This window comes from Juglans regia, chromosome 6 (genome assembly GCF_001411555.2).
Source record: "Juglans regia cultivar Chandler chromosome 6, Walnut 2.0, whole genome shotgun sequence".
NCBI lineage: Eukaryota > Viridiplantae > Streptophyta > Magnoliopsida > Fagales > Juglandaceae > Juglans > Juglans regia.
This window is the reverse complement of record NC_049906.1, coordinates 34,686,709-34,758,797: the sequence shown is the minus strand read 5'-3', so window position 1 is coordinate 34,758,797 and position 72,089 is coordinate 34,686,709. Positions and strand designations below refer to the sequence as shown.

At 35.5% G+C, this 72,089-nt stretch overlaps 5 protein-coding genes and 1 pseudogene across 19 annotated transcripts in view; 4 read left to right on the top strand and 2 right to left on the bottom strand.

Moving 5' to 3' along the window:
- LOC118343762 (disease resistance protein RUN1-like) overlaps positions 1-3,015 on the top strand; it is a 9,726-nt gene extending 6,711 nt beyond the window's left edge. For 2 of the 9 annotated variants that reach the window (XM_035691012.1, XM_035691004.1), the window contains 4 exons: positions 476-719; positions 1,164-1,386; positions 1,487-2,030; positions 2,601-3,015. The gene's annotated coding sequence lies outside the window, so the exon portion shown is untranslated. The remainder of the gene's footprint in view (positions 1-475; positions 720-1,163; positions 1,387-1,486; positions 2,031-2,600) is intronic. The other 7 variants (XM_035691005.1, XM_035691006.1, XM_035691011.1 and 4 more) reach the window with 7 other exon arrangements.
- A 2,025-nt stretch (positions 3,016-5,040) lies between these two features.
- Positions 5,041-8,873, top strand: LOC109007139 (pollen receptor-like kinase 1). Its single transcript, XM_018986693.2, has 3 exons — positions 5,041-5,947; positions 6,514-7,095; positions 7,903-8,873. Exons 1-3 carry the CDS (start codon positions 5,284-5,286, stop codon positions 8,580-8,582), a joined length of 1,926 nt encoding a protein of 641 aa, XP_018842238.1. The 5' UTR covers positions 5,041-5,283; the 3' UTR covers positions 8,583-8,873.
- An 18,365-nt stretch (positions 8,874-27,238) lies between these two features.
- Positions 27,239-33,697, top strand: LOC109007134 (U-box domain-containing protein 35-like). The gene is made up of 8 exons (XM_035690777.1): positions 27,239-27,410; positions 27,971-28,089; positions 28,228-28,349; positions 29,037-29,279; positions 29,575-29,929; positions 30,053-30,178; positions 30,858-31,286; positions 31,598-33,697. Exons 1-8 carry the CDS (start codon positions 27,239-27,241, stop codon positions 32,366-32,368), a joined length of 2,337 nt encoding a protein of 778 aa, XP_035546670.1. The 3' UTR covers positions 32,369-33,697.
- Positions 33,698-33,927: 230 nt separating this feature from the next.
- On the bottom strand, positions 33,928-42,089 carry LOC108999734 (annotated as a pseudogene).
- Positions 42,090-45,436: 3,347 nt separating this feature from the next.
- LOC109007142 (FCS-Like Zinc finger 14-like) lies at positions 45,437-48,908 on the top strand. 2 transcript variants are annotated; one of them, XM_018986701.2, is made up of 3 exons: positions 45,437-46,280; positions 47,284-47,322; positions 48,481-48,904. In XM_018986701.2, the coding sequence occupies exons 1-3, from the start codon at positions 45,718-45,720 to the stop codon at positions 48,638-48,640; spliced, it is 762 nt and encodes a 253-aa protein (XP_018842246.1). In that variant the 5' UTR covers positions 45,437-45,717; the 3' UTR covers positions 48,641-48,904. The 2 variants fall into 2 exon arrangements, with proteins under 2 accessions (XP_018842246.1, XP_018842247.1); XM_018986702.2 differs by lacking the exon at positions 47,284-47,322 and having other exon boundaries at positions 45,438-46,280; positions 48,481-48,908.
- A 2,141-nt stretch (positions 48,909-51,049) lies between these two features.
- On the bottom strand, positions 51,050-61,245 carry LOC109007141 (biotin carboxylase 1, chloroplastic). 6 transcript variants are annotated; one of them, XR_001998741.2, is made up of 18 exons: positions 61,011-61,245; positions 60,854-60,925; positions 60,368-60,696; positions 60,044-60,185; positions 59,074-59,172; positions 58,883-58,939; positions 58,243-58,314; positions 56,595-56,684; positions 56,002-56,061; positions 55,457-55,642; positions 55,233-55,325; positions 55,039-55,120; positions 54,444-54,550; positions 53,125-53,200; positions 52,061-52,107; positions 51,853-51,946; positions 51,717-51,770; positions 51,050-51,496 (listed from the first exon to the last, which is right to left on the bottom strand). XR_001998741.2 is itself a non-coding variant. In XM_018986697.2 (18 exons), exons 2-16 carry the CDS (start codon positions 60,896-60,898, stop codon positions 51,872-51,874), a joined length of 1,560 nt encoding a protein of 519 aa, XP_018842242.1. In that variant the 5' UTR covers positions 60,899-60,925; positions 61,011-61,245; the 3' UTR covers positions 51,050-51,496; positions 51,751-51,770; positions 51,853-51,871. The 6 variants fall into 6 exon arrangements, 5 of the variants coding, with proteins under 5 accessions (XP_018842242.1, XP_018842244.1, XP_018842245.1 ...); XM_018986697.2 differs by having other exon boundaries at positions 51,751-51,770; XM_018986699.2 differs by having other exon boundaries at positions 51,884-51,946.
- Between the last annotated feature and the right edge of the window lie 10,844 nt (positions 61,246-72,089).

The following is a 72,089-nucleotide window of genomic DNA, read 5'->3' as shown; positions in this document are numbered from 1 at the left end:
TGGTTGAACAGTAAAGGGATGAAAAAAATAAATGTGTGAAGAAGGAAAGTTGTTTTTTAGTTTTTAGTTTTGTCACAAAAAAAATAATAATAATAAAGGGAGGGAGAGGAATCAATTTGATGAAAGAAAGACTTTGCCGCAACAAGGGATAAACATCTACTAGCCATGCATGATACATATTTGGATCACAATGAAGCTATTCAACTCTTTAGTCAGAATGCCTTCAAAAGTGACAAACCAAATGACAATTTTGGGGAACTCACAAAAGATGCACTAAGCTACGATGAGGGTCTTCCACTCGCTTTAATAGTGGTGGGCTCGGATCTATACAGTAGAGATATATCTTATTGGAAAGTGTATTGAAAAAATACAAAAGAATTCCGGAGGAAAATATTCAAGAAAAATTAAGAATAAGTTACAATGGATTAGAGTCAAATGAGAGAAATATTTTCCTTGATATCGCATGTTTTTTCAGAGGAAAGGATGTAAGATATGTCACTAAAATACTGGATAGTTATGGCTTCTTTCCAAATGCTGGTATCGAAAAGCTTATCGACAAATGCCTCATAGGTATTGATAAGTATGACAGATTGACCATGCATGACTTGTTGCAAGATATGGGTAGAGAAGTTGTTCGACAAGAGTCACCAAGAGAGCTTGGCAGACGTAGTAGGTTATGGTTTCATGAAGATGTTCGTTATGTACTTGAAGAAAATACGGTAAGATTCACTATAAAATGTGCTTTAATTTTTAATTTGTCTTTTTTTTTTTCCTAGTGAACCTATTAGGGGTTTTGTTTTAGAAGAAAATGGAATTAGAAATACAAAGGGACACAGAAACATTAGCTGTATTAAATTGTCGATCTAAAGTAGTGTAAATAAAGATAGATGAATGAAGTTTAAGTTTCTTCATTATAAATTTTTACAAAGTGAAATAGCGATGTATAAATATGTGTGTTCTGATAAGACAAAATACATAATTTTTTGCAATTGTTGAACTATGTAGAACTTCATTCTTTGCTTTTGCCATCACACTTAGGCATTATTTGCTCTTGCTAGGGAACAAAATGGCTTTTCTACTTTGAAAGAATTAGACCTATCGAGTAGTGATATTGTTAGTCTTCCCACATCCATCAAAAGAGTTAATGGATTAAAATAACTTAGGTTGGAGGATTGCAGGCAACTTCAAGAAATTGTAGAGCTTCCACCCAATGTAGAAGAGGTATATGCTAATGGATGCATCTCATTGGAAAGGTTTCCCGAAGTATCAAGAAAGTTTCTATTCAATACTTGCAACTTAAGGGCACTTTGATGGATTGAATTGTTCAGATGCTATAAAATGTTTGTGAATATATGGATTCATGTGGCAAATCTTTTATTCGATGAGGTATCTCTTTCGCCCTCACCCCCCCTGTGTCTCTAATGTTTCTTTCTTTTCTTTTTCCTTTTGTTTTATGTGACATATTTGAAACATATTTTTTTAACAGGGACATCTTAATGACTATTTTGGCGGCATTATATTTCCGGGAAGTATGATTCCTGACTGGTTAATCCATTGTAAAGAGGCTTCAAATACTCAATCATGTGAAATAGATATTGATGGGCTTCTATATTGGGGTGAGATTATAGGAATTGTTGTGTATGTTGCTGTTGGACCTATTTTTGCGATCTCTACAGAAACTCCCCTTCATCTTCTTAATGTTGACATCACCTGTAACGGTGTAAGAAAGCTTTGTAAAGAAAGGATACTTCACTCATGGGGTTTAGATCATGAATGGTTGGAGTACTCTGTTCTAGAACCTTTCCAGCTAAAAGGGAAAAGTCTAAATGTTAGGTTTACTTATTATTCAAACTCATTATCCCTTAAACGTTGTGGAGTCCAGTTGGTGCATAAGCATGCAGATAATGCAAAGATCATTCAAATGTGTTCTATGAGCATGATTGCAACTTGGAATCTAACTATTATCCACAACAGAAGAGGCGTTCTACAACCTTGGATATCAAAAATTTGAACTTAGGATACACAACTCGGTGAGTCCCCTACTAAACTAATCAAATCACTCATAGCATTGATCAACCTACCATCCTTTCTTCATTCATCAACCAAATGCTTGTTTTGCTCTAGATTTACTTTCAAATCTCACTCCTAACACTAAAACACACTTGCTAGTTTTCATCACTGAGGAACCTGCAATTATTATTATGTTCCAAAGTTAACAACTCAAGATGGGGGTCGTTAGGACTATATGCAACCATACTTGTGTTGGCAGATTTCCTATACAAGCAACTAATAGCTCAGGTTTAAGTCATGAGTCTAAGTGATTCATGTATCGCGTGTTAATCTCAGTCGTTTACCAATGATGACTTAGAAACCAAGTGTTTTTCTCTTGAGAATAGTCTTCAAATCCTAGGGGGAAATCCAATCTCCAATCTTCACAGTTTTACGGGACACGTTTAAACTCAAAATATACTGAGAAATGTTTTCTCGAAATAAAGCACTCTTGTTAGGGTTATTGATTACTCTATTCACGTATGCATATATGTTTGTCAACAAGTTTCAGGTTACTTGGGATAAAAATTTAATTTGTCTATCTTTCTTAGGATTGCACAACATGCTAACATTTGCTCAGAAACAGACTACTTGGTCTTAGCCAACATGAGGCTGTGAACGCTCATCTAGACAGGTGGCACGACCTTCCTGGATGGAAATTCTGTTATCGGAGATGGATTATAGGATGGATGCACATGTTGTTCCAGTAAGGAGACAGCTCGAAGATATTGCATTTAGACTCAAGAACACATATTCAACTCCAAGATCTGCATAGTGCCTTAAAGGAAAATGCACCATAACCAGCAGAGGATTGATCCTACAAGGCTTGATTCATATTCTATTTCTACCTGCTAACTTTTCATTATGTTTGTATTGTACAGTACTCCTTTTGAGCATGTTTTTGTGTCTGTTATGGAGCTATTATGGAGCCTTGATTCACTTCTAAAGTGATATTTGGTCGAGCTATTATGGAGTTGATGATCTAGAACAGTAAAAGGGATGAAAAAATAAATGTTTGAAGAAGGCTGATTGGTATGCTTAATATAGTCCAGCAATGAAGACTAACTGATTTTCCTTTAAAGAAGCATGATTATGTCATATTACTGGGCGTCATGGGGCATGAGTGCTCAGGGTATGTTTTGAAGTATTGCATGCATATTTATCAAACAAAACCAGATGTGAAAAAAGGTTGTGGAAAAAATTCTTTCACTATTAGCATGTTTAGAACTTCAGTTGCATTATCTCATGGTGACTTGTGAATAAGCATCCATTGACATTCCATGTATCTTAGAGAAAAAAAAATTTTTATGGGAAATTAGTACTCTTTTAAAGGTATTTTTTAGTTTAAGTGAACATAGAATGAACCTACCTCGATTTTTTTTTTTTTTTTTTTTTTTTTGCAATAGCTCAAACCTTCCATTCATTGGATGCTTGTGGAATTTGCAGCGAAGTAATCTCCTCGACCCCTTTACTGGAATTTCAATACATATATATACACCAGGAATATTGAAACAGGTTCAAAGGCCTCAAAGAATATGCTTTTAGACCAAGACCAGATCCGTAAAGGGAGATTTAAGTGCCTTGAAAACTATGTTTTACAGACCTAATGACCATAAGAAGGGTAAGTTGAATAAGGTTAGAATTGTATAGCATAACATAAAAGGAATTACAATGTTCTAGGATTCTTTTTGAGTTAACCAGATAGGAAATGTATTGGACCTGATTTCTTATCCCTTTTTCACCTTTTCAACTTTCTATGAGACTATCATGACCTCTTCCCATATTGGAAAGGATGCTGGATGAATTGTTATACTAGGCATTAGAATGTCACCATTAAAAGGCTGAAAGCTTTGGATAATGTCATTTTATTAACTTTCCAAGCTTCAAACTGAATTGCTCAGGACTTGAGAGAATTAAACAGATTGTATAGGTTTGGCAAGTGTGTTTTCATCTCACTCACACACAGGGGAATTGCTTTGCCACCATTTAATGACAAAGGAATTGGATACTCCATAAGTTTGTTCCATGTTTTGGCTTGGACTTGATTGCTACACCAAATTTCGATGTTGCTAGCACCGTTGTATTTTTCTAGGGTCACAAGGAGGGAAGAAAGGTTATCTGTGTGGAGCTTTTTTTCTTAACATGTGTGGCAAACACATGAATTGAGATGAACTTAATTTCTGTGCAAATTAAGGGAATCTAAAATTTGGTTGATTTTTTTTTTCATCATATTGTAATTGTTGATCTTCTTGGGCTGCATTTGTCAAAATACAGGGTAATTGCTGAAAGTTTCTGGTTTGAGAAATGATACAAATCAAAGGTCCTAAAGCTCTAGATGGGATTATTATCATATGTTTGTATGCGTCTCAAAATTAGAATGAACTCTTGAGGAAATAATAATTCCTGTCATGAAAACATTCCAACTCCTTAAACTCCAGCAAATCTGCCCCTTCTTACTGGTTACTAATCAGGTCATGTACTAATAGCAATGCATAATGAAAGACTTCTATTTTAGTATCACCAATATTGGCTTGCCATTTTGTGGTTATCTTGTTGGAGCTCTTGATTCTATTGTATCTAATCGAGCCTAACTTGATGGCTAACAGATACAATACTGTTTCATTACAAAAAGATTGAATTTCTTGTCAATAACCACACAAATGATCTACACTTAGTCAATACCATAAACACAGACATGTAAGAGCCTAGATGGTTAAATGGGTTCTGCCCCTGAAGATCTGTCAGGTATGAAATGCAGCCGGTAGAGTTTTATTAATCACTTTTCCTCTAGAAAATCCAACATATTTATTATTTTTTTTATAAAATTATTTTTCTTATTCTTGTTCAGTTAGAAAAATTAAAGTTTTATTAATCACTTTTCTTCTCACTTAGCTGGAAAGCAAAAATTAAAGTGATTCTCAAGGATTTTCTTTCCAATTTGAAGGTCGACCGGATATATAGTTCTCATCCAATACATACATGTACATCTCATGCAAATAAAGACTTTGTCAACCTCTAAACCCATTTCCTCTGTCCCCTAACAGCCTCGCAATCTCCTATTCTTAGCACCCCCTTGGTTTCTCTCTGTCTCTCTGTCTCTCTCTCTCATGTCATCAACCTTTCCACCATTCTTCCAGGCCTTCCTCACCCTTCTATAGCACCCATTCTCATTGCAGCAACCCGCTCCAAGGGCGTGCATGCCGCCCCGGGCTAAGGCGAGTGCTATCCTACGAAATGGCGGCACGTAAGGATACGCCGTCGCTGCATGCTACTTTTTACATGTTTTTGCATGTCATATTTGTGGTATCTTCTTCTGAGGCATCAGAATCAGAAACCCTCCTAAAGTTCAAGGCCTCCCTTCAACCCAATAACGCATTAATCAGCTGGAATGGCTCAACGATACCATGTTCTGAACATAATGTAAATTGGGTTGGTGTTTATTGTGGGAAAGGAAAAGTTAAGGGTTTACGACTCGAGAATATGGGACTAAATGGTTTCATTGATGTGGACTTGCTCGCGTTACTGTCGAATTTGAGAACTATAAGCTTTATGAAGAACAACTTTGATGGTCCATTGCCAGATTTAAAGAAACTCAGTGCCTTAAGGTCTGTGTATTTATCAAACAACAATTTTTCTGGGGAGATTCCTTATGATGCTTTTTCGGGTATGTTGCGGTTGAAGAGAGTGCATTTGGCGCATAACCAGTTTGCTGGTAGCATTCCTACATCATTGATAACTTTGCCGAAGCTTTTGGAGTTAAGGCTTGAGGATAACCATTTTGATGGTCAGATACCAGATTTTCAACAGGAGTCATTGAATTATTTTAATGTATCGGGCAATGAATTGGAGGGTCCAATTCCAAATAGCCTTAGTGGGATGGATTCAAGCTCCTTCTCTGGTGAGTCAACTTTTTATAAGATCATCTCTGTATATATAATATCTATATATATATAATGTGTCATGTGCATGTACATGTACATGTATTTGTACTTACACAAACGTGTTTCTTCAGTTGATGTATTTATTCTTCAGAGTTATCAGAAAATGACTGCTTCTAACAAAATCAAAGGTTCAAAGTAATAGTTACAAATCTGCAGTCTTATGTTTTGAACTAAAATATTGATTAAGCCTATAAGTGATCTATTGGATTCTATTCTATATTGTTATGGTAATTATAATAGAGAGTACTGTTTCCTGTAAGATTAATTGTTAGATCTCTATATCTATATACTCAAAACTTTTCAGTTGAATATAATGTCTGAACATATATATATGATCATCTCAGGGCTTCGTTGGCATCTAGCACTTTCCACTCTAATATTGGACATTGATTAGCCAACTTAAGCCTCCAAAGAACTGAAAACCCACATGAAACAATGCCTAAAGCCCACATATGCATATATATACTAAGGTAAATATGTGTGAAAACATTCAGGCAGTGATGTTTTGTCCTATCAATGGCAGGAAATTTAGAGCTATGTGGAAAGCCTATGGGTAATTGTGACGAAGGCTCAATTCCAAGTATCCTAGTGATTGTTATACTTGCAACGATGGCAACAGTCGGCATAGGTATAGTGGTCTTCATCAACCACAAGAGGCAACCAGCTTTATTGACAAAGGCTCCAGTACAGCCATCAAACTTGCAAAAGAAATCAGGCATAAAGGAATCGAACGAATCAGGGAAAGACTCAACAAACCGCAGTGGAAATACCAAGAAGGTTGAGGGTGTGAAGCTGACCTTTGTCAGGGAAGATAGGGAGAAGTTTGATATGCAGGAATTGCTTAAAGCCTCAGCTGAGATATTGGGCAGTGGATCCTTTGGGTCTTCTTACAAGGCTGCCTTGCACAATGGACAGGTGATGGTTGTGAAGCGGTTCAAACAAATGAATAATTTGGGGAAAGAGGAGTTTAAAGAGCATATGAGCAAGCTAGGGAGGTTGAGACACCCGAATCTGCTTCCTCTGGTGGCTTACTACTATAGGAAGGAAGAGAAGCTCTTGGCATTTGACTTTGTGCAGAAGGCCAGCTTGGCCGTTCATCTACATGGTACTGATCTCCTCTCTAAAATATGTTTGCTCACATGTGCATGTATATTAGTTCCTGAACTGGTAGGCCCTCTGTATATGTTTCTTTATAAACATAGCATTTTCATCATGCATGTATACATACATACATACATACTTACATATAATATATCCACCTCTGTTGTGTAATCACTTTCAATATGTTCACTGACATCATTTTCGATGCAAAGAAGCACTATCACATTGTCCAATTATACCAATAGTCCTAATTATAAGCCAGTTTTAAGGAAAACTCTGTCATTCTTCAATTTACTGTTTATAATTATAAAGCAATACTCAATCTGGTTGAACAAGTCTGCAATTTCTTTCTCAGGTCATTTGGCTTGATAAATGCCTGTAATTGTTAATCTTGAATGAAGATGAATGTTTCTTATCAAAAAAAAAAAAAGAAAAAAGAAAAAAAAAGAGTCTGCAATTTCTTTTTTCTTGTTCTTCCTTTAAGGTAGTAGCATTTAGTTGTCGTCACCAACTCCTATATATATTATTTGACACATATTTCACTTATTACCTTCCAATTTAATTTTATTTGACGGCTTATTCATTATCCAATCATGATGACACTTTCATAGTTTCACTTTTTCTAAATACTAATCTCATGTATACTCAAAATGACAATTTGAATTTAGTACATAACTACCTCTTGCTATAAATGGAATATCATGCATGATCATGAATATTTTACAATGAGTAGTACTAGTCCTGAAAATAACATCACAGAAGGTTGAACTTACTAATAATTTGTTGCATCTCATTGACATCCTTTCATCAGTTCATGAAGCTCTAGGTCAGCCAAGCCTTGATTGGCCAACCCGGTTAAAGATTGTCAAAGGCATAGCCAAGAGCCTTCAATATATGTACAATGAGCTGCCTAACCTAATTGCCCCACACGGCCACCTCAAGTCCTCGAATGTTCTTCTCAATGAATCCTTTGATCCCCTTCTCACTGACTATGGTTTGATCCCCCTGATCAACCAAGAGGATGCCCGAGACATCATGGTCGTTTACAAGTCCCCGGAGTACTTGCAACAAGGTAGGATAACAAAGAAGACTGATGTATGGAGTTTTGGATTACTGATACTAGAGATTTTAACCGGAAAATTCCCAGCAAACATTCTACAGCAAGGCAAGGGAAAAGAAGAGGATTTGTCAGTCACTTGGGTGAATTCGGTTGTTCCGGAAGAATGGACGAACGAGGTGTTTGACAAGGAGATGGGTGCAACTAGGAATAGTGAGGGGGAGATGCACAAGCTTTTGAAGATTGGGTTGGCTTGTTGTGAAAGAAATGTGGAGAAGAGATGGGATTTGAATGAGGTTGTTGAGAAGATTGAAGAGTTAGTAGAGAGGGAAGATACGGAGGAAGAAATATTCTATACTTCGTATGCTAGTAATGAGGCAGGATCTACAAGAGAACTTTCTGCTGACTTTCAATTGTCAATGCATGATGAATGATTCATTGCTGCCAAATCGTTGGTCTCTTGTGACTGGATCTGCATTCCTCGGAATGGCTTTTAAGGATTTTGAAGTGGAAATTTGTCGGGGGGCTAGAGAGAGATCTTCTAATTTATGATAGTGTAACTTCAATCAATATGCAGCTATATATATCATGCGTTTGATGCAAAATTGGATGGCTTGCCTTATATTTCTCTCGATACTGGCATTTTCACTTTCTAGTACTATTTGCATCTCCCTCTTTCAATTTATAACTTGTATGCGTATTTCCACAAGTATTAATGGCTCATTTATATGATATGTTATATGACAATGACCGCCGCCACTGCCACTGCCACCGCCACCACCATAACAACCACATCACGATTATCTATATGAGAGGGCCGGGTTATATGCCATGTGCATTGAGTATCACTACAACATAAACCGCATTTAGCCAAGAATGCTTATGGTGGCTAAAACCAGTATGCCCGCGGCAGAGCCGCAGAAGCCTACTATGTTCGTGGCAAAAAAAACTGAACAATTGAATTATCTTGTCGGCATTACTGCAGTCAGTCGCCACAAGATCTTGGTGTCGGTATTAGTATTGCCCACCAATACTAATTGTATGAAAATATTTTTTGCTACCAGATTCATGCGTGGCCAAATCTGTTGAGTTTTCTTTTCCTACCAACCCAACCATCTGTAATAATTTATTCTCGTGGGATAGATGGCCGCAAAAAGTAGTTTCCTAGAAACTAAATCAACCAATTGTCCACTAAATCATTTCGTATTAAAAACTTAATACCCACGATACGATCATGTAGCTGAAAGGGAAGAGAGAGGATTTACTACACTAGCATGCTGACAAGTGTAACCTGCTAGTTTAGTACAATAATATATATGCAAATTTAAATTCATCAAGTTATAAAACATAGTGCAAAAGACACCCACAACACCTTATAACATAATTACTTGAAATATTTTAAACATTCCAATATGTCCCAATGTTCATAGCAGGGCATATGAATGGTATTACATCAAGATGCATTACACATGTTGTTTCTATAGTACCCATCCAGATTTGCTGCGTGGGAATGATGAAAGGGTCGGCAATATAGATATAGGCTAGCACTCTTCTTCAGTTGACAACACATACAGCTGCAATAAGGATAGCTAGATACAACACCAAGCTCGATGTCACATGCATATAGCTTCATTGTGCGAAGTGAAACCAGAAAGTAGATGCATGGAGTAGCCCCAACGTAAGACAAAATAGGCTCTTCCCCCATATTTTTAAGGGCTGATAGAGCTCACCTAAACAAGCATTACCACAAAGAGGTGAGCCAAGTAGGTTTAACATATTCCAACATAGTAGTTTCCCACTTGACAACTAAATAGATTTAAAATAATCTGGATTGAAAACACATAAGTTCCATACATTTTTTTTATTACCCATAACATTGCACACTAATAGCTAGTGGATCACAAACTCAATATATATAGCAGTGGCCAACAAAGGTAACAATTCTAAGAACCAAAAAATTCATGCGTTAACAGCAAACTATTATAGTTGAAGGAAGGTTCATTACAAACACATGAGGACTTATGGCCATAATTATAACATACCCATAAGTCCTCCGTCTGTCCCATTTGATTTACCACATAGCAGCTGCTGAGACATTTTATATACACCTTTACCTATCCTTATCAATGATTTTATTTTATACAATCATAAGCACATTCCAAAATCAGACTTTAGCCTTAATATGCACTGTCAACACAATTTACAAACATACCATATACTCCTATGGAATATCCACTAACTTGTCCTATGGAAATGGCCTATATATATTATAAACAAACACATATAATAAACACAACATCCAGTTATGACAACTTCACTCACAAGCAAACATCAACTAAAGCAACAATGTTTATATAAGTATCTAAGAAAGAGGCTGGTAACTTACTCCTATCCAGGAATATAATTCACTTCTATTGGAGCATGTCTATTTCTTCCCCATTGTGACGATGCATTGAACCTCCAGATGAAGCCCAATTTCTGTGAAGATGGAACCTTGTGTAAGCAACTTTCTCACATGCTCGATGTTGTATCCCTGCAACAACCATAGTTTCATATTATTCACCCCCTAGCTCAGCTAATGAATTAAATAAGTGCTACAAATCAGCTTTCTCATTGTATAGGAGAATATACAATGAGAAAGACAATTACCATTACCTGAACTATACCAACACCAAACTTTTCTATCTACTTCCCTAAGTTTACCAACTTATATATTCCCAACACAAAATAATTGCATATAACCACCTGCCCAGATATTTTCCCTAACTTCCCCAACACAATCCTTTGTGCACATCAAAAGATTGGCATGTCACACACTGACATTTCCTATGTGGGAATACCAAAACACAAAAATCAAAACATTTCCCTTCACAAAAAACCAGTTTACATTAGAGATGCCTAAACCTCTCCCTGAGTCTCTTGTTGAGACTCCCTACTTCCCCCCAACTGAGATGATATCATGTTCAGAAAATGCTTTTCGCAGAGCATCCATATCACCCACAGTGACTCTAGTTGAGTCTTGTAATTCTCTGCGCAACTCTTGTTCCTTTCATTCTCCTTGGCCATACAGACAAATCCTTGTTCTTTTGTAGTGAAGGAAATGGCTCAAGAATCACTGAGTGTCCTAGCCCTTGTGCATATCCAGATTTGAAACCTACAACCTCTTTGAAAATAGAGGCAGCAGCCTCATTGACGTTTTCATCCGTCTCCATCTCATTCAACCTCTCAATCATAAGATTCTGAAGATAATCAATCAAGATATCAAGAGAATTGGTCAGTCTCGATAAGTCCATAATTATAATGAAAATTAATCATATGAGCTAACTCACATAATTGTATTCAGTTGTGGCATTGATGAATTTCCCCTTCTTTGCAGGCCAGTGTGTTTCTTTATAAAAAGCAACAAGATTTTTATACACAAATCACTACACGTCTTACCTTCTCTTCCAAAATCCGTACAAATGATTTCCTCCCACGTGTGCTTCACCTTCTATTTTTTCCTGTTACTTGCATTCCTTCGAGACTTCTCCTGAAACAAGTAGACCAGAAATTCTCATGCACCAACACTTAATCTATAGTCAAAGCCTCAACACAATGAACACATATTTATATATTCTTTGCTTTGAAAGGAGCTTTACACATCCTAAATCTTTTTATCCTCCAAACATGGGGACACCAAGTACCTTGAATGTGCCGTTGGCCCAACTTTCACACAGCCACTCCCATACTAGCTTCTCCACCATGGGCATCCCGCCAGCTACTGCCTCCTCATGTGGAGCATATTTTAGGTACTGCTTGTGTAGTTCATAATGGTATGCATTGTACATATCAGAAAGTGTCGTTATAACTACTTCGCGATGGTTGTCTTTTTGTCCAATCCAACACAAAGTATGTCTGTACGACCAAGATTTGCACGTTAGAAAGGTTTCACACAATTAAAAACAAAGAAAATAATAGAACCATGCATATTTCCTAAAGTCCTACTTTAACATGATTGATCAGCTCCTGCTTCTCCTTGTCGTCTACCACACTCTAGCTTGCATGTTGCATGCCTCATGTTCTCATGTACTTTCACTATCCAGCTCACTCGACTATTGAAGACAACTGCATTCTTGCATGATGGCATGATGGCCCCATGTGCCATCCTTTATAGTTTAAAGGAATCTTACCCAACTTACGTAACATTTCAAAGATTGTACCCTTTGCGGGCCCTCGTCCTCTTTTAATGGGTGGAGCTATAATAACAAGATAATAAAGTTGTTATGGATTTGCATATTTATAACATTATAAGAAGTCAAAATATTATGGCATCAAATTTTTTTATAATGGACCTGTATGTGGTTCCCCCTCATCCCCGTCATGTTGCACATCGTTAGACTCTTGTAGCCCCACTACTGGTACTGCTTGAGTAGAGTCATCAACTGGGGGATCTTCTTCATCTCTTAGGCTCCTTGTAGGAGGCAGTGCAGCCAGACATTCATCAATAGGGCTTGATACTATGAGTGGACGTCGGGGTCGTCCTCACCGCTCTCTTCATACAGATATCACCATTGTTGTCTTCTGTGTAATTACAAAAAATAGCAAACATCCAGTGTGAGAACATAACAATTAATATCAGCTTCAACTTCTGAGATCACATGTATCTATTTTGGTAAAATTTATGTACTCCTAAATTTGCTCCTGAACAAATTAAAAAAATTAAGGTATACATCACTGTTTGCATGTGCTAGAAATGAGCATCAACTATCCTGAGCATAAGCAGGTATAGCATAATCCCTACTTATGAAAATGCACTGCATTCACCTCTAATAGAAACAACTATTTGTAGTCTCTAGAAACCAAATACAAATAGTGCAAGAAACATGCACTATTGCATGGGAGTGCAAAAATGTGGAACTGATCAACACTAGTCAAATGAGAGGGTAGAATGACTACAAGCAAACCATAAATACTAAGCTTCCTCAAAGAATAAAAATGAAAAATTTAACCCTTTGTTGAACATAACTTCCAGATGACCATGGTCATTTTAGACTCTATGGGTTCACTAGATTTTGCATAAAATCTGTAATCGTGAAGATGCCCCAGGTTTTACAACATTAAAAATCACAACTTCACACAGAAAAAAAACACTCTGTTTTTGTTGGGAATTCTTAAACATACCAGTAATGTCTGAATAATATCCACCAAAAGGGTCAAACTTGGTCCCAACTCTGAAAATAATTTTACTCACAAGTTAACATTCAGCTCAGACCTCAACATTGTTGCCTCATGAACATGCATATTTTTATGAGCTTAAAACTCACAGAAATTGATGTGGACAGTGGGATCTAAAGTCCCTCGAGGAGATGAAGGAAGGTGAGTAGAAACAACTTACACTTTCTTGTCTCTATGTAGCCTATAGTCAAAGTATATGAAGAAGAATGCTCCACTTCAACTTCGGAGAGGAAAGGGTTATGCGAATTCTCACTTTTGTACTCAATGATTCAGAAGCAACTGGAATGTGTGGAGAAAAACTCAGTGATTGGTTCCTTCTTCAGATGTTGTTTCTCCCAAGCAGCAGTGGGTACGCAAATCAGCAAAAGGGACTGATAAGTCCATTGTGTCACCAACCCTCAGATAAAAGGTGCTAGTTCCCAATTTTTTCCCACCCTAAAAAAGAAAAAATATTTACATCAACCTACTATTTATAACAGCCTCAACACACTTAGGTTGTGTTTGGATGTTGAAATGAGTTGAGTTGAATTGAGTTGAGATGATAAAATATTGTTAGAATATTATTTTTTAATATTATTATTATTTTAAAATTTAAAAAAGTTGAATTGTTTATTATATTTTGTATTGGAATTTGAAAAAATTGTAATGATAAGTTGAGATGAGTTTGATAACCAAACTCACCCTTAGTGTATTGAGTTAAAAAAAAATTAAAATTAAAATCATGGTGTATGGAGAGTATAGACTGATATATAGAATTACTCCCTAAAAAATCTCACCTCTTACAACTGTGGGGAGTTGTAAGTGTGGCGTGTGGTGGATCTCGAACCCACATGTACAGGGTAACAGATCAAATTAATGTGTTTAAAATTTTAGAAAAGTCTTATTGTAAGCGAGTTTGTGCATTAATACTGATATGTAAGGTATTTATTTAATGAAATAATGTGAATTAAAAACAAAAATATTTTTCTTGAAATAGATTACATTTTCTTCTTTCAAAATTTTTCTTTTTTTTATTTTTCTTTTCAATAAAAAAAAAAAAAAGTGTTAGTACGCGATTTGATGTGCCAAACTGATTGTACCTAGAAAGGCTCTAAAATTGGTTAAGGTATACTCCTTGTACCATCCATTTCCTTCAAATTTATTGAACTGCAAATAAATGAATTTTTTTTTTCATTATATAAATTTTATCCACAAGCAAATAAATTACCTAATATATTTTTTAATGTTACAACTCTGAAGATATACTTGCCATATTTTGTACCCTTATAAAACTGCATTACATGGAAGTGTTTAAATTTAACACTAAATGTTATAAATTCATGGAAAACACATGCATACAATTTCAAAATTTGTGAAGCATTTCTTTGCTATAAAAGGATATGCAAAGTTGTTTAGCCTGGCCAGGAGAAAATGCTGGAAGAAAACGTTGTGCCAAATATCCCAAGCACATATTCCATCAGGTTTTGTATATCAATTAATAATGAGGTCTATCACTTTTTACTTCATTCAACTATCAAGTGCCTCATTGTACCAATTTATGTATCCATTTTGCATTCTAATCAGATATGCCCATATTTCTCTGCATGAATATATATTTTGAGCTTTACCACAAAGCAACTGGAGCAAACTGATTGCAGAGCAGGCCATTATAGAGGTCAATGTACTTTTTCATGGACCTGCTATAACATGCCACTGCACATGAACTTACCACATCTTCTGAGGCAACTGTAGATCAATGAAACTTTTGCATATGACAGTCCACAACATCATGATTTGCAAGTTTTTTAAAGATTAAATTGCAATATGTAATGAATTGCATGGGCAACACTATATTCACACTATGCCTTTTCAGTTTTATAACATCCTGTACACTAAACTCTAATTGCCCATTTTTGCAAGGTTGTTCTAGTAGATGCCTTATTTAGCTTGTATACACATCTCCTTAGTTCATCGTTTGCACCCAGCACAATAACCACACTACAATGATTGAAACATACATTTAAATTTCCATGAAACTCAAAGACAACATCAATATCCATATCAATTTATGTCAATAAATAACTAGTAAATCACCAGGAAAGTAACACATGCAGGCATAGCTTGCATATGAATATTTATAAAGTATATATACAAGCAAATAATAGTCAATATGGTAACAATTATAGCTATTTAGGGCATTTTGGTAACCATTGTACATTTGTTTGGCCAACCTAAATAGCATCTTTTAAAATCATGTTTCCAAAAACTTGTTAAGTAACCCAAAAAGTGTTACTCACATAAAGGGTTATTGACTTCACCATTCTTCCTTAATATATTTCTCACTAATTGTGTTTCATGAAGGGATAAGCATACATGGATAGCCATCACATCATTTACTAGGATGCAGTGATACCCAACAAAGGAATGTTAAGGAATAACCAACACAATCATATGCAGGGAGTACGTTTGGCGTTTGGCAGGACTTCCAATATAATCAAATTCAATGATAGAATGTGTAAGATAAGTAACACATTCGACATGAAGGTAGTGCATATGGGGATAGCCAACATAGATGCACAATACCTCATCACTAAAATACAAGCATATTCAGATACAGGGATAGCCTACACAACTAGATGCAAGGATAGCAAACACATTCAAATGCATGGATAACTAGCACATTCAGATTAATTGTAACCAACACATTCAGCAATGGGATAGCATAAGAGAGAGCCCACAGCATTCAGATGCATACTAGTTTACAGGGACTAGTATACACAGTCAGAATGACATAAATAGCTATCAGATACAGGCACCTCAACTTTACATGGGTAGCAACCCATTTACATGGATTGGATAACACAATATCATATTGTTTACGAATAACTATTTGGCTAAAATCCTCTTGGGGACATGTACCATACATTTAGGGACAAACAGTTCCTAAAACAACAAAAACTTATGAGAGAGATAAATCCTACCTGGTAAACGGGAAGCTAGTAACTAGTAAGTAAATCTACACTTACATAAATAGCATGAACTGCATCCAAGTCACATCATGCAACCTGCCACCATACATCAAGTCTGGATATAAAATGCATCAAACATTCAATTGATAATCAATTATCTATAAATTGCAAGTTAAATTAAAGAAAGCACATAGTCATATTGCATATTAAATATGTGATTTGCAACCACAAATGTATGTTGCATGTGTGGGGAAGACATGTCTACAATCATAAGGAAAATGGACATGGCCTCCCCCTTCAGATGGCATCCAAGTCACATCATGCAACCTACCACCACACATCAAATCTGGATATAAAATGCATCAAACATTCAATTGATAAACAATTATCTATAAATTGCAAGTTAAATCAAAGAAAACATACAGTCATATTGCATATTAAATCTATGATATGCAGCCACAAAAGCATGTTGCATGTGTAAGGAAGATATGTCTACAATCATAAGGAAAATGGACATGGCCTCCCCTTTCAGATGGCATCCAAGTCACATCATGTAACCTACCACCACACATCAAATCTGGATATAAAATGCATCAAACATTCAATTGATAAATAATTATCTATAAATTGCAAGTTAAATCAAAGAAAACATGCAATCATATTGCATATTAAATCTACGATATGCAGCCACAAAAGCATGTTGCATGTGTAAGGAAGATATGTCTACAATCATAAGGAAAATGGACATGGCCTCCCTCTTTAGATGGCATCCAAGTCACATCATGCAACCTACCACCACATCAAATTTGGATTTAAAATGCATCAAACATTCAATTGATAAACAATTATCTATGAATTGCAAGTTAAATTAAAGAAAGCACACAGTCATATTGCATACTAAATCTGTGATATGCAATCACAAAGCCATATTGCATGTGTGGGGAAGATGTGTCTACAATCATAAGGAAAATGGACATGGCCTCCCTCTTTAGATGGGAATGTGTTACTTGGTCACAAAGGGCCATCCAGATTCATCAAAACCACAGGGCATTACTGGTCATGCAATGTCTGTAAAGATAATTAATATGCACGAAGTCAGAATTTGTATAAATGTGAGGTAAAGCTAATATAACTATATGGATTACGAAACATTTTTTCTGCATCGTAAAAATAAATTGTGCATAAATATGTAAGATGTCTCATTACGCGGGTTTTGCATGTATGGCCGATAGCAAAATTTTAAGAGTTGTGATATTAGCCAAATAGTTATGTTGAACTGATAAACATTGTATATAATTTGAGAACCCACGATAAAGTTATATAGAATAGGATATACCATTATCAGCATCTGTATATTCATGGTAAGCATGTGTTGCTTCGCTACCATCAATATCTGCACTCTCTATGTTCTCCAGTCTCAATTCCTCGTTGGTGTTGTCATCATAAGTCTTCCTTATCATCGCTTTCTCTGGATATCACATCTTGTGAGATGGTAGCCAGATTAATGGGCAAGTGGTCATATTCGACTCGGGCTAATGGATTGAGCATGCCTCCACCAGTTTCATTAACAAGACCATAGTTATTAAGATCAATGTCACCATCGTCTTCTACGTCAACACTAGAGGATTCATCATCCCCCTCATTCAAGTCCGAGTTATTTGGATGAATATTGTAAATGTTCCTATTTGTTATCTTGTGTATGGCGTGTGATACCCCATATGATATGGATAAGGGTAGGTGGTGTATGGGATCCCACATTGCTTGGAAATGAGAAGTTCTTGCTCTTTATAAGATCCCAATGGAGCTCCAATTGTATAATTAACTAGTCCTTTTGGAGTATAGGCCATGTGGTTTGAGCCTTCTATTGGGGCGTTACATGGCGTGCCAACTTCCCCCCAAACTCAGGTCCTTTAGGTAGAACACTTGCAACGCTTGGCATGCTAGGACAAAAGGCTCATCTTTGTACCATTGCCTAGTGATATTCACACTTGTGAAGTGCTCCTCAACATGTATCCCCCTTCTTATGTTGGCAATGTCCCACCAATGACATTTAAACAAGTAAACCTTACACCAGCCCATGTAGCGTAATTCTATAATGTTCTCCAACACATCGTATAAGTCAACACCCAATCCTTGATGGTCACCACGAACCACTAGCCCGTTGTTTTGGGTTCGGTGACGCATTTCAAGATTGGATGTGTGGAAACGAATTTAATTCATAATACAACTGGAATATGATGCAACTACTGGATTAGGACCACATGATAATGCATATAAGTCATCGATAACCTCAAGGGGGCTCAGTGCATGCAACTCCACAACCTAACATTGCACAATAGTAGACACAAGAAAACACTATTACAAATCAGGGTATGCGACTAAAGAGGGATATGTTCATATAAGACCTAGTTTCTAAACTTACACGTGATCTAAACCAGGATGGAAATTGAGTTTGGTGCATACGCTCGATGATACTCGGGGCTGCTTCTTTGATCTTGTTATAGTGTTCATTGCAATAGTATATAAATACCGTTAATAAGTGATCACCGTCCAATATAAGTTAATAAAATGATAAGACTTTCAAAATTGCCGAACTTACTCTATGTAGTGCTCAGTCTCTGTACAATTGTTAAATACATACCACTTGGCCTTGGCCAACAATGTCTTGGGGAATTTTGCTACATTTGATCCCCAATGGGCGAACCTTTTAGGAAAAAATGGATAAAGTTGGCTCAGGGTTGCATTGTTAGACATCAATATTGTGTTCCTCTCGGTTATATCTAGTCTCGATATCATTAAGGTACATAGAGCAAAATGTCAGGCACTCGAGATGAACATATCCCTCAGCATTTGAGCATTCTGGCAGTGCTCTATTGCGAACATACCGCTTGAACTTGCCCCAAGTACCTCTTGAAAGGGTTCATCCATTTGTACTGTACAGGGCAGCTAGTGATGCCTCGTTGGCAAGATGAATAGTAAGGTGCACCATGATATCGAAAAATCCAGGTGAAAATATCATTTCTAACTTACAAAGAATGATGGGGATATTAGCTTGAAGTCGTTCCAATTTCGTCGTCTGCAATGTTTTGGAACATAATTATTTGAAAAATGAGCTTAACTCCATTAAAGCTTCTCACACATCGGGCCATAGGTATCCACCAATTACAATCGGCAACAATATTTTCATAAATATATGACAATCATGGCTCTTCATTCCCATTATTTTTCCTTTATTAACGTTGACACACCGGGAAATATTTGAAGCAAAACTATAAGGGAATTTGACTTGTGACAACCACGCTCAGTTGCCTTTAACATATAACATGCAAGAGGCATTGAAGTATTCCCACCATCGTACTGTAGATGCAATTCTTTCCTTATACCAAGATTTTTCAAATCGCTACGCGCATTGGTGGTGTCCTTACTTTTACCTTCAATATCCATCAAGGTTCCCAAAACGTTATAACATATGTTTTTCTCAATATGCATGATGTCCAAATTATGTCTCAACCCCAAATCTACCCAGTAAGGAAGCACAAAGAAGATGCTTTTCTTTGTCCAATTAAGTTCATTTGGAGTACGTTTCCTCTTCTTTGTTGATTTACCAATATGCACATTTGAGACCTCATGTAACTGATTTAGCAAAGTCTGTCACATTATCATTTTAGATTGCAACCGGTGCTCTTCCTTACCATTAAAAGCATTTTGTTTGTACCTCCAATTGTAGTCAGGCACCAACCATCAACAATAACTCATAAAACAATGTTTACGGCCATACATCATCCATAGTGAATCAGTTTCAACATTACATGTAGGGCAAACCATTTTGCCCTTTGTACTCCATCTTGAAATATTGGCGTATGCAGGAAAGTCATTGATAGTCCAGAGTAACGCTGCATGTAATGAAAAAATGTCTCGTTTGTATGCATCGTATGTATGAATTTCCTCTTCCCATAATTTCTTTACCTCATCGATTAGTGGACCCAAGAACATATCAATATCGTTTCCCAGAGACTTAGGTCCAGGGATTAACAACGACATCATCAGGTAGGAATCTTTCATGCATGCCCATGCATGGGGGGCAAGCTGTATGGTACAAACAGCACTGGCCAAATGTTGTAGGACTTGCTCATGCTAGACCAAGTTTGACATTACGAGGATTGTCGGCAAACCAGCCATGTTTGCTATCAAACTCTCTCCACACCCTAGAATCTCCAGGATGTCTCATACAGCTTGATCGTCAACATGCTCATCTACATGCCATCTCATGGCTTCAGCAGTCTTTTTTGCCATAAACAACCTTTGCAACCGTAGCTTCAAAGGAAAATATCGGAGGATTTTTTGGAGAATCCTATGTGGGCTTATTGTGCTTGAAACCCACCTAGATGCATTACATTTAGGGCACTCATCTTTCCCACCATTATCCTTCCAGAACAAGACACAGTCATTTGGGCATACATATATATTTGTGTAAGTGAAGCCCAACCCACACTGTAAACATCGAGCCTCATTATATAATTCAGGCAACAATACATCAGGAAATGCAACTTGCAACAGCTTTATGACCATGTCAAATGATTTCACAGTCCAACCACCAATTGTCTTAATGTAAAGCAACTTGACTATGAACGATAGCTTTGAAAACTTTTGACAGGTTGGATGAAGTGGACGTTTTGTGTCGGCTAGCAACTCCTCGAAATTGAGGTCTAGTGGAATATTAGAGGTTTGACCTTGGTTATCTGGTACTGCATCAGCATATGTTCAAGGGTGGTGCCACCTTCATAGTATGTGTGAGATCATCATATCTACCTTTTTGGAGGGCGCTTAGTTGAAGAGAGTTAAGTAATGTTCTAAGTGTAAGATGTCCCTTGATGATATGTCAATCTTGTAGACATGTGTTTTGTGGGAAACAGATATGATGTGTTTTGAAATATGATGGAAGTGTGGCTAGCATTTAGATGGTTAATGCATTCCAAAATTTGGATCTATTTTGCTATCTGAAATATATAATCGGACATGTAGATAACGAATGTGAAGGGAGACATTTTCAAGAATGCAGTTTGAGATGTTGAGAGATGAAATAGGGCAGCTGATTATGGAGTCCTTGTATTTTACCCAGAAATACTAGAGTAATAAGTACGCAAATTCACATGAGAAAAGGCTGCAGTACATATATATTATAGCTGATAATGGCTCAGGAAAATAGCTCGGCCAATGGTTGAGCTACCTATTTCTTCCCATGATAAGAATCTTGGCAAGCAAAGATTTCTTTCACTTTTGCATATCTAACCATTCCTGAAGTGTGTATTCTTACCCAATGTGTGAAGATAAATCTAAACTACTTCACAAACACAATAGAAGAAATCGTACAATATAAATACTAGTTGTTTTAGCTACTATCCAATTCATCCATATATTGGGTTATTTAATATACATAGGTAGTAACTGAAAATCCTAATTAAATGTATAAAGGATTTGATATCTATATGTGATAGCAAATAGCAAAACACATAATACAAAAACTGAATTATCTCGTGTTGAAATTGTAGCCACTAGGGGTTGATATCAAATTAAATATATAAACACAAAGCCCTTTGCAATGATCATTAGAATGTATTTTTAATATAGAAGTCTGCAAGTTGATGTAGTTTAGTGTAATTCATGCCAGGATTTTGTAAGCAATTTTATTCACCACATATCTAGAGACAAAGGTTGTGTTTTGTGGAATTTCTGAGTTGGTTGATATCAATATCAATTTGATATCAACCCAGTAGAAATGTTTGCAAATATTATTAAACATCAATATTCAATGATGTAAATTATTTGAGAAATAAAGATGGATTTTAACCAAAACACCACTGAGGTAAAAAAGAAAATTCCAAATATTGTTATGGCATATGACCATAAGGAAATAATGGAAGGTATAGGAGGTACCTCCAATATCAAGAAATACTCGACGTTAATTAGCTTGTATTCGTTAACGATGGTAACCAAGATTGGTGATGAAAGGATAGGTATAAGGCCGCTGGGGGGAAACAGCAACCATTTATTAAAATAAATAGTTATTTATGTAGCCAGTTGAGGGCAGGTTTGAAAAATTCTCTAAGAAAAAAAAAGACTACAAGCAAAAGGACTTGTTTGCATCAGCTCCAGGAAGTAGATTGTCTCCCCATTGAGTTAACTTTAGATTAAAGCATGGGTAGGAGTCAATGGTAATTCAATTGATATTTTTCATACTTTATGGTTCAACCATGAAATGAGAAGCTAGAGGGATAAGAATGTCTCATGAAGAGAGTTTTATGGGACAATTACATAGAGATCCTGTGTAAAACCCAACAAAATATGAATCTGTGGAGAGAATTGAACACATTCACTCACTCTCGACATCATTTTCTACATTATAAAATGCATTGTATCAGAAATGGTTAAGTCTATATAATCATATGACATGGATAGTGTGAACCGAACCATTACTCCAATAAATAAGATAAACAAATATGACATCTACAATTTACGTGGGACTTGGTAAATAGAAAAACTCAATAAAATGAGCAAATACATGAAACTTTTTCATTTGTTCCAATCTTGTAGTGGAGAATAAACCATCCAATGGTAAAACAAATTGTGAAATAAACATAAATAAATATTCAGCAGATTAAAATATATGAAAGAGTCAACACAATAATATCTCTCCAGCTTGAATTGATTGTATAGATTGTATGGACAAGTAAATATTGTACCATGACTTTTTGCGGCAATCGATTATTGAAGAAAAAAAACTTGCAGCAGAAGACAATTTCTGACAAAATGTTTTTGCAGCTAGTGAGATAAAACTCACCGCAATAAGTATTATATATTTTTGTCCAATTGACACATGGTTGGAAATAAGTCGCCACAACTGTGACCAGATGAAGGTCCTGATCTAGCAAAAATTGGAGTACTTATATATATGTGTGCTACCCGCCCCCTATAGGGTGGGGCCACCCTTTCCCCACACCCCGCCCCATGCGGGTTTTCACCCCCACCCCGGCGGGTGGAGTACGGGGTGGATATCCAATCCGCCCCGCCTCTATTCACTTAAAAAATATACTATATTTCACTAGGTTTAAAAATTATTCCTAAGTCTAAAAGTGATTAAAAATATATTTTTAGACCCAAATTATAAATTTAAAATTCGTAAATATGACTATAATTTAAACACTGTGTAATTTTTAAATTTGCTAATGCATATTTTGTGGAAGTTGTAGTGTATTAGTTTTTAGGCTATGTAATTTTTAAATTTATTAGTGCATACTTTATAAACAAGTCTAACAAATTGTAATATATATTTATATATACACAATTTGTAAAATATAAATATATATATTTATGTTTATATATATAATATACATAAATGGGTGCGGGGTGGACAGGGCCGGGGCAGCGGGGTGCAAAGCCGTGCTGCCCACCCCTACTTATATATATGATCTCGGTAGTCCAAAATGCAGGAAATGCGTTTGTGGCATGAACAGCAAGAGAAAATGATCGATGAATATGGATAAAGTGCAAGACCAGATTCGGAGAGAGACATGGTGCCGAACGTATCATGAAGAAAGAAAAATGATGCTTCAATATCTTTTTATATGGCCTCTAATTTAATTTTTAAAACAATTATTAGCATGTAATTTGTATTTTTAAATTTTTTAACTATATCAAAGATTATGTACAATTCGGACTATTAGCTAGGCTATGTACTTTGATGCATTTTTTATCATTCATGTGGAAAATATATATACCATTCATGTATAAATTCTCACAAAATACATGTTTAAAAAATCACATGGTACGTCTAAATTACATTGTGCGTTCGAATATCTATACTTCACATTTTTAGTTTCTGTGCAAATGCTAGCTAGCTCGTAATGTACATGCACGTGCAAGCGTCAACAAACTCACATTAATTCGAATATTTAGTACTACGAATGTGATGTTGTTCAATCAAACATAAGTCAATTAATGTTTGAATTATGACCATGTTTGCATGCAAATATATACATTAGTAATATTACAACATCAGCATCGACTCAACGTTAGGACATAAACTACGTACGTACGTCAATTTTGATTTGTGTTCTTGTTCAAACGTCTAATCCTTAATGATTCCTTATCAAATATCACGATTCTATGATCATTTGTGACGAGTATGATTATTTGCGATCAAAACAGACTCATTTTGATAAAAAAAAATAATCATTTTTGCAAGAAATTGTTGAAATCCATGCCCAATCAAGCATTCAACAACTGTTGCTCGGCTACTCAGCGCTCAACTGCATTTGCAGTTAACATATGAAGGCATATTAAATGCATTCATACGGTGAGGCGATATACGTTCGCGTATAAATTGAGGCTCCCAGCGAGAGTCTCAAACACACCTAAAGAGAAAAGAAAAGAAAGAGAGCCAGGAGATCTATGAGAGAAAAGAAGAGAGTTGAGTTAAGTGGAGTGTGATCCTTCTCCTCTATAATATTTTATTGTGTTCTACTATTTATTAATGAGGCTCTTTTCTGTGGATGTAGGCAGTTGTTGAACCACGTTAAATTTTTTGTGTCACTGAGTACGTTGGTGTACTATTTTATTTCCGCTTTTATTCCTTCTACTGTTTTGATTTCTCCAATAGAAATAACTAGCCACAACTGAGCAATTTTCTTGTAGTGATATATGTTCGGATGTTGTAAATTCTTACTCACAATTTAAGTATATACATATAGCATTCAAACGTTGCACGTTCAATTGGTGATTATGTGACAAAACTCAATGTCAAAATATTACAAACTTTAACAAAATATATTTAAACAAGCTGATTGAGTTCAACATAAAAATGAAAATCGTACTTAATTAAATATATTTAAACAACCTGAGTTCAACATAAAAAGCACTTAAATTTTGTGATCTTGAGATGGGTTACTTTGTGACAATTAATTTGATCAACGCTTTTTTCCACATACATTTTTTATAAAGCGATCTTGCAAATTAATTAACCTTACATATATTTTGACAGATCGATGTTTAATTTTGAAAGATCGATTTTTAATTTATTTCAAGATTTTATTATGTCGAGATCTAAGAAATTGTCTAAAATATCATGAAATCATGTCAAATACATGACTATTTTTTTTTTTTTTAGTATTTAATTTAAAAAACACACACACAAATACATGACTATGAGTCTGGCGTCGGTCAAATGAATCGGTCCCTCTACAAGACCCTTTCATCTTAACATTTAATTTTTGGGTTATAATAATTTAAGGAAACCAGTAGTCATTGAACAATTAACTGTTAAGATTGAAATGATCGATCGAGGGTTAATCCTTTTAGCTTGCATCCCGACCCTTCCCTAGCCTCTTGATCTCACGCACCCACAAAAAATTGAAGGGATGCATGCGCTGCATGCATGGTTCTCATGTTTCACTCCTATTTACAAAAATGGAGATTTTCAACCAAGCCGGCCAAAACAACTATGTTAAGCTACATGAGCCTCACACAGTCGTGGCGGCTCTGTGCATGGCTGTTTGTCAAATACCCTAAGTTGATCGAATCCTGCAAGATGCAGACAGCCATTATTGTAAAAACAAATAATACCAACCGAAACATGATGAATGGCACAGGGTGCATGCAAGTACAAATAAACTCAACACAACCTTAACTAAGTACCAAGAAAACATGACAGCGAGCAGCATAGTCAATATATGCACGCGCGATCATGTCAAGGCTGTTGATCATCACTAGCTAGCAGAAGCTAGCAAGTTTCTCAAGTAGTTAGTAGAACATTAATCCCTTTAGGCTACGTACGGCATGCAGTACTCGATCCACAAAGCACAAAGGCGCAGCAAGTAGTATACCCAAAAGAAAAAGAGAAACGCATGCAGGAGCTAGCTTATTATTTTGATTTTACATGCACATGATCCAGATCATGTATATTTTGAAACTGTCTTTTATGAAGAATATCTACGCGCATGGAAGATCATACACACAAAGCTACGTCCACTGCAGTACTAGTACTGCATGAAGCAGGCTGTCTCATTACTGGATCGAACCGCGTTTAAAAGTGCATTGATCACAATCCCGCAAAATAAGCTGTATCACCACTGAGACCAGTCAGCGCCAATCCCACCTCATGTTGTCTGTTCTAACCACTCTTTGGATCCACCCCCTCTTCAAAAGGAACTGGAAGGATGGAAGAATATCTGACGAGGATAAATAAACGTGAATTACCTAGTCAAAAATAAAATAGAAAAGAAGAGGTTGAATTTTCCGAGTTCCACGTACGTGCATGTTTTTGAGGTACACATGGTTAATGTGGTGTGCTTCAAGTTTAGAAACATACAGGATGGAACTGCATGTACACGTATATATGAGAGATGCAGACCATCCCAAAAATATAGGATCGATCTGACCGTCAAGGAGAAACCTTTAAATTTTTGGGACCTAGAAAAACTAAAACCTGCCTGTCAAAGATCGATGGACTGGGTCTCCAAAAGTAGTGGAATTCATACCAAGGACTTGTTGTAATAATAAACAGAAAAGGCCTAAAATGGAGAAAGGAGAAGGTTAGGGGATTAGTTTTTTTTTTCAGTTTCAGTCAAGAATAATGTATTTTCCTCACCAGAAAAAACCAACTGATCTCTCTTTGTCTATAGGGAGAGAGAGAGAGAGAGAGAGAGATTTATTTCCACAGGATGGAAATTACGATAGAGATTAATTAATGCTAAAGGGGGGAAAGAAAGTTTCAGAGAAAATACATTCCTTTTTGTCATAAAGATCTTGCCACCATCAAGAAGCAGCCATAAGATCTTTCATAGGCGGGATAAGATCAGGGTCTGGGTTTCTTTGCGATCAGATCTTTTAGAGTTGCAGCAAGTTGTGTTCAAGATTGTTAGGGAGAGATGTTAATGGGAAATCCAGATAAGAAGGAAGCTGAGTCGGTGGCAGTTGCAATAGACAGAGACAAAGGGAGCCAATATGCTTTGAAATGGACTGTTGATCATCTTCTCACCAGGGGACAAGCTCTCACACTGGTACACGTTAACCAAAGAGTAACTTCAAGTCCCAAGCCGAGAAGAAGTACTACTCTCTCCTTCCCTCCCTAGCTCCCACATGAATGATGATATATACCAAAGAAAATAATATTGTAGCTTGAATGTTAGAATTTGCTTTGATTTTCTGATATTAGCATGAAAATCTATTTCCCTTTGGTAGGCCAGTTTGGATTCAGAAAGTATTATTTCATCTTATCATTACAATTTTTTTAAATTTTTATAAAAAATATAATAAACAATTCAATTTTTTCAAATCTCAATTCAACTTTTTATAATCTCAAAATAATAATAATATTCTAACAATATTTTTTTCAACTTTCATATTTTATTTGAACTATCTCATTTCATCTCTAAATCCAAACCAGCACTTAAACTCTCATTAAATCACCTAGAAATTTTGTCATGTTTTCTTGCTCTTTTTTATTGGTTTTGTGCCTAAAGAAAATCATACAATAATCAAATGACAAACTAGCAATTGCCAATTGATCGAGTGTCAACACAGCCTAATTATTATCTCGTTACTTATAATTTCATCTGTTTTGGGTGCAGTGGGGAGCCATGATGGGAATGTTCATGATGTGGGAGCGCACAAACAACTCGACAATGAGTCCAAGGACTTGTTCCTTCCATATCGTTGCTTTTGCACGCGAAAGGGTGTAGGATTCTGCCTCTTCATTTTACATATATACCGGTTCCCTTTAAAAGCACAATAAATTAATTAATTACTTGTTCTAATTTTTCCATATGAACAAAGCCAAGAAAATAGTACAGAAATATGAAAATGATTTCTATTATATTATGATCAGGCTTGTTTGCTAATGATTGATGCATGTTTGAAACAGATCTCATGTAATGAAGTGGTGCTCGAGAACATGGATATAGCAAAAGCATTAACTGAATACATTTCCGCAACTACAGCTGAGATTTTGGTTGTTGGTGCATCAACAAGGGGTGGCCTCGTAAGGTAAACTACCATTTTTTCCTGATTTACCTGCATCACTAACCATTAATTGATCGACCTAGCTAGAGAGGGAACAGATTAGAGAAAAATTGTCTCCAAGTGTAAGAAATAATCTCACTTTGCCTGTGGATAAAGTCTTGGACATATTTATAAAGAATGAGCAATCATCTCTTGTAGAACCGGTTTTATAAGATGAGTTAGACCCATGAATTTCTTCATAATATCAGACCCTACCACAGGACGAATAGAGGCCCACACTACTTACCCCGTGACAAGGGCCAGAAAAAATACTGGCCTACACATGAGGGAGAGTGTTGAGGAATAATCTCACATTGCCTGTGGACAAAGTCTTGGGCATGTTTTTAAAGATTAAACAATCCTCTCTTGTAAAACTAATTTTATGAGATGATTTAGTCTCATGAATTTCTTCACAAGACAATGTAAGGAATAGGAACAAGCTAGTAAGCATCCACTCCTTTTATTAGGAACACAGATCAATAATCTCAGAAAAACTGCAAATAAAAAGGAAAGAAAAGAAAACTCAACACGTAGAATCTGTGGGTACAGGGCTCTTTGAACTGATATTAGTTTTGAAGATCAAACCAATTGTACTTACAAATGAAATAATATTGCCATACATTTCCAGTCTAGAAACAACAGCATCCTGGTTTTATCATTATTTTCTCGCAGGAGATTTATGGCTGCAGATGTTCCAAGCAGCGTGTTAAAAGCGGCACCAGATTTCTGCACTGTGTATGTGATTTCCAAAGGAAAGATATCATCTGTCCGATCCGCTACTGCGCCAGTACCTGCAAAGATATCTCCCCATAACCAAATGCAGCATGAAGCAAGCCATATTTCTGAGCAACCTAATGCAAATTCAATGCGTGAGCAACAACAACATAGACCATCGGGTCAGCTTCTGTATTTCTAGCATGCAGCATTTTGTTTAACACTGACGGATCTGGCTTTTGCCATCACTAAAATGAGTTTTATCTAATGCTGCAGGAGAGATCAGGACAGCATATCCACCCCGTAACAGTACCCACCACGATGATATCAAGTAAGTTCTGATGCATATATATAGCTGTCTAAGGGAGGAGAAATATATATATATATAGATAGATAGATAGTTATGGCCCCAACAAATAATTCAGATCATGGTAAACAATCCATGCATGGTAGTGAAATCCAAATTTGATTTGAAGTGACATATATATGACTGACCTGATAATTTCTGGAACAGGTCACCATTCACAAGACATAATCGGACTTCAATGAACAAATCGTATGAGCTCTCCACGACAGATACTCATGACATATCATTTGTGAGCAGTGGAAGGCCAAGCATAGATCAGATGTTTCCTTCTATTTATGGATATCAAGAACCTGAATTGCCTACTCGAATTTCAACCAGCTCAGAATTTGACTATAGAAACTTTGGATCATCCCTTTCGGGAAACATATCAATTGATCATGAGCTATCTTCACCGTTTGAACACTCAAGCTCGCTTGAAAGTCGGAATTCATCATGTTCATCTCAGATCAAGGTAAGAACAATATGTCTGGGAGAATCGCACTGTTAATATGTATTCACTATAGTAAACTTTTCCTCTAGGCATAAGCAATTGAGTAGGTGTGCTCATGATTTACTGCAAAATATACATGCCATGTTTTTGGACTGTGTATGCAGAATAGAAAAGTAATTACTCAATGCTCTGAAATTACAGGATGAAGTAGAAGCTGAGATGAGGCGGCTGAAGCTAGAGCTCAAGCAAACAATGGACATGTATAGCACGGCCTGCAAGCAAGCACTCACAGCAAAGCAGAAGGTGCAAACTTCTGAAATTTTATTGAACCCAAGAGTACTAGTAAAGTAATAGTTTGGAAATTATTCCAATATTTAAGAAGTGAAATCATATAAACTTCCATTAATATATGGAAGCTTTTTATCATGATTCTATCAACAATGATTTTCATAAGACATGATGTCAGCCTCATTCACTTTCACAAAACTTTTCATCTTATCTTATCTAATCATTACAAATTTTTCAAATTTCCATACAAAATAAAATAAATAATTCAACTTTTTTAAATCTCAAAAAAAAATATATTAAAAAATATATATTCTAACAATATTTTATTCAACTTTCAATTTTTATCTCAACTTATTTCATTTTATCTCATCTCATCAGCAAAAACAAACGAGGCATTAATTCTCATTACATCCCATTAAATGTTACTGAGAGAGAGATGGCCATGTGGGCATCAAAAAGAGTTTTGAGACCAGCCATAAAATGGGAACCATGTATTTCCCTCCTTTAGTGCGTGACTTACTCCATTCGAATATATTAATGTATGAATCAGTCTGAAATGAGAAAAATCTCAAAGATACATTTATGCACCCATACATCCATTGCATTGATTCATAAATAATCAAAGCAAAAAAAAGATGAGTTTGAGCATCAATTATGCCAGCATAAAATCTGACAATAGTTCATTTCAACACAGGCAAGAGAGCTTCACCTCTGGAAACTCGAAGAAGAACAGAGATTGGAAGAGGCACGACTCGCTGAGGAAGCTGCTTTGGCAGTTGCAGAGAAGGAGAAAGCTAAATGTAAAGTAGCCCTTGAGGCAGCCGAAGCAGCTAGGAGGCTAGCACAACTAGAAGCACAAAAGAGAGTGAGCGCAGAAATGAAAGCCCTCAAAGATGCGGAGGAAAGAAAGAAGGCAACGTCTGCTTTGATGCCAAAGGATATCAGGTACAGAAGATACCCAATTGAGGCAATCGAAGAGGCAACAGACTACTTTTCGGCATCTCGCAAGATAGGGGAAGGAGGTTATGGGCCTGTATACATGTGTGAACTGGATCACACACCGGTAGCAGTTAAGGTTCTACGTCCAGATGCAGCTCAAGGAGAGGCACAGTTTCACCAAGAGGTAAGGCTTTGAGATTACACTTTGTGATGTACAACTTAATTCATAAGGAATTGCATACAACTAGTCTAACCTAGTGCATTGGATGAACACAAAGTATGAAAAACGTATGACACAAACAAGAGAAAATAAAAGAATGCTAAGTTAGTTCTCACTCAACTGCATCAAATGATTATCAAGTCGATAGAACCTGTTCTACCATCTGTAACAGTATACTTTCAAAATAAATAAATAAAATGGTACTGGGATTTCTAAAAAAAAAACAACCTGTTTATGTTTTTATTTCAAGCTATATTTTGGCAAATCTTATGCAGGTTGAAGTATTGAGCTGCATAAGGCATCCAAACATGGTTCTCCTCCTTGGAGCTTGCCCAGAGTATGGCTGCCTTGTCTATGAGTACATGGCTAATGGGAGCTTAGAAGACCGTCTCTTTCGGCGAGGTAACACACCCGTTCTTCCTTGGCAACTAAGATTCCGAATCGCAGCAGAGATTGGCACTGGCCTTCTTTTCCTCCACCAGACTAAGCCTGAACCACTTGTACACCGTGACCTTAAACCTGGCAACATTTTGCTTGACCGTAACTATGTCAGCAAGATCAGTGATGTTGGCTTGGCCAGGCTTGTCCCTTCATCAGTAGCCGACAGTGTAACTCAGTACCGCATGACATCAACAGCTGGAACATTTTGTTACATTGACCCAGAGTATCAGCAAACGGGCATGCTTGGAATAAAATCTGATATATACTCACTTGGGGTATTGCTCCTACAAATAATAACAGCCAAGCCACCAATGGGCTTGACTCATCATGTTGAACGGTCCATAGAAAGGGGGACTTTCGAAGAGATGCTTGACCCATCTGTTCCTGACTGGCCAGTCGAAGAGGCGCTAAAGTTTGCGAAGCTAGCTCTTCAATGTGCAGAAATGAGGAGAAAAGATCGACCGGATCTGGGGAAGGTCGTGTTACCTGAACTTAACAGACTAAGAGTTCTCGCTGAAGATAGCATGAATGCCGGCTTCATGATGAGCAGTAGTGAACCAAACTCACCAAGACAAACCCAAGCATCCTCACCACAAGTAAGCTGATGTCACAAATCATGTGCTTATTTTATGTTCATGAGAATCAATCTTTTCTTTATAGAACACCACATGACTTCCTGTTGCCTATGAAATTTTCACAAATTTATCAACTACTTCAATTTTGTTTTGGTCGGTTATATATCAAAATTAATATTTTAAGTCTAAATAAAAGTTTTTTATTCCTTCTAGGAAGTGAGTTGCTAGCACAATCTGGATCTGGATCATGATCTGATAGAGCCAAAGATCAGCCACATGAGCAAGCATCATCCATCATAGGAAGAAGACAATGTACATACTGATTTTTTTTTCCTTTTTATATGCAAACCAGCTTAAATTTTTTTGCTTTGGAGGTAACTTGACTATAAAGCGGATCAACTATGTCCTAAGGGTGCCACAAGTCAAGGCGTGGAGTCAAATGTTGTTTCCTCAGGATACAAGGAAACTCAATATATCGGCCAGTCTTATCAAGTTTTCTATTATTTCCTGCTTCTTTGATGAACGTCTAGAAAAATATATCATACAGTATTTCTAAAGAGTATCCATTCACTGTTATTTTCTGGTTCTTTGTTTTGCTTTTTGAGAAATGAAATTTATTTCTTTTTTTTTTAGAAACAAGATTTATTATATGACAAAGATCAGATGCAATAGTTCTAAAACTATAGGAATTAAATAGCTGAATCAAAGGATGATTTACTAGCATTTCAAGGAAATTTCCCAAAAGAACAGAAACAAAAAAGAAAAATATTAGTATTTGTAAGTGCCAACTCTGAATTACTTGCCCATACCATAATAAAAAAAACTGATGCCAAGCCAATTTTACTCCTTTTCCCTTGGAAAAAGCAATCCAATGTTTGGAACAGATACAAGAGGATATTCAGCTAAAATAGGATTTTCTCGATTTTTTCCCAAAGTTTTCTTCCATGAAACCTTTCTTTATGTCGTATCCAGGACTTTATGGCATCCATTTTAGAATCAGATACTCAGCATAAAGTAGGGTTTTGTCAATTTTTTTTCAAAGTTTTCTTCCATGAAACCATTACCTCCCAATGGATACTATTCATGACGTACACATGCAATGACGTACAACTGACGAAACCGGCCAGCAATGATGCAGACTGACTGCCGGAGCACGGAACCGCCCGAAATCGGTAGAGAACCGGTCAGACGGCGGTATAAATTCCTTAAAACCAACGTCAGCCGGTTCGGTTCAAAACCGCGGCCAATTAAATAAATATATTTTATATATATCGTAGTTAAAACAACGTCATTCTACTTAAATTTAAGTGGAACAGCATCATTTTAAATCTAATGTATACAAAAAATATAGAGCTTTACTACACAACCTCCACCACACTCCACACTCCACACTTTTTTAAATTTTTTAAATTTTTAATATTTTTTTTAAAATTTTTTTTGAGTTTATTCTTTTTAAATTATTTCAAATTTTTTATTCATTATTCATATAATAAATATTTAATAAAAGAAAAAAATAATAAAAATTAAAAATAATGTGGAGTGTGGAGGTTGTGTGAATAGTAGGAGGTTGAGTAGATTTTTTGAAAAATATATATGTGAAACAACATCGTTTGTTCTTAAACCAAATGGCGTCATTTTATACATAACATATATAAGTGAAATGACACCGTTTGATTTTAAACCAAATGGAGTCGTTTCAATTTGAGCTCGTCTTCTTCCCCTCCTATCTTCTTCTCCGATTTCTCTCATTCTCTCTCTCCTCTCTCAGACTACAACACTTTCTTTCTCTACTCTCTCAGATGAACCTCACCGCTATGGGGACCGAGAACTACCAGAATCGGTATGGCCAGTATTTCTCCTCCCAATTGGTCGGAAAGGTCAGTTCTTCCATGAAAATTCCCTCCATCGGGCAGCGTCGATTTTTGTCAAAAGCCACGCCGATATGGTCGGTTTTCACCCTACCCCAAAGCCCTGTCTATGAAGGAACTAAAATGTTGCCCCTTATTATTGAGTTTCGTGCAATAACTGGCCAAAGTTTTCTGTGCACAAGTAGCCCTGGCACTTTTCAGTAATTCAAAAGGATTTTATCCCTCCGGTATTGTCTTTGAGATATACTGCCCTCAGCTGCTTGTAATTCAATTCCCCAGCTTGTTAAACTCCAAAGATGCCTCTGTGCTTGACTTTGAGTTCCCTTTACCCAAATCTCAAAAACAAATGGGCCTGTTAATACTACTGGAGAATCATCCAAGTTCATTTGTTCAAAGCAGAGTTTAAGTATGTTCCAATTCTTTTATGCAAAGTATGCATCAACAAAAAACCATAGGTCGCAAGATCAGGGCTGATCTGTTCATGCTCATGTGTCCAAGGCTAAGATGGAGATCCCATAGCAAAGAACTTCTTAAAAAGCTTAGAGCTTGGAGATTAAATGTGGTAATGTGTTCAACCATTATCTCACAAATTCTCTCCGCAAGCTTTTCATTTTAAAATTGACAGCATATAATTAGCACCTGAAGGATCCATAAAACATTTCCAACATTCTTCCCAGCAAGACCCACATCCTCGCTCACTCAGTTTGTAGAACTTCCATCAGTTTATATATGCAAATGATGCTTTGGTTCCTTCTTTCTCTAATAGAAGTCTAGACCTTTTAAGGTCATCATAAGCATTCCTATAATGTCACAGAACCAAAGATGCAATGATATCTAATGAAGGCTTTACCAGTGAAAGAATCTACCATATAACCCCTAGAACCCTTTTCTTCAAAGTATTTTCCATCAACAAAATCTGTCCTCCTTGTTAAGGACGTAAATCACCTCATAGGTCATAACGGAAGAAAAAGTCATCCCCGGCCAACGGTGACAATTCGGGCCTCAATCAGTATCTTCCGTAGCCAACGAGGGCTGTCCGGAGCGGTAGTATGGTGCTCGTACGTACGTCCATAGTAGTGAACAGGAAGTAAATACAGCAAAGGTAAATAGAGAGGGAGACACACATATTTACGTGGTTCAGCAAAAGGCCTATGTCCACGGGTTGTTTGGAGGGTAAATCCACTATGAATTAAGTAATTTACAGTCTCTCATGGTTTCTCTCTCATGTCTCATAGTACAATGGGGTCGGGACCCCTTTAGCCCAGAGTAGATAAAAATGGAATCTTGCCTCCTATTGTTGAAGAAGAAGCCAATCCCCCCCCACCCCTAGATCTCAAATCCCTTTTTATATCAGCCTTATGTCACCTCACTGTCCCCTTTTGCGTGTCTAACTCCCCCTTCCTCTCTTTTATCCTTTTTCCCATCCTTTTTCTCTTGCGTGTCTGACTTCCCGGGTTATTTATCCCTTACACTCCTTTCCCATTCCATGAGATAGCCAATGAGCAAACTTCATGTAAATAGTTAAGATCCTTGTTGGGTACTTCATCAAATTCCCCATCTTCCCATAGTCATCAAATGGCTCTGGAACAATACGAATACTTAGGCACAAAAGAAACATTTATTATTTCCCCCAAAATTTCTCTTCCTGCAGAAGAAGGGATCCATTACTATTACCTGTATGGCATAGCATCAGAGCCAACAACGTGGAGCTACTAGGCAGAAACCCTCAGATTTCATCTCAAGTAAAAGCTCCTGAGCTAGATGAGGCATTCTTTTTAGACTTTAGGCTTGTAACAACGGAGTGCCAGCTGCATCGCTATACTTGTGATCAAAACTTTGGTCTGCATCCACTGCCAGATTCTCTCTTCAAAAGCACACAAATAGGAAAAGATGTGGGATGGCGTCCATCATAATAATTCCAAACAATTACAAAGACACATGATTACATATAGATGTAAAAGTAGTGTCAAAAAAGGGACCCACAACAAGTTGATGTTTAGGTTGCTTATTATATATTTCACAAGTAATTTAAGTCCATATACCATGTAAATCAAATAAGCAAATGAAACAAGTAATTATATGGGCTGAAAATATGAAAATCATATACTCATAAAACAGTTGCAACACAATCTCAAATACAGAGACTCAGAGGATTTGCTGTTTATTAAATGATTTGGTATGAAAATTTGAGATAAGAGATTTGTTGAGATGATACATGATATTTCATACAGCACTAGTTCCTTACAAAACTGACTGCTCATTTTCCCAGATTGAGTCCTTCCACAATAACCGACCATTTACAGGTATGATGATCGCGATGCAGCAACATTATCGATAAATATGTATACAAGCTAGTTTTTAAAGTATATCTCATGATTTTAGTTACAGGAGGTCATATTCTTCCCGGGAATGTAGAAAGTCGAAATAAAAGCTGATCGATACAGTAAGCCATGCACTTCATATACTAAATTCCCAGAATATGACACCCAAGAAAATCACTTCAGTTCTGATATCCCAATCTTCTACAGATCACAAGACTATAGTAATCCCAGAATTTTCAAGACTCGATAGAGCATTAAATATCAGAGTAGTTCAACGTTTCCAGATAAATGAGAACATTAACACTAACCTCACTGATAACGCATACCTTGCGAGCTAAAGCTCGGTTCTGATCTGAATCTCTCTGGTGGAAGAAAACAGTGGAACGACTCGTCTTCAGAATATTTACGGAAATGAATTTCCTATTTCGAAACTGCCGTTACACAGAGAGAGAGAAAGAGAGAGAGAGAGAGTGGATGAGATGGGCCAGGCTTTATTTGCTTAAGCCTCAGCGCAGAGTTTACCAGATATCATTGCTGTCGAAGAAGGCCCATTGGCCCATCATAGACCCAAATCATATTATCAAAATTTCAAATTTCATACTAATTAGACCCATCTCCATGGAAATTACAAAAGTTAAAACAATTCCACAGAAAATAAAGATAGTGTTTCCCATTGCTTTTTCCTATTTTTATCTTGACATAAAGTTTTTTAATGTGATAATTTCAAGAACCAAGTTTATATTTAAGTTAAATCCTAAGGCCATTATAAATTCTTAGTCAAATTGTCAATGAAAAATTATTCGTGTTGGGCCCATATGAATTTTAGGCCCAACACAAATAAATGATGAATATGAATTTTATGATCAAATTTAAAGATTTAAATTTTTTTTTAAAAAAATAGATATATAAAAGTGGATATTATATCATTCATTGCTATCCATACAAGATTTTTTAATATCATATAATATCCAAAGTTTTTAGATTTCATTTTTTTTTTTTTTTTTTTTTGGTCTTCAGACGTCATTTTGTTTTGAATATATATTTTAAAATTTTTTAAATAAGTCACGTTGCACCACATTACTACGGCAAGAAAATAAAATTAATAGTATAAACTAAAAGATATAATAGCATTACTCAGCTAAAATTTAAATAACATTAAAAAAGCAATTTAATCGCGAACTTAGCATCATGTCAAAAAACAGCTCAAAATTCTACTCTTGTAGACTTGTGAGAGTACAGCCAAGGTTGATGCATGGGGGAGGGTCCCTCCGGTGATGACATAAAGCCATGACAAGGGAAGAAAGCTACAACATTGAAAACTCAACTGAAATGACATGTCTGAATTGTGAAGAAAGTGCCATAAATATGGCTCCAAGTTGTAAGGACCACCGATTAAAAGTGGCATTGCTGCCATTTGGAGATGCTCGTCCCTGTCCTTTTTACCTGGTCATGGCGGTAGGGGCATCCACCAAGACTAACTAGCATATCTCAAATAGAAGAGGATTGTTATATTCATAAAGTAATTACATAAAAATAATCTCATAAATTAACGTAATTTCATACTGAAAAATCACATCAAATCACGTCAATTTGTAAGATTATTTTTATGTGATCGCTGTAGTATTTTTCCAAACAGAAATGTGGTCCTTAGTCTCCAGAAATAAAGAGAAATGGAAGCACATACATTAAAAGAAAGGAAAATTTTATTCGTACATTCTCTGTCTCTTTCTTTTGCACAGATTTTTTTCAGTTCGTATGGCTGATTTTAACTGTCATATATAATACTAATACAATGCAGTTTATAATGCAGATGAAAGTTGTAGATACAGCATATACAATCTCTTTTTTTATACATTTGTTTCATTCTACAGCACATACGTTTCTCTTCTCCATCTCATCGTTTCTTTTCTCTGTTATCCAGTTCATTGTTTCCTTCTGCAGTACATGCGTTTTCCTTTCAAAGAGAGTTTTTTTTAATTTCCTTCTGCAACACAGTAGCCATCAGCTGTCATGCATGGATTAAAAGTAAATAGGTTTTGGTCGTTTGGACCACCACCATGTTGTGCTTCCTCTCCCTTGATATTCGAGGCCCAGAACCAAATCTTCTTGCTTTTTTGTTTTTTTCATGGAATTCATCTCTGATGATGGAGTATCAAACACTTTCCAATTGTTCAATAGAATCCATTATTGGTAAGGAAAGGTAAATGAGATCTGGTCTCCAATTGATGGACAAAATGCATGTTCTTTGAAAGAGTGCACAACTATATATATATAGAGCACTGGTGCTTTCAAGCACAATGAGTGACCAGCATGAAAAATCAAAGAAATGACCTAATATTTTATTTTCTTAGTGGAAACCAGACCTCATGGATTTGCTTTTCTTTCAAAATAATTATGTGGCTTGTGAGGCTGTGTCTGGCTCTGACCCAAGATTATAATATCCCCACCCCCACACCCCACCTTGGAAGTCTTTGTCTCCTTTTACATCATGCTATGAATCTATGAACAATCTGTTTAAAGTCTCTCTCCAGTGATGCTACCAAAGAAGTGGAAGCTAGCAGCACACCCACCACCAGTTCAAACACAGCTTGAAATGAGTATTTGGAGCTAAAACCCAAAAGAAGTAGGAAAAAGCAAGAATAGTTTTATAAGTACTGGACCTTAACATCATTGTTTGAAAAATCTGAATGGAAGAAGAATAATAATAAAAGAACCACCCCCAAACTTTTTCTGCATGATCCCACTGATTTTCAAATAGAGGGTCCCATGTAGGCCAGTCTTGGAATTATTCCACGAGCCCAATACCCCCCATGCTGATGAGCCAAGGAAAAGTAAAACTCATTCAGTAGTGGCTGTTATATGTGAGTTGATGAGTCTCTTTGGCACTTTCTGACAGTGAAATCGAGTGTTAGGAAGCTATGATCATTTGGACCAAGCAAAGGTAACACGTTCCCTAGAGGAAAGAGATTGCTGTAAACTCTATTCAGGGATCTAAGGACCACAAGAAACTCAAGTGGCCCTGTTTCAACTAAAGATGCCAGCACAAGTCTTGGCATCCACAAATGATCATGTGGTGCACCTATAAACACTTGGTGAGGTACCTGTTTTGGAGTAGTGAGCCTTTTAAAAATATTTACTGTTTATAAACTGCTATTACTCCTTGTTTTGCATGTCAATGAGAGCTAAATACCCAGTAAAGCAGTTTGGGCACATGACAGGTTGGGGGAATTGTTGTATAGCAGCAGCCTTATTATTCTATGAAGCTTATGAGGTAGCTAGCTATCATCATCTGGTCTTAAATATCTAAACCCCCACTACCCTAATGACATCAAATTGCAAAAATAATAATAGGCAATCCCAAATTTATACCCAATTTGTCATGTGATAATGTCATTGTATCCTAACCTATCAAAACTTTACAATATGCATCTTTCCTTAAGATCCTACCAGTCAAGATTGTGCCACATTTTTTTTATTTTTCATCATGTTAGTAGTTAGAAAATCTGACAGAAAGTGTGTTTGGATGGACAATGTTTCAAACTTGATATTAGGTACCACATAAGAAATTGGACCAGTGATAACATAAAGTTCTAGTTGAACTCTCCCCACTAACTAAAATCTATGTGCTTTTAGTAGTATTATGCAAAAGATAAGTGTTTATATTCAGATTCTAGGTAGGCACAAATTGAAATCACCTTTACATGAGTATCACATTCTTTGGGAACAGGGGTGTCTTTTCTTCAACAGCCATAGCCTAATCTCTTTTAAGCTGCATATATATAAAAAGATGTATAAAGTAAAATCCATGTTGCATAATAAGAGGCAGCTAGCAGTGCATAACCTGTGCAATTGAATAGTAAATCTCAACCAATTCTACAAATTATAAGATGCTCATAAAAATAAAAAATAAAAAACTATATAAATCTCTAGGTGGTATGTCACAATCTATGTGATGTGTCTGGACAAAATAAGAAAAAAAAAATCTTTTTTAGGCTAAAAAAAAGTTTGGAAGAACCTCTCTGTGGGTATGTTGGTAGGATTGACACCTACAAAGTGAAAGTGTTAGTGGGCTATGTACTTTTATTCATATTTTTAGGCATTAGTGGGTTAGTGTATTACTTTTAAGCATAATGCTGTAGAGTACTGAAAAGTGGGGAAGTTTGATTGATATAAAGCTGAATATATTTGTCATTGCCTTCTTGTCTTTGTGAGCAGTAAATCATTCTATTATAAAAGTTAATATGTTTGAGCATTTTGTTATGGTGTTGATAAATTGCTTAAATATTATTCCATCAACACTAGAAAGAAATGCTTTTATTTGTGAATAGTTTAGGAAAAAAGAAATATTCATATGTGAATTCTATACATTTGTTTACTTTTGTACATTTAAATCAGAATATTATAAAAATTCAGAAAAAAAAAATCATTATCTAGCCAATATGTAACATGTTGTGCAATTGGAAAGGATACATGCAATTTGTGTAACTACAAAAGGGTTATAAAGTAATAGATGAACACTTTTTCAATAGACCAAAAAAATTAAAAGAAAATCTATTTTAGATGGTTCAATATTTCATAAACAGAAATGTTACTCATTATCCTCATACTACACACCAATGTTTGATTTGACATTTTTGCATTTCTATTTAAACAACATGTTTACATATCAATGTGTGTTTACATAGAATAACAAAAATGATAAATCACATATTAATGTATGGTGTAGGAGATGATTTCTTGCATAAAGTATAGGTACAAAACCCTAAAAATTAAAAAGAAAAAGGTACAAAGTACCTAACATCTTAATTAAATCATTGATGTGGTAATCCAATGTGCTTAGATTAATCATTAAATTGGACCTCGATTTCAACAAAAGATAAAGTTTATATAAGGGTGACAAGTGCCAAAAACTAAGAAAAAAAAAAAAGGAAAAAGTCGGTTGAGTATGATAGAGAAAATGACCCCTTTTGTTTTCCCTTTTTTTAAAGTCTTGTTGTAGCTTTTGATTCCTTGGTTGAACTAACCGTTGCATAAGGTAAAAACTTGTTTCCATGTGCGTTGTAAAATCCGCAACATAAAATGGGTTTATAATTCACCTCTCGGTTTTCCTTTTTTCTCTCCAGACAAAAAGCCTTCTTATTGCCTCAGCCAAGATTCACCTCTGTTCACTGGGTGGAAGTGGGCTGGAGCTTCGGCACCACCCACCTCCCCCTCCCCCGTGGTCAGCCACGGCTTCCATTTAGCTACGTATTTTTCAGTTTTTCTTTTTAGTTTTCACCCCATAGCACTGAAATATGCCGATCTTGGACCGACACGTGCCCCACCACCAGCCTCTCCAGACGCCGATCTGCCAGAAGGCAAAAGAAATCCGTTCAAAACTACAGTGCGTATGTATCATTCGCTGCTTATGCCGCGCATGAGAATCACGCGCCGCCGCGCCTCGGAGAGTGTCCTGCCGCCACGCGAGGCACCCTCAGGACCAGCGGCATCGGATCTTCTAGATCCGACATACCTTTCCACTCCAAGTGTGGCGCATCGCGCGTGACCTGCACGCACCGCCATCGCCTATGATGACCCTTCGCCAGCGATTCGACACAATTTTCGGTTGCTATCATATGTTCCCGATTTCCCTAACCAAGGATCAAGTGAAAATAGATGTGAAAATCTCTTCCAATCAATCTAGACCAACAAGATGTAACACACAACCCTTCACTGCTGCTTCTAGCCACAGTATTATAGTCTATTTATCAGACTATATTAAAACCGCTTCAAACGACTTCCTCTGGTGGAAAATGGGTGGAAGTCAAACTTTTGACTCTAGATCATTTTTTTCTTATTTTCGTGATGTATCTGTTGGTTTTGGAAAAACTGTAAAGGATTCTCACCCCATTAGAACTTGTATCATATAATCTACTAGTTTATCTATTAACATTTTACTTGTTGAGAAAAAAAAATGGGTTTATAAATTACTTTAAACCTAATGCCAAGATATATATACACACACACACATATATATATATATATATATATATATATATAATGATGATGAAATATATGGTTATATAAAGCTAAGTGGTTTTATTGCTTTTCTTCTTTTGTCGTTTAGTGTAATTGGTGTGAGAGATTTTATGTACTTTAGAAACATCATAAATTAAACCTATCATTGGCTTAGAACAAGCTTTTTTTTCATGATAAATTCATATGTTTATCTTTCTTATATTTCTTATATTTGAAATCCTCAAATTTATACAACTACGTAAAGAAAATCTCTTCCTATATATAGACAATATGGAAAAGTTAGATAAAAAAAAATCAAAATATATGAATCCAAATGTGGCCTTGATTTGGAGCTAAGAAGATATACTATTAAAGAAGATGAATGCTATACATCAGTCACTATTTATTCTCACACTCCACATATATAATTTTTTTATAAGGTGTGAGCGTGTTTTTTATAAGGTGTGAGGTATGAGGTGCTGAATAATGACTGATGAGAAGAACTTTTCATTAAAAAATATTGAAAGTAGTCCATGCAAATATAGGATTGATGCTGTTGTAATTTAAGTGTATGGATTAAATTGGGAATTGGTGTCAATTTTGAGTTATACAATTATCTTTATTAAAAGTTTTTCTTATCTCCACATTTATTCAAACCAACAATGATGTAAATGGGCCATATACTCCTTAATTAATTAATAGCATTGGGTAATCGGTCCAATTAGTCAATAGAATATTTGTATTAAAAAAAATATAAGCTCCTTCCACCATATCTACAAAGAGCACCAATGTCTACTTCTTCTTGTATTATTTAATACAAGATATTAGCATATGAAGAGCATCTTGTTTTGGGAGCCTCATATTTATTTTTTTAAGTGTGCAAAAACCAACATAAAGGTGGAAAGAATTAAAGTTCATATTGGTTACAACATCATCCTTTTTAATATTATTATTATAATTATAATTATTATTTGGACCCAAGACCCTTTATTTCTATGAACATTTTATCTTCAAAGTTCCTATTCTTAATCAAATTAAGAAAAAGGAAACACCACTAATGTATCTTTTTTAGTACTAAAGTCTTACATGAGTATGATGGTATGTAAAAACCTAGAAACTTGGATTTTCCCTTTGCAATGTTCATATTTATTTCCACTCTTTTTTTCTTTTTCATTGGAAAGTCACTACAAGAAAACTGCTTATTTATGACCAGTTATTTGCAACGAAATGATTGTTTCCTGTTAAAATAAGTTTGTTTTCGTCACAAATAGTTCTTCTCGTTATAAATAATTTATCACAAATACTCATTTTTCCTGTAGTGAGTTTCTTTCAAAGAATTGCATGAAAGTAATTACTTATCCCATCTGTTCTCGTTCTTGTTTGAGCCTAAGATCCAATTGTCCATGTTATAAGAACATTGTGATGTTGTATTACAATGGAATCATTAGCTAGTTCAATGGACAATAAATTAGTCTAGTAATTAAGTAACTCTCTAAACCTATATACTTTTATAACTCATTTTTAACATGAGAGGGTTGGGAAATGAATCCAACTTTTTTTATGAGAAAAAAGCTCATGCGATTTATGATAATTTCAATAGGTTCCAATTGTAACATTGATTAGTCTTTTTTATATGTAAAAATATAAGCGGTTGTACTTTTTCTTAAATCATTACAAATGATATAAAAAACAATTTAAATCAGAAGTACGGGAGAAGTCGTTGTTATTTATAATAATTTCGATGAATTTTCAATAATAATATTGACTAATCCTTTAAGAATATAAACCCAAATTTACTTTAAACTTTTCTTAGGTCTTTATTTCTAAAACTTTTAACAACATGACAGAGATATCATTTACAAAATAGAATAGTTATTTTAGAGTGTGCTTGAAATTCATTCTTATAGCTCCAAATTCCAATCCAAAGTAATTATTTTAGGATTTGAGATTTTGTGGTTCAATTGCCAGCCAAGGTAAACTAATGTTGTTATTCCTTGGGAAAAGTTCATATATTTCCATTTCCCACTTTGAAAGGACTATACTAATTAGATTGAAAGATAAAAATAGAACATCCAATTTGAGGTGATTGTATCACCTCTCTAATTTATTAATTTATAACTCACATGGTCCCAATTTGGAGCATGCTATTGAACGACAAGGGATTTTTTTTTTTTTTTTTTGTATAATATATTTTGTGGCATATTATTTGGAATTTGCCAAATTTTTGGTGCAACAATTAATGTGGTATAACAACTTGGGATATACACCATAATTTAAATATTAAATGTTTATGTATGTATTTTGCAATTTAAAATAATAAAGATAGACATACAAAATCTATTTTACATTATTTATCGAGCATTTAATGTTATCTTAAAAACAGATAGAGAATTATACGCGTTATTTTACATGCTCTATCTCTCTTGTTTTAAATCTAAAATTAAAAATAAAAAATAAAAAAAATTCTAAAGCTGTGTTTGGTACATGAAGTAGTCATCATACTACTTCACTATTATTTATAAATTATTTTTTATTATTTTTTATTATTTATAGATCATATGAGATCATCTCTAAAATGATCTCAATATCTAAACGTAACCTTAAGATACCTTATCCCACTAAAAGGAAGACAATAGTTGTTAGAAAAACTCTTAAATGGTGTGTTGTTTAGAAAAATTAGTGTATAATAATTGGAAAAGAATGTAGAACTTGAAAGCAACATCATTTATTAGTAATGGGGCCAATAGCCCAATTTTAAGAAGAAAAAGGAAAAGGAAGGAAAACGAATATTCATGCGAGCAATTATTTTGTACTGTTATTACCAAAAAAGAAGCAACTTTTTTTTTTTTTATAACAAAAAAAAAAAAAACAATTATTATTACAATAAACTGTATATATTCAACCCCTGAAAAAACACAGGCGTTAGAGACCAGAGGAGAGCTGAAAGCTGGTCTCTCTCTCTCTCTCTCGCAAAAAACCAGGCCCTCTACTTGCTTCTACATCAATCATCTGAATTGAGCTGAAGTATCTCTCTCTTTCTGATGAAATCTGTGCAATATGTTAATGTTTCCTAAACGGGAAAAGAGTCAGAACTCTGCCACTTCTCTTCTTTCGCAGAAGTTTCTTTAAGCTCAAGTTTTCCTGAGCAAAGGATTGAATTTTGGGGAATACCAAGCTGCAATTTCCCCAGAAAATGGATAATTTACCAGGAAAAAAGAGACCCACCATCAATCTTTCCCTTTTCACCACTCTCTCAGAGTCGTTTGCCGTAGATAAGTCTCCAAATCCCTCCAAATCTCCTAGGATATTCCAGGGGGGCGTGGTTGGGCTTGGCATAGTGGCTGCCATGACCGATTTGAGCCCGAAAGCTCCGGATAATTTTGCGGTGGTGTCGCCGAGATCGGCACCGATCCCAATCGTGTCGTCTGCGAAGGCAGCTGCCAACTTCAGAGGTCCGCTGAATGATGGGGAGAGAGGTGGGGACGTGGATGAGATGTCTGAGAGCTACACTTGCGTGATATCGCATTTGGGGAGCAATTTTGTTGAGAAACGCATTTATTTCGATGATAAGCTTGATGCGGTTGTTGGTGATTGTTGCGGTGCTACTTGTGTGGTGAGTGGTCGTGGGGTAAGAATGTTCTCTGCTTCTCCCGTGAATGTTGATGAGTTCGAGAGGGAATTCTGGACTGCTGATTTTCTTAGTACTTGTTATCTTTGCAAGAAACAGCTCCATGGTCTGGACATATTCATGTACAGGTAACGAAAACGTAAGAGTTTATGGTGTTTTATATTGGTCCTTGGTTTTAAACTTAATATTTTTGGTTGGTTGGAATTGCTAATGATCTGTGAGATGTGTAAATCTTGGATTATGTTGTGGGCCTCGACTCGGAGTCTGATTTGGCTTAAAAGTTAGCTCCTTCAATTCTTTTTTGGTGTATGACTCACAGTGGATTGAGTATACGCGAATTTGGAACTCTGGTTATTGTTTGGTTGTCTGTTGATATAGACTTGTAGTCGTATGTGAAAGTTTGTGTTTGGAATGATTTTCCGCATTTGAAGTTTGGATTTGTTTAGAAGGGTGAAAGGATATGGCCAGATCTTGTGGATTTATATGTTCTTTTGGTTTCATAGTCGTTCGAAGATGATTGATAAGTAAATTAGTTAATTGGTACTTGTTATATGACAAAATTTGTTTATCTTTGGAACAAAATGGGGGGTCTGATTTAAAATAAAGTTTTGGTTTACCTTTGAAGTCTTGTCTTTCAGTACAGGTTCTTGCAGGGTTTTGTAATTCTTTGCGATCTTTGTCACTAGTCTGATCAAAGGTGCATACTAGAAACAGAAACCTTTATGTCTGTGATAATTTGTCCGAGACTTGTTTGACTGATGATATTATTAATTGAACATATATAGGTTTCTTATCGTCCGGAAGGTTTGAGTCTTTATACAGCTTGACCTGGCTGATTTATTTAAGTTCTAGCCTAGGCGTTCTGCTGATACTTTTAACAGAAATCTTTCTACAAGTAAATATATTAGCATGCTAGGCAAAATCAGCATTTTAGTCCATACCTGACTTTGGAGCTTAGGTTCCATATGTATGGCAGCACTTGCAGATCTAGAAAAGAGTTATATTATAGCTAGAGAATGTTTCTTCTATGCTGCACATTTGTCATTGGAGCAAGCATGATCATTACTACTAAACGTGCTTCTCTTATTTTGGGCAAACAAATTGAACATTATGGGTTATGTGTTGATGTAGATTCTGCAGTCCCCATGGCTGTGATGCTGCTATAGAAAGGTCAGTATGGAACTAAAGTATAGTAACATTCTAATTAACAGTTCAGGACAGCACTCACAAGAAACAAGCAAGATGTGGTGCTATATGATGATATTCTGACAGCTTAAGTCAAGGGCCAATTTCTTTGAGGAATAGGACCAAGTAAAATCCCTTAGGAGAAAATATTAAGGAAGTTAGATTTTGTCCAAATAGCAAAACATACAATGCAGTCAAGGTGGAAGGAGATGGTTTTCTCTTGTCCTTTGCATGACAACATAATCCTATTATTTCTCAAAATTATGACCAATCCAGTTGTGATTTATGCTAGCATTTTTAGATGAACCTCAGGTTTAGGATGACTAGTGTTTCCTTTTTTCACACTTCCAAATTCCATAATCTATTTTTATCAAGTGCTGAGGACATAATATTCTCTCACAAATGAGTACTGGAATTGAGTATTATTATAACCATTCACCACATCTCTGATGTAAGAAAGGAACCATTAAGCGTATTCTTTGTAAGCGAATGATGGATTAATGCTTTTTCCTGTTACGTGGTTATGGGTCTCATGAACTGTTTAAAATCCTAACTTGTCACTGGATTATGGTTCATATTTTTAATCTTTCCTTTGGGTTTGCATTCTCTTATATTGTACCTGCGGCATGCATTTATCTAATTTCAAATCTTTGGTAGTCTAAGAGACTGTAGTTATAGGTTGACCTTTTGTCTCTAGATTTGAGAGGGTGGGACCGCAGATGAGTGAGTGCTAAACCCCACTAGTGTGTTATGTGGTTCACATGTTGGCAGACCTTTCTACTTCCCCATCTGTTTCTTGGAGATATTTTGTGATGTTGGAATGGCCTTGTTTGGTTCTGTTTGTGGTCTTGAATCTCGTGAGTTTTTGGTCTACAATTCAAAGCTGGAGATCTTTTAGGAGATAATAGTTGCAGTCGTGAATGCGCAAGCATTGTGCAATCGCTTTGAAAAAAGTGAATAAATACGAGATCCACGTGAAAAAAAAAAATAGTTTTTTAATAGTGGACCTTACTCTTTTTCAAAGTGACTGCGCGGCGCTTGCTCCCTCCACGACTACATGTAGCATTACTCTTTATTTTAACACCTTCTCAATCCACCCTACATGAAATTCCCACTGATAAAACATTTATGGACCTTTTGTAGGGGAGAAAAAGCATTTTGCAGTGCCGAGTGCCGTGACAAACACATTAGAAGTGACGATTACAAAGAGAAGCGTGGATCTGGAGCACTGAAGCCACTTGATTGTTCTGTGTCTCCCTGCTCCGGTCCACGGGTGTTTTTTACTGTGGTTGCTGCGGCATGAACACACTTGTGAAACTTGCGTACGTAAATAAAATGAAAGTGAAGGAGGACATGATCAAAGGGTATCCCAATAAACTGTTTTCACCGGCTCGATAAGCAGTAGATATAATTTGAGAGGGGTTAAGCAAGTAGTATTATAGTATCTATATCCCAGATTGCAAGAAAATTATATGAGATGGGAGATATTTTGATGAGAGAATGGAAATTTGTTTGAACCCAACAGAGGAAAACATATATAGAATATTATACTAATCATTGTATTTTACTTATCTCTCTCTCTCTCTCTCTCTCTCTCTCTCTGGTAGAAAGCAGTCAATATTCAAATGTCACGTTTGTGAGGGGTCTTTGAATTTCCATATGCAAACCAGGGTGGTCCGTGACTTGAAAGGCAGCGTTGATTCTGACAGAAGTAATATATGAGTGTGATCGAAGTTTTACTGCATTAAGCCTTGCAAATTGATGCTGTCACTACAAGCTAAACTAATATCTATATTATATTTACATTAGTGGTGTATAGGATGCGTAGAGTCAAGAATGACTTGGAGTGGAGACCACGACCAATATATAGTACCTAAGTTCAATTTTGTGGATCTTTAATGGGTCTCTACCAAAGTTTTAAATATCATTTCGGTGGCCATTTTAGTTAAAGGCACTGGAACGAAATATTTCAGTATTAGTACCGTTTCGAGATAGTCTATATATAATAAATAATTATATATGTATAAATTATATTTCAAAATAACATCAATGCAAGTCTTAAAAAGTTAAAACACATATTTATAAAACTTAATAATACTTCTAAATTCTCAATCTAATTATTTAAAAAATAATAATCACTCATCTTTGTCACAAAAACGGAAGTAAGAATTTGATTTTCAATCCTTGAGAAAATGGGATTAAAAAAATTAAAAAAATAATCTTCAAATGTGAAAATTTGAGTAAAATTTATGAAAAAGTTAGAATTTTTATATTAATTACAAAAATCCACTAATTTTGGCCAGTACATCAAAATAGGCCGGTATTGACCGAAACGCACCGGTACCAATATTCAACCTGGTACAAAACACATACATTCCTTATATTGGTCACTATTCCGACACGGTAAATATCAGCTAATACGGCTCGGTATTTAAAATTTCACACTTCCAGAGATTTTTCAATAGCTTAGTTGTATCACTTTATTGATCACTTACAGACATTCTCCATATTTAACAATTTTATAATGTATGATTAATGATCTATGTAGGTCTATTAGATGAAGATTTTTCTAACAATTACCAGTTTTCTTGTCGTCTTCTCTTATGTCGACATCTTATCCAATTTGGATCGGCCATTATTGTAGCCATGCTTGAGCTAGAAAGGCCGAGGTATCCAAAATGGCCAATCTTCTTCCAACAGGAATTGATGGTAGTGTTCATGCTTTGACCCAAAACTCAAACCTTTGGGCTCAGCCCCAACTTGTATCAAGCTTTACGCTGTTTATTTTCCTTTCCTCTATCCTTTTCGTTTTTCTTATCTGCTTATTGTAATTCCATAATTATCTCTGTTTAGGTTTGGACTTGAATATGTTTCTTTATGTTGTACATTATTGTATATTGACTTATTCTATTTTCAAGCTAATGTGTAGAGCAGACAATTCACAACACTTAAATGGTAAGACTATTTATAAGATTTAAAATTTAAAATTTATCTTTCAAATCAAATTATGTTATGTAAGTACTTATTAATTGTATTTGTTGCCCATGCCGGTTTATAAATAGAATTTTTCTTGAAAATTTGGGCTGATGAAACAAGTAAAAGCCCATCGGCCCACTTCATAAGGTGCCCAATTGGCGGGTGAAAACTCTCCGCTCGCCTCAACAGGAAGAAAGCTTATGATTCATGGCAACACACCGGGGAGCTAGTTGAGTGGTGGATAAATAACTACGAGATAAGTGGCAAGCAAGACAAACCCATGAGGTAAAAGGAGTTTAAATCATCTTGGCCTAGCATTGTGTCCTTGTTTTTAGAAGTAGTAAGAGTTATCTTCAAGACTTGGTCTAGGTGTTGGTGTTGGGAACTAAACCAATAAATTTCATATGAATTCAGTGTAATGCATCCAAGCCATATCAACAAGTCTCACTACAAAAATATTACAACTAAAACAGAAAATGGAAGCAACAACATTGCTGTCTTGCATGAAATGCAACATGCTCACCGGCCAGGCTCCGGACTTGTAGGGAACACCGCCGGAACTTAGAGGTTTTCCTTCTTTTTAAACTTCTCAATCAGCAATCTGAGGCTACAGCATGGCCAATAATTTAACAGAGAAATTGCACACTCATTCTTTGTTTGGCCAGGCAGTTGTAATACAAGTTTAAATAATATTAATGAATCTTTTGGTAAGGATGGCTCAAGCCTAATCATCACATAAAGCCTAACAATATAGTGTGTGATTTGAACATGATGATCAATGTCTTGTCATACTAATAGAGTTCAAAAATTAAGGGCAGCTATCTCTCTCTTTTTCATCAAAAATTAAGGAAAAAAGCTTTAATGAGATAATAAGCTGAGAAGAGACACCAAGTTACTCAGGCTTCTATCAGAAAGAAAGGTCGGCATTAGACCCAAAAAAAAACTGACAAAAAATAAATAAAAAATAAACAAGGGTCTTTGCACACAGGAGGCATAATCTGCAGCATCGAGATCACAGCACTCCGTGCAGCTTCTTCCAACACAACAAATAGTGAGCATTTTGAATTTGTAAAGTTTGGCTTGACAGGAACTGAGGACGATTGCAATGCCAGAGCAAGAGATCAATCTAAGCAGCTGCACCAGCTAGTTCTTTGCTCGGGGTCACTCGCACCAGTTTCTGGGGCTGTGTAGGCAAACAGAAGCCAATGTGAAGCTATATAAATGATTTCAAGAACCTTGAGACACACACCCAACCCACAAACCACATGGAGCAAAAAGTTAAAAATTAGAATATAGGGACCAATCTGCCTAGAAGGAAAATCACATGGACTATTTTAGCGTTTAATCCATTTTAAGACCATAAACCAAAGAGTTAACATATGTGGACTGAGGGAAATGCATACTATGAAGTCCAGCTTAGGAGGGAAAAGGAATTACCATCTTCAACTGCACTACATCTACAATATACCAAACAGTCTAAATAACAAGATAAAAAAATAATAATAAAAAATAAATAAAAATCACAGGTAGAGTACATACACACAAAACACAGGGTTCATCAGCTTCTCACCTCTGCTAATTCCTGCTCGTGCTTTGGGATAAAAGCAGTATCAACGTTGCCATTCCTAAAATCCTGTTATAAAGTGGAAACATTGCAAATTGGATGGTTCCACATGCATAGAGAAAATAAACAAAGACAATTTGAATAAAATCTCGGAAGAAAAGATGCACATCAGAGCTTGCCCACCTCTATATCAAGGATAAGTTTATGGTATTCAATGGTCGTAGGAACCCCTGTGGAAGAAAGTTTTCAACATTACAATGATTAATTTAAGAATCCAAAAGAGAGGATTAATCAAGAAATGTAAATTTCAAGCACAACACAATTAGAATGGATGTGTCTATGATAGAAAGGACAACAGGGAAATTGCAGAAAACTCTTTTCCCACAAGATCCCCACTAAAATGCAAGTGGCATATTTTTTTATAAATAACAAGTGGTTTATATTAAATAGAGGCAAAACACCAGGAAAAACCATCTGCCGAAATTACCTGATCCATTAAACTAGTAAATTTGTAGATTTGGGCCTCGTTTGGTTCCACAAATGAACCAAACATATGAGATGAGAAATCTGTGAATAGTAGTGAGATAGTTTGTGAATAGTAGTGAAATGGTTTGAGTTAAGATGTTTTATGGAGTTTTGGAAAATGAGAGAAAAAAAGTTGAATAAAAATATTATAAAGTTAAAATCTCGTTAGAATATAATTTTTAATATTATTTTTGTTTTGAGATTTGAAAAAGTTGAATTGTTTTATTGTGTTTTGTTTGGAAGTTTGGAAAAGTTGTAATGATTAGGTAATGATTAAATGAAAAGGTTGAAAATTTGAAATCGAAAAGTGTTTATATCTGAATGGTGTTTAGATGTTTTTTTTATAAGTAAAAATATTATATATATCAGAGGAGTAATCAAGTACACTAAATGTATACAAGAAAACACATTGCCTATATTAGAAAGCCCCTAATGACCCAATGAATGGTGTTTAGATGTTGAGATGAGATGAGATGGGTTGAGACCATATGTGAAACCAAACGGGGCCTTAATCTTTATCTCCTAAACTGAAACGCTAGATACACAAGATTGGCAACACAGGCTGTTTAAGGATAATATGCCAAGGCTTCAGAGCCCAAAACATCCCTCCACACTCCATAAGATGAACTGCTAGCAACCTTGACACTCAGACATTGAAGTGCAAAATGACAGGAAGAGAGAGAGAGAGATCTATAATCTTGATCAAGACCTTATATAATTACCTGTGATAATAGTGTCATCAAGAGCCCTTTTCATGCGCTCAATTGCCTTTTCTCTTGTTGGAGCCCATACAATAAGCTACAATATAGTGCCAAAGTTGGCAAACTAATTAGAAGAACAATTTGTAGCAGAAACCCCCAATTTAGAGGAGCAGCAATATGAATATTGTAGCCTTACACTATCATGTTTATCATATGCATACGCTGTCCATCCATTGCCAACACAATGCTAAGATGACAGGGAAAATTTTTCTATATGACAATGTACTTGAAATATTTATCAGATAAATGCCAACTAATAAGACAATTTTTAAGTAGCTTATGGTAGAGATCCAGAGAATGAAACTTACCATTTGTTATAGAACCAAAACTCTTTTTTTTTTTTTTTTGACAAGTATAGACCAAAACTCTCTTTAAGTACCTACAGCCATTTGTTATAGAACCAAAACTCTCTTACTCAAGTACCTACAGCCATGATGTACGCATTTTATTCTTTCCTTGGATAATCTCTTTTAATTACTTATTCAATTCCATTATTCGTTAGCAAGTCCAGATGAAACTGTCAAATAGATAATTACAATAAAAGAAATCAAACTTATAGATAATTACAATAAAAGAAATCAAACTTACAGATAATTAACTACTCTTAGGAACAACACTTGCATAATTTAGGACCTTCTCTATTTACAAGCCAGCTCCAAGCCCAGAGAAGGAAGAGTTTTGCTAAAAGTGTTCTTTATACTTCACCAATCATCCACTATAACCCTAAGTGCCTAGAGGTCAACGAACTAAACTATACAGAGTTACCCCCTATAACCCTTATTTCCATCTGTACTATTGCCTATCTGCATGAATTGACCCCCATAAATTACTGATACACACCAATCAAAAAACTAAATTACTTTTTTTTGTTGGCACCGGGTGTCCATAGACAGTCCCAACTAATCCCGGGGATGCACAAGCCCTTGGCAAGGAGTTTCCCACAAATGCACTCCGGGTAATTCAAGAGGAAGTCCGCCTAGTCCGATGGCCTCAAAAATTGTTTGCACCCAAGAGGATTCGAAACCTTAGATCTGAAGGGTGCATACCACCAAGACCAAGGCTTTTACCACTTGAGCCAACCCCTAGGGTTTCAAAAAAAAAATTACTGATACACAAACAATTCTTGAGTGCACAGAATGAGAGATATAATGGTAATTTGATATGCATCCCAACAAATCAGCACGCACAAAAGCACATTAATACTTGATGACATCAACTACTCATACACAAACCACTGCACATGACAAAGCTAAACTAATAAAATGAATATTGTGACCGACCTTTCCAAGAAGGGAGTCATAGCTAGGAGGAACCACATAGTCAGGATAAACATGGCTATCCATTCTAACAAACGGTCCTCCAGATGGCAGATATGCGGTTATTCTCCCTGTTGTCCAAAAGTAGAGAAATAAGAAAAGATTGACAACGGTTATACATTCGTTAGACAAGATTGAAAACCACATGCTAATATGTTGCATCTACTATTCAGAATCTGAGTAGAGTATGCATCAAAGTTACTTGTATAAAGATGAAAAAAACATGAAATTGATGCCTATAAACCTGTTAATCATTATGGCTTGATTACATTCCACACAGAAAAATAAAAAATAAAACTAAAAATTAGCGAAATAACTGCAAGCCCAACTGTATGCAAATGTGGATTGGTAGGCAAACCCATTCTAGTGCCCTAAAATTATATTCCAAAAGCTTATAAGAGATTTTTGGAACACCTCAATCAGAGGGACAAAAATAGCCAATTTTGAAAATCCAACAAACTGGAGAGAAAAGTGACAGAAAGGATTTGCTGATTTGGGTGCATCAAGCATTTTGCACATGCATGCCAGAAAGACTACAGGCACATTATCTTGAGTATACCTGGTCCAGGTCGAAATCCTTTAAATGCGTCTTCTGCATTGATTCGGCATTCAATTGAATGTCCTCTGAGCACAATATCTTCCTGTAGATAAAATCCCCAAAAGACATTAAATACACCGTACTGTATGCTAAGGGATTGAGTTTTTTGGAAATTATTTTATGCTTAAGATAACTAAGTATCCCATTTCCACTACCTGTTTGTACTGGAGTTTTTCACCCATGGCTACACGAATTTGTTCCTCAATCAAGTCCACAGAGGAAATCATCTCTGTCACAGGATGCTCAACCTAGTCCCCCAACCAACCCAGACAAAAAAAGGTGGAAACACAATATTTAGTATAGCTCGAGATTAGTCCCCTAAAGCAGGTATGGTTTGAAAGATACATATTTACTCCACGTTCTCAAGAAATGTTTCTACCTGGATCCGAGTATTCATTTCCATAAAGTAGAAGGAACCTCTTTCATCCAAAAGGAACTCGACTGTTCCAACACCAATGTAACCAATGGATGCTGCTGCTGCAACTGCTGCGTCACCCATAGCTTTCCGCAACTCAGGGGTCAAAGCAGGAGAAGGTGCTTCTTCCAGCAGTTTTTGGTTCCGTCTCTGAACAAAATTGACGGTCAAGAGAGGAATCACTTATCTTTTTACTTGCACTTCAAAACTAGTAGAAAAAACTCATTAACCAAAACGACAACGAATTTAAAGCTAAAAGACAACAAAAGGAAAGGCAAAAGATGGATAGAGTTGGGCCTAAGTTCTTGATTTTATAGAGTTGAAGCTATCAAAAGCCAATAATGAATTCACTAGTTTCACATATTTCCGTTTAGCAATTGAACTTTTAACTTTGTCATCCAATTTTGAATTTGAAGCAAGCTCAATTTCCATAGCTGAATCCAACAACTACTCAAAACTCATTTGATAAACTATCCAAAAGTTAAGAGGAATGAGCTAATTTCTGATACCTGGATGCTGCAATCACGCTCTCCAAAGTGGACGACATTACCATATTTATCCGCAAGAACCTGTCAAACCATTTAGCACGCAAGGGATGGACCCAAAAATGCACCCAGAGGTCAGATTCGGCAATTAGAATTAAAAAATAAAATAAACTGAAAAAGCATGCATACTACCTACCCTTTTAGTCCTTTGCTTGGCTGAGACTTACCAAACCACATTCAACAGGTTTATATGACTTCTATATTTTCTCACAGTAAGATGAGACGAGTTTTGAACATTAGACTAACTGAGACCTATGACTAAACGGATTTTAAAGGAGCATAGTCTAATGTTCGTTTATAGTCTTAGATCATGCAGACTATAAGTGCCTAGACCTAGAATACTCAGGTTGCTCTTAATAGTCCATGAAGCAACTGCATAATTTATCCAAGTAAAGATCCAGAAATACCAAGTATAATTCTTTTGATAAAAGAATACTCAATGAGAATGTTTCCCATTATGGATGCCCTTCTGGATTTCCCTTTTGTGACTTGATAAACTCCTTGATAATTTTAAGAGATCATAAATACTAAAAGACATCAAAACGCCCAGCAGTTACCTGGAATTCAATGTGCCTTGGATTTTGAATGTACTTCTCCAGATAAACTCCATCATTTCCAAAAGCAGCCGCAGCCTCACTCTTGGCTTGCTGCAAATCAAACAAGACCCAATATAACACAAGTTTCAGAGAAAATATGTAAATAAAATTCTTTGTAGTTTAGGTATTTCTCGTTTATATTTGTGTACTTGAGTAACACCCTTTTTTATGAGAAGACTTTACAGAACATGTATGGAAGATCACAAAACTCAAGGCAGATTAAAAAAAAATTTGGATCTAAGAGCTGAAGGGGTATGGAATTGATGGGAATGCTTCCAATGACACCATAGGAGGCAATTCATTTGGCACATACTTTTTTTTTATCAGTAAAGAAGAATCTTATTCAAGAGAAAAGCAGGCATAGCCTAGGTACTCAGGACATATACAAGAGCAACACCTATGCATGATTGTCTAAAGATATATGCCACTAAAATCTATTACAATATTGGCACAATACTTAAGATTGACTTATGCACAATACTTTTTTTTTTTTTTATAAGTAAAAATATTATATATATAAATCAATAGGAGTAACCAAGTACACTGGACGTATACAAGAAAACACCTAGCTTATGAACAATACTTAAGATTGACTTATGCTGTTTTGTTGTCAGTAACCGATTAGATTCAAATACGATATATAAGTCCAATTGACTAAGAGAAAGGAAGCAAAATGTCTTAAAAATTGGTGTTTACATTGTCAGAATTTGAGTATTTTAGTAATACAAACTTTAAGGTCAAAATAATAGGTTTTGCTCACTCTATTGTCACAAGTATACCGTGTAACTATAGAGCAGACAATAACACTAGTAGCAAAACAAACAATGTCAATTGATACCAAGTGACAGCGTCACAAATTGCCACAAAATAAAATTTATAAAATAAAAACATATTTTTTTCATTTAAAAATATCAAAATGAGAGAGAGAGAGAGAGAGAGAGAGAGAGATGGAACACCGACCTTGGTGTGCTCAAAAGTAGGCAACCCAAGTGGCTGACCTTTACTTAAACATAACATTTTATATAATTCTCTTGTGCTATACTTCATATACAAATATATGATACTTCATCGCCACTCATCCAAAAAAAATTGATAGCCATAATCAAATTAAAGTACGTGGTTGAATCAAAAAGACCATGTCCAAAAAATCTCAAGAATTGTAGGTATTGACTTCTACGCTAACATAAACAATCAATATCAATCCATCTAGAAAGCCAACTTGGACTATTATATTGTGAGCAAATACATCACATATGACAACATGTTGTGGCGCCATGGTACGTAAATGATCTTCAATATCAACTACATACTTAAAAATGTTTGTTTACATCATTTTCTAGGTCTTGAAATAATAACTTTATAATTTGTTTAATAAAATTACAAAACATCCTTTTTGCGCTTTAAGCTCAAGCAAAAAGCCCCAAAAAATGAGCTTTTGTAAATGTGCTTAGCTTTTAGTAAGCAATGCACTACAGCCTTGGCACTTTGCCCCTAGTGCACTTTTACCAAAACTGCCCTCCACACTTTCATACAAAGGCAATAGGTGCCAACATAAAGTTAAGAAGGCCTAGTGAAGTAACATGACAGAAAAATGCATTGTGTGCAATACCTGCAGTAACTTCACAAACTCATCTGGTTCTTTAGCTAGACGCATCCCACGGCCTCCACCCCCTGCCGTTGCCTTGAGAGCATAAAATGCTTGTCAGTTCACAGAAAATTCAATAAAGACAAAGACAAGATTTAATTATTACAAAGTTTTAGGAATTAGGGGAGGATGGGACCCTGGATTATTAAAATGGCAACAAAATCAAACCTAGAACACAAAAGGTTTTGAAAAAAAAAAAGTAAAAAATAATTGACAGGTACCCTTCACTTTTCATAGAGTTTCAATTAGGCATTGTCATGGCTTGCACTACTTTAAAAAATTATTAATTATTTTGTTAGGAAGAAAATGATAAAACTTTGATCTCACAAGTAGCTTTATGGCACTAAATAATTCTTTCAATTTATTTCTATACTCCATTGGTTATATATAAACATGATTTTGAATGAACTGGGTAATTTTGATTTTGTTTACTCATCAAAAGCACCAAAAAAAAGTAGATGCATGCTACTCAGGAGCGGGTTGAATTCCTACTCTTGAGTTAGTTTATAAACGTAGAAATGGATGCCTATTGCAATCCCAGCAGCGACAGAAGGAAATATGTATAATAACTATCATAAGAAAATGCTAGTACAAGATTATTTACCTTGATCATAACAGGAAATCCTATCTCATGGGAAAGCCTGATAGCTTCTTCTGTGGTCTGTAATAACAATCATTATCTTAGGTTTTTTATAAGCATTTATATTTAATATTTTAACAATGAATAGCAAAAGTGATCTCACAACTATTTAGCAAGTTGCTACAAATCATACCACCACAAGTCATACATAATACCTGCAACAATCCGTCACTTCCTGGTACAGTGGGCACACCTGCTTTCTTCATTGTATCTCTAGCAGTTGACTTATCACCCATAACACGGATACTGTCGGGCTGCAAAAATGTAACCAGGAATTCAAATTTCTTGCTCGAACTTTTTCAATAAGAAAGAAATTCGACCATGAACACCCAATAATACAACAGAACATTTTAACCATTTGTTTAGAAGGTCAAAGATCATAAACATAACAAATTAAGTCTTTGGTCTTTGCATTACCTACCAAAATAAAATTTTAATTCTACAAAAAGAAAGCTAATAAGGGCAATACCTTGTACTAAAGAAGCGGAAAAGAGAAACCCCTCACAGGTGGGGAAGAAAAAAATAAGAGAAAAAAAGGCTAAGCTAATTATAAAGTTGAAGTATGTTAAGAATATTTATATAAGTTGATGTTGGGCTTCTATGCATGGAGCCTGATTGTGTTTGTTGCAGCCCGTTTTGATGACCTGATGCCACCCGACAAGGATCTGTTGCAGCTCTTATACGCTAGAAGCATTCTGCTGTAAGGTTTTTATAAATTGATAGTGAGCAATCACATTGCATCAATCCAAATACAAACTAAAACCCTGAGATTATGGAATAGTGGATTGTGTTAGCAGTGAAATTTATTGTCAGTTAAATGCATTATTGAAATGCCCGGGAATTTGCTATCTTCTTCAGTTTCCTTACCCCAAAAAAAGAAATGCCCCCGGATCCATGAAAAGGCTGACTTTGGAAACTATGATAAACCCTATGCCTCTACTTGTGATATTGATATGACACTCTGTTTGGTTTTATTTTAGAAGACAGGTCCCTTTAGTCTTGTGATTCAACTTACAAAGAATTTCAACAAGAACGCCACATTAAATAACATATTCCAACCAAAGGAAGATAGGTTCTTAGGCATTATACGATGAGGAACACTTTCTCTCTGTTTAAGGTACTTACATTGGGCCCAATAAAGTTAATTCCATGTTCTCTGCACATTTCCACGAATACTGCATTCTCAGCAAGGAAGCCATACCCAGGATGCAGCATTGTACATTTACGGCTGATAGCAGCAGATAAAACATTTGGAATCACCAGGTACCTGTAAGACAGATCAACATGCATGTTACACCACTATCACCCGTACCAAGAACAACGGAGGAAACACAGGTATTCAGAATATTGATGGAAAATATGCATTTATCAAAAAAAAAAAAAAAAAAGAATAAACTTCAAACTTCAATTTAATGACATTATTCTGTCAAAAAATAAATCAGCCCTTACGATTGGTTGCTCGGTGCTTCGCCTATGCAAACTGATTCATCAGCCAATTTGACATGAAGCGCATCCTTATCTATGGTTGAGTACACGGCTACACAGGGTATCCCCATCTCATGCGCAGTTCTAATGATCCGAACAGCAATCTCTCCTCTATTTGCCACGAGGATTTTGTCAGCACGACATGTAGCATACAGAGCTCCTCCACGCTTTTTAGCTTTGTAACTACGAACTTGTACACTCTGAGCACTTTGCCTTGGAAAGTTCACTCTATTCCCCACCATGAAGCTGCATTGGGAGCTTCTGATTCCTCCACTTCTCCCCACGAATAAACCCTTCAATTGGATTAAGAAAACCCACAAAAAAGTAAGTTTTAATATAAGGATTAATCGGCGACCCATTTCAAGTTCCACCAATCTGAGCAAAACCCAACACTTAGTACCAGCAATTGCATTACAAAGAAAAACCAATATAAGCTAGAGAAGGACTTACAGGAGGCGAGGTGACAGATTTGCACATAGGCATCGTGACATCCATTTTCAGAAGAGAAGGAAACACGAACGCCTAGAAATAAGCAAACCCATTTGAATCAAACATAGATAAAAAGCAATCGTAGCATCATAATCCAACATTAAGTATGAGAAATTACCTCTAGAATGCGATAATAATGGAGGATTTTGATCCAAATTAGCAGGCGTTTCTGAGAAAGGTGGAGAAAGAGTTTTGGTCAGGAAATATAGAGAGAACGGGTGAAGAAGTCGAGATTTGAAGAAGTTTGAAGGGATTACAGAGGAGGTGTCGATGAAAACTAGGGAAGTTGGCACTTGGCAGGTTGGAAGCTCCGCCTAACCGTGCGTGTGGGCACTTGACTTATAATGTATACTGCAATGAGATCGGTATGGTAAAACTCATTTTATGTATATTCCTTCTTTTTAAATATAAAAGATTTGAAGAAGCTTTAAGTCACAAACGGTTTGATGCACTAAATCGCGTATCAATATTTAAGTAATTTTTTTTATTATCAAGAAAAATAAAAGAAAAAACTTTTTAGAAAAGAATAAAATCATCTATTTTATCAAAATTATTTTCGTCTTCAATTCAAATTGTTTCATTTAACAAATGTCTTATATTTAATATTGATGCGCAAAATTGCTTGTAAAAAGACTTTTCCTTGTGAAAAATTCTATTCATAGTCGAATTTCACCCCTTGCGCACAAAGATGACTTGGAATGGGGCTAGGTTAATGAAACGGTGCGGATTGCATTTGGTGGGAGACGAAATTAAAAAAAAAATAAAGCAGAAGAAGAATGTCATTAATGGCCTGCCATACTACCATCATACTTTCATCTCATTAAATAAGATGTAGCACATTTATCACCATTAAATGATCATTTATTGATATATATATATATATCGCCTTATTAGGTACAAGCAATTTGGCACACTAAATCGCATACCATCGACTTTTTAATTGAAAAAAATAAATAAAATTGAGAGAAGAAAATGTCTTTTATCTCATAAAAATCATTTACATCTTCAATTTACACCGTTTTATTAAATAAATGTCTTGCATGTCAGCATCCGTACAGGATTTGGTACACAAACTCGCTTGCAAGAAGAATTTTCCATTTATATATAATGCAAAAGGTTTGCACACTAGTATGACTTTATGTAATACGTCAAATCTATTTTATAACCAAAATTATTTTACAATCTAATAGATCACATTAAACACGTTAGTATAAGGACTTTTTATGTAAAATTTATTTTTTCACTAAACATTTCTCTGAAATATTATATTTTCGTAAATTTTATTAACTCTAGTTACAGCATCACGCTATCAATTTTATTGATGAAAAACTCTACTCTCATCGTTGACATTTTCTATCAAGTTTATTTTAAAAAAAAATTACTTAATGATTAAATAAGTGTTTTTCAATGAATTTATAATTTTTTTAATGTTTAAGGGTTTTAAAAAATGTTTGAGAAAAAAAAAAAAACAAAAATTTGCACATTTGGAGACTAAATTCGATGGCTTCCCTCGGTGGGTGTAGCATCACCCTTTATTGATACATATCAATAAATATTAAAATTAAGTTGATTCTCTAATAAGTATTCATACTATTTTGTACTTTGGAGAAATATCTCATTTTGAAATTTAAGGTAGGACTGTTTTATAATATTCCAAGTCTCCATTGTAAATTGGTTTGAGCAAAGTATTGCATACACGATCCACCCATGAGAGTCCAACCTAATCAAACCCTAACCAACATTATTTTCTTGCCAACTATAGTGAAGATTAGACTAAAATATGATACGGTTACAAAATCTTAATATTTTAAAGGATTAAGAAAAAATTGTAAAGAAAGTGAGAGTTTTGATGATAGAAAGATAGCTTTAATAGTTTAAGACTCGTTTGGATACAGAAATCATCTCATCTTATTTTATTATTACAATTTTTCTAAATTTTCATACAAAATATAATAAACAATTCAACTTTTTTAAATCATAACACAATAATAATATTATTAAAAAATAATATTCTAATAATATTTTATTCAACTGATCTAAAATCATCTCATCTCATCTTACTATCCAAACTAGGGGTGCTACCCGCCCCATACGGGGCGGGGTAGCCCCCACCCCGCCCCCCGCCCCCGCATGGGCGAGGGGTGAATATACTCATCCGCCCCCCGCCCCCGGAGTGCGGGGGCGGGGGCGGGGGACCCCGTCCGGTTGACGGGGTGCGGGTGGAGGGGGTCCTCCGTCCGCACCCCCGCAGCAGTACTGGGCCTAAGGCCCAGAAGCGGTTTCTAGGCCTTTTTTTGGCCCAGAAAACGCTGTAATGGGCCGAAAATGGCCCAGAAACAGCTTCTGGGCCATTTTCGGCCCATAAAAATATATTTTGCATTTTTTTAAAAAGAAGAGTTAAAAAAAAAAAACACAATTTTATATAATTAAGACTAATGAAATACTACTGTAGAGTATAGACTACAAGTTTACTACCTAATAAACTAATAAATAATAATAATAACTAAGCTATTACAAAAATAAAATGAAAAGTCTAACTGTCTAAACAATTACAAATAAAAGTGTCCAAGGGACATTGTATCAACATTATAAAATTACAAATAAAATATATAATACATACATCTGATAGACTAATTCAAAATTCAAAAATCTACGAAATTAATAATCAAAAAAAAGATGCGAGGGGTTTGGGTCTTTGACTGTGACATTTGGGGCGGCCGGATGGGTAGTCTTGAGGCTTGAGCCTTGAGCACATGTTCATATAGCAGTGGAGGTAGACATCGTCTGAGTCGTCTCATGTGTTGCTACAACAATCAATACTAAAATTAATACTGATGAAATTGAAATGAATATAAATAAATCAAAATAATAAAATAAAAATAATAATTACCAGATGGTCCAGATCCAGACTGATCACCACCCTCTTCGTCAGTCTCTTTAAAATCTAACACATCCGGAACATAAATATCATTTCTCATCGTCCAACTCTGTGTGCATATCAATGCCTCCACAGTTGTAGGAGACAATGAACTACGGAAAGGATCTAATATGCGCCCTCCGGTACTAAAGGCAGACTCCGAGGCAACGGTGCTAATAGGGATGGCCAATATACAACGGGCAATCTCAGAAAGGATGGGATATTTCTTTGATGCTACCTTCCACCATCCTAAAATGTCAAAATCATCATCATCTTGAATAAGATCCGTTAACAAATAACTGTCTAACTCTGAAACCACCTCCGTAGATTGATGGACTGGTGTGGGATTATGTGCGAGGGTTTTCGTCCATGCCAATCTACGCTTCTTTGTTGCCCCGGTGTCTGGAGGAGGTGTTGGGATATGTATAGGTGTAGTAGATGTAGTACCACCCTTAATTGCATTAAACTCATCATAAAATCTATGAAGGGTATCGCGGGCCATCTCACCAATAAGATCAGTCCAAGCCTGATCATACGCAAGTCCCAAACCATATAACATGCTAGAAATTTTTAGACGGGGATCAAGAATAGTAGCCACATATAACAAAATATTGAGTCTAGTCAAATCTCCCCAATACTTGTCAAATTTGACCCTCATGGTCAATGCCATCCCCCTCATCCTTAGATTGGAACCCCTACACATGTCGTCTAATTCTTCTTTCACCCTACATATTTGTTGACAAAATTCATAGCATGTAGGGTGCAAAGAAGCAGATAACTTCAACGTGACTTCATAAAACAGCCCAAGAAAATCAACAAATGTAGCAACTACCTCCCAATCATCATCATTAGGCAATCCTAAACTCCCGTGCTCATCAAAGTATTTGATATATTGAATGTCTTCATCACCCAATAATTGAAAGGCTTTTTTATATTCTTGGGCCGCCTCCAACATCAAGAAGGTTGAGTTCCATCTGGTGGGAACATCAGTACAAAGATCCATTTTTGATGTTATGCCCACACTCTTCGCAGCAATTTTGAATTTCTCCAATCTAGAAGGAGAAGACCTCACAAATTTCACAGCCAATCTAACTCGTGCAATCGAGTTATCAACATCTTTTAACCCCTCAATCACAATTAGATTCAAGATATGTGCAGAACATCTAACATGCAAATATTCACCACCCAAGAATGTCTTATTTGCCTCTTTAAGATAAGTCTTCAGATATCCCAAGGCGATATCATTAGACGAGGCATTGTCAACCGAAACTGTCAAAACCCTACTCAACCCCCACTCCTTGATTGAGGCCTCTAAGGCCTTCCCAATTGTCTCACCCTTGTGATCAGTTATTTGACAAAACTTGATAATCTTTTTATGGAGAATCCAGTCAGAATCAATGAAATGGACAGTCAAAGACATATAATTAAAATTTTGGACTGAAGTCCAAGTATCGGTAGTGAGACAAACTACCAAACCCGCCAATTGGCCCCTCAAAACATCTTTATCTTTCCAGTACATCTTTTTAATATCCTTTGCCACAGTGTGGCGAGAAGGAAGCATAAATCTAGGTTCTTGGACAATTCTTGGAACCCTCTCCCATCCACAAACTGAAAAGGTAGCTCGTCTATGACAACCATACGAGCTAACTTCCTTCTACACTCATCAACATTATACTTTGTGAACCCCTTCAATGTTGAACCCCCACTACTCCCATCCGCCATTTTTTTTAGTCCAATTTCTAGTCTTGATTGACCCTTCTCCACTAAGGATCTTAATATTGGACTCTTCTTGCATTGTTCCTCTAAATGGGCCTTTAACTGGGATGTACCATGTTTCCTATAGTGACATCCATATATTTTCCCACAATAATTACATTTAGCTTGTGGGTTATTGGGGTCACCATCCTCTAGTTTGGTAAAATGAGACCAAACTACGGAAACAGGTTTCTTACTTTGTGTGGGCTTAGGGGCGGGGCAAGGTGTATTCCCACTCCCAGGGGTTGGAGTAGGGTTAGGTTGTGGGTCAGGGGTACTGGTAGGGGCAGGGGTACTGGTAGGGGTGGGAGAGCTATCAGTGAACTCTCTTTGAGAAGACATTCCTGATTCCACAACACAACAAAAAATAAAAAAATCAATCAACATACGACATAATTCCAAACATGCACTTATCAATCACGTACGACATAATTCCAAACATAAACCCCTAAATTGAGTTAGGGGTTTCAATTGAAACCCCAAACTGATTTGGGGTTTCGGATTGAAACCCCCTCAATTGAGTTAGGGGTTTCAATTGAAACCCCTAAATTGAGTTAGGGGTTTCAACTGAAACCCCAAACTGATTTGGGGTTTCGGATTGAAACCCCCTTAATTTTAGGGGTTCAATCCGAAACCCCTCAACTTGAGGGGGTTTCAATTCAAACCCCTAAATTGAGTTAGGGGTTTCAATTGAAACCCCAAACTAAAATTGGGGTTTCGGATTGAAACCCCCTCAATTTTAGGGGTTCAATCCGAAACCCCTCAACTTGAGGGGGTTTCAATTCAAACCCCTAAATTGAGTTAGGGGTTTCAAACCCCCTCAATTTTAGGAGTTTCAATTGAAACCCCTAAATTGAGTTAGTGGTTTCAACTGAAACCCCAAACTGATTTGGGGTTTCGGATTGAAACCCCCTCAATTGAGTTAGGGGTTTCAATTGAAACCCCTAAATTGAGTTAGGGGTTTCAATTGAAACCCCAAACTGATTTGGGGTTTCGGATTGAAACCCCCTCAATTTTAGGGGTTCAATCCGAAACCCCTAAGGCCTAAACTTGAGGGGGGTTTCAATTGAAACCCCTAAATTGAGGGGGTTTCAATTGAAATCCCAAAATTGAGTTAGGGGTTTCAATTGAAACCCCAAAATTGAAAATTAAGGGGTTTCAATTGAAATATTTAGAGGTTCAATCCGAAACCCTAAATTGAGGGGGTTTCAATTGAAACCCCTAAATTGAGTTAGGGGTTTCAATTGAAACCCCTAAATTGAAAATTAAGGGGTTTCAATTGAAACCCCTAACTCAATTTAGGGTTTCGGATTGAACCCCTAAATCAATTTAGGGGTTCAATCCGAAACCCTAAATTGAGGGGGTTTCAATTGAAACCCCAAAATTGAAAATTAAGGGGTTTCAATTGAAGCCCCTAACTCAATTTAGGGTTTCGGATTGAACCCCTAAATCAATTTAGGGGTTCAATCCGAAACCCTAAAATTTAGGGGTTTCGATTGAAACCCCTAAATTTGAAGCACAAATTTCGGATTGGAACCCTAAATTGATTTAGGGTTCCAATCTACAAACAAAAACAAACACACAAGTACAAAGAAACAGACGAATCAAACACACAACCAAAATTCTCCACAGCACACAAATTCACAAATTTCCCATCCTCCATCTCCGATTCAACCCAACCTTCCTCCAATCTCCAATCCAAAACAAAACAAAAAAAAAATGGGTTTCGGATTTCTTACCTTTGAGTGGCGGCGAAATCCCAGTGAGAGACGGAGACGGAGAAGTGGCAGCGGTGGTGCTGCTCGTGCGAGACGGAGATTCGACTGAGAGAGAGAGAGGCTTGTGGATGCGAGTGCGAGACTGAGTCAGAGAGAGTGAGTGTGAGTGATCGGCGAGAGACTCAGAGACAGAGAGTGAGAACGGAGAGTGAGAGAGGAGAGAGTTCGAGAAGGAGAACTGGAGAATGCAGAAATGAGAAATGGGAAGCAGACGCGGGGAAGGGGGGGGGAGTTTCACTTCTAGTGAAACGGCGCCGTTTCACTATTAGTTGAGGGGCGGCACTTAGCAGACGGACCTAAGTGAAACGGCACCGTTTTGTCTATAACAAAACGGCGCCGTTTCACTCTACTTATTTATTTATTTTTTATATATATATAGTTTTAATTATATTTTATATATATATATATATATATATATATATATAACTCAAGCAGGGCGGGGGAAAAGCGGGGCGGGGCCTCGCCCCATCTGCCCCCCGCCTCCGCATCTTCCATGGGGTGCGGGCGGGGCCCCCCGCACCCCGCTTTAGCGGGCCGGATCCCCCGCCCCGCATGTGCGGGGGCGGGGCGAACGGGGCGGGTCAGCGGGGAACGGGGCCCCGCTGCCCACCCCTAATCCAAACAAGCCTTCATTATATTGCATAATAAATAATAATGAAGAGGTAGAAGTATACGTTTTTTTTCTTCTATTTGATTGTCAGGAAATTTCGGCACAAATGGTTAAAAAAAACAAACAAACCCATTTGATCAATTTTGAAATTGAATTCCATTCCATCCATTTAATCATTATTCACTAAAATATTTTTTTAAGTACGAGTTGCCCATAACTTAAATCATATATATAATAAGAATTTATGGTGTAGAATATTTAATTAAATAGGATAAAATATTCAAACTCTGGATTTATACTATAATACCATGTGAAATTATCAATTATCCCACAATTCTAAATTGATAGAAAGGGGTAAATTTAATTATTTATATTTTAGAGGGATGTCTTTTTCACAATAAAATAAAAAGAAGACCAAAGAGTTTTTTTTTTTTTTTTGGCAAAGTGTGTGTACTTGAATCTGCACTATGTGGAATTCATAAGAGATTCCAATTGAGGGGTTCAAACTTCAAACATATAATAAAAAATCATTATTTCTAGTCTGATAGATCACATTAAACACGCTAGTATATGGACTTTTGTTATGTAAAATTTATTTGTACACTAAACATTTCTCTTAAACATTATCTTTTTATAAATTTTGTTAACTCTAGTTAGAGCACCACGCTATCCATTTTATTGATGAAAAACTCTACTCACATTGATAATATTCACTGACATTTTCTATCGAATTTACTTTTTTAAAAAAATTTACTTAATGATTAAAAAAATATTTTTGAATGAATTTATGATTTTTTTTTGAATGTTTAAGGGGTTTAAAAAATTTTGAAAAAAAAACAAAATAAAATAAATTGCACATTCGGTGACTAAATTCAGTGGCTTCCCTCAGTGGGTGTAGCGTCACCCTTTATTAATACATATCAATAAAGATTAAAATTAAGTTGATTCTTTAATAAGTTTTCATACATTTATTTTGTATTTTGGAGAAATATCTCATTTTGAAATTTAAGGTAGGATTGTTTTAACTTTTATATTTTTCCAATTCTCCATTGTAAATGAAAATTCTATGGATCAGCAACAGATATTGATCCCACACCCCACACCTGGTGTATGGGGTTTTATTTTATTTTATTTTTCTTCTTTTCCCTTTTAACATATTATAAAAAAAATTTGAGGAGAGAGAAGTCGGAGAGAGAGGTTAAGAAGAGCTTGAGGAGAGAGAGAGGGGTCTGAGAGGGAGTTGAGGGGAGAGAGGTTGAAAGTGATGGCAATAGATCTGACATAAAGTTGAAAAATATAAAAAGTGTGAGGTGTAGAATAAAATAATAGCTGATGTATAGCATGGTTCATCGTAATTTGGTTTGAGCAAAGTATTGCATACATGATCCACCCATGAGAGTCCAACCTAATAAAACCCTAACCAACATTATTTGCTTATCAACTATAGTGAAGATTAGACTAAAATATGATACAGTTACAAAATCTTAATATTTTAAAGGATTAATAAAAAATTGTAAAGAAAGTGAGAGTTTTGATGATAAAAAGATAACTTTAATAGTTTAAGGCTCATTTGGATACAGAAACCATCTCACATCATCTTATCTCATTTCATCTCATTATTACAATTGTTTCAAATTTTCACATAAAATACATAATAAACAATTCAACTTTTTCAAATCCTAAAACAATAATAATATTAAAAAATAATATTCTAACAATATTTTATTCAACTCATTTAAAATCATCTCATCTCATCTCACTATCCAAATAAACAATTAGTCATTATATTGCATAATAAATAATAAGCAAGAGGCAGAAGTATACTTTTTTTTTCTTCTATTTGATTGTCAGGAAATTTCGGCATAAATGGTTTAAAAAAAACAAACCCATTTGATCAATTTTGAAAGAAAAATCCATTTCCATCCATTTAATCACTATTCACTAAAATAATTTTTTAAGCACGAGTTGCCCATTACTTAAATCATGCATGCTTTCGTACGATAGAAAAATTATATTCATCATCTTTATACACTACACATCATATTTTTTTATTTTTTATTTTTCTCTTATAAAATATATGGTATATGGATTATGAGTAGAAGAATTCAATAAGTTTAAAAAGAATAAAACCAAATAAAAAATTTTAAAAAATTTTAAAATATAAAAAAATAATTAAAAAAAAAGTATAATGTGTAGTGTGTCGAAATGATAAGTAGCAAAGCTCGGATAGAAAAATTACTTCCTGCATTAGAGTAGACCAGTCATTTTATCAGATAAATAACAAAAAAGAACTCTTGAAATAGGTTATTGAAAGAAAGTCGCTGTGGGTAGGAGAGGGAGGGGGGAGGTCATGTAAGGGGGGAACAAAAAGAAAAAAGGACAGATTTTTTGTTGTAATCAAGTTGAATTAAAACAAAGAGAGATGAAGCTGCTTATTGAGGAAGCATCGACTGAACTTTTTGACCTTGATCGGCCATTGGACACCAACCCTCCTACCACCATCCCTACCATATATACATATATATATATATATATATATATAATTAGTAAATAAGTCATTTTCATATGTTAAGATAGAATTCTCCTTATCATCGTCAATATATTATACAATAGTGATGGAGTGGTAGCAAAGAGGTGTCGAAGCGTTAATGGATCGTGTTTGTATCGTGTTAAAATATGTATATTATACTATATGAGTCAACTTGAATACTACTCTTTAAGTTTATCGTGTCAAAATCTCAAACACTAACACGACTCATTAACATAACGGATCGTGTCAATCCGTTATTAAATATTACAAAATAAGTTAACACAACCCGACTTAATCCGTTTCAACCTGTTTATATAAATGAGTTGAACATACCCGAAATTAACATGTTTGACATGATTAAGTTTAGCATAATTTTATATAAATATTAAAATCACAATATTTAAAAAAAAATAAAACTAACTATAAGTCTAAAATTACAATCTAAATAATAAAAATATCGAAATTAAAATACTAACAATTTTACTTTTAGGTATAAGAGTATAAATGAAATTTTAAGTTTCTTAATAAGTTGACCCGTTAAGCAATTGTGTATTAATGGATTGACCCGTTTTGACTCGAACCCGTTAAGATTAAACCCAAACCCGTTATTATCTTGTCGTATTCGTATTGGGTTAACAGGTCATGTCATATATTGCCACCTCACTGCCAATATTATATATTTACGAGAACTGCTACATAGAAATCTTATACTACACATATATAATTAATCAAATTGTGATTTGTCTTTTTTATTTTTATATTTAAATACATGTATATTTAAATATTAAGATAGAGGAATAAAAATGAGAAGTATACGAAAGTGTATGACGTAAAACTTACATATAATTACTTAATTATGTGGAAGCCACTCATGACTAACAATTCATTGGCACACGCGCGCAGTCGGTTTTTCAATACTGATGAAGATAGCAATGGTTCAAACTTCAAACACGAAAACCCCACAAATAATTTACCTAGTTGGCATGCATGCATGCATGGATGGCTCAAAATCCTAAGTTTTTAAAAATGTTTATGATGATTAAAAAAATACATAAAAAAAGGAAAATAAAAATAAAAAAGTGAAATACACATTCAAGACATATTTTTAGGCTACTTCTTCATTAGTTGTAGCAATTCTTTTTAGTTAATTAAGAATATTATCATATTTAAATTATGTTAAAACTCTAATTATTTATATTGTTATACTTTTTTAAAAATATTTAACAAAATTTCATCATTTATTTAATATTCAATAAAACTTTTTTCTTTTATTTAATGATGAGAAATTAGTATTTTCTAAATTGAAATTAATTTTAAGTGTATGATATAATATTTAAAATTTAATTATCTATTTTATGTTAATTTAAATCAATATTTAAACTTCTACTGTTAGATTAAATCTGAAGATTAAAGATGAATGGTTGGAATTTAAAACTCAAAAACCAATATTTTTTCCTCCTTTTTTTTTTCCTCTCTCATTCCTCACGCACGATTATGGTATTACGTTGCACATTGACATTCACACGGATAAATCTAAAAAAAAAAAAACTAAAAAAAAAAATTGTTCATAATTACTGTTTATAAACAGTAACAAACGGCAAAAAACC

What these genes read in the sequence shown, in the direction of transcription:
- LOC109007141 (XM_018986695.2), bottom strand. Translation starts at nt 60,898, where the DNA reads ATGGATGTCACGATGCCTATGTGCAAATCTGTCACCTCGCCTCCT. An exon ending in ATGACTCCCTTCTTGGAAAG is followed by an intron (nt 53,201 to 54,443) that starts GTCGGTCACAAT and finishes ACTATATTGTAG; the next exon opens with CTTATTGTATGGGCTCCAAC. An exon ending in TGATGACACTATTATCACAG is followed by an intron (nt 52,108 to 53,124) that starts GTAATTATATAA and finishes TTTCTTCCACAG; the next exon opens with GGGTTCCTACGACCATTGAA.
- LOC109007142 (XM_018986701.2), top strand. Translation starts at nt 45,718, where the DNA reads ATGGATAATTTACCAGGAAAAAAGAGACCCACCATCAATCTTTCCCTT. An exon ending in CTGGACATATTCATGTACAG is followed by an intron (nt 46,281 to 47,283) that starts GTAACGAAAACG and finishes GTGTTGATGTAG; the next exon opens with ATTCTGCAGTCCCCATGGCT. An exon ending in TGTGATGCTGCTATAGAAAG is followed by an intron (nt 47,323 to 48,480) that starts GTCAGTATGGAA and finishes GACCTTTTGTAG; the next exon opens with GGGAGAAAAAGCATTTTGCA.
- LOC109007134 (XM_035690777.1), top strand. Translation starts at nt 27,239, where the DNA reads ATGGGAAATCCAGATAAGAAGGAAGCTGAGTCGGTGGCAGTTGCAATA. An exon ending in ACAAGGGGTGGCCTCGTAAG is followed by an intron (nt 28,350 to 29,036) that starts GTAAACTACCAT and finishes ATTTTCTCGCAG; the next exon opens with GAGATTTATGGCTGCAGATG. An exon ending in CACTCACAGCAAAGCAGAAG is followed by an intron (nt 30,179 to 30,857) that starts GTGCAAACTTCT and finishes ATTTCAACACAG; the next exon opens with GCAAGAGAGCTTCACCTCTG.
- LOC109007139 (XM_018986693.2), top strand. Translation starts at nt 5,284, where the DNA reads ATGGCGGCACGTAAGGATACGCCGTCGCTGCATGCTACTTTTTACATG. An exon ending in GGATTCAAGCTCCTTCTCTG is followed by an intron (nt 5,948 to 6,513) that starts GTGAGTCAACTT and finishes TATCAATGGCAG; the next exon opens with GAAATTTAGAGCTATGTGGA. An exon ending in CTTGGCCGTTCATCTACATG is followed by an intron (nt 7,096 to 7,902) that starts GTACTGATCTCC and finishes TCCTTTCATCAG; the next exon opens with TTCATGAAGCTCTAGGTCAG.